Source organism: Sphaeramia orbicularis, unplaced genomic scaffold (genome assembly GCF_902148855.1).
Source record: "Sphaeramia orbicularis unplaced genomic scaffold, fSphaOr1.1, whole genome shotgun sequence".
NCBI lineage: Eukaryota > Metazoa > Chordata > Actinopteri > Kurtiformes > Apogonidae > Sphaeramia > Sphaeramia orbicularis.
The window spans coordinates 1-69,677 of record NW_021941571.1 but is presented as its reverse complement, the minus strand read 5'-3'; the positions used below and the strand labels follow the sequence as shown (position 1 = coordinate 69,677).

Here is a 69,677-nt window from a genome sequence, read left to right as displayed (position 1 = left end):
CTGAGCTGAGAGTGGGTCAGCTGGAAGGAAGGAAGGAAGGAAGGAAATAAATAAATGAAAATCATAATCATAATAATAATGTGTGTGTGTGTGTTCTTTGTGTATCTGTGTGTGTGTACTTTGTGTGTGTGCGTCCTCAGGTGGTACCAGGGACATCGGTTCTGCTCTCACCAGAATGTGTATGCGCCATCGCAGCATCGAGGCCAAACTGCGACACTTCTCCATGTGAGTACATCTGTGAACAGGTGGAGCGGCTGACCCCACGTCTCCACGGCAACCGCCTCCTCCTGGTTCCTCTGCTCACCTCCTGCCGCCACTCGTCCTTTTCCAGACCCTCTGTGTTCTTGTTTTCATCCCTGGACTCCTCCTCCTCCTCCTATGACTACTACTATATCTGTAGTTATATCCATGTCTATACCTATAGATATAGATGTAAATACTATATATATATATATATATATATATATATATATATATATATATATATATATATTATCTATACTATATCTACAGATGAAATGCATCTAATGAAATGATTCATGTTTGTTCACTGTTTATTTCCAGTGTTTTGCTCATTCTATTTTCTTTTTCTCTGTATTTGTTCAATTTTATGCCATATTTCAAGTTTTTTTTTTGGCATAAAATTGAACAAAAACTTGTAAAATAGGAATAAAATGAGCAAAATACATGTAGGAAGAGGAAAAAAATAACCTCAAAAACTTTGAAATATGGCATAAAATTGAGCAAAATACTGGAAATAAACAGTGAATGAACACTTGAGAGTTTAGAATTTTATTCCATGCATTTCATCTGTAGATATAGATATGGATGTACATATATATACAGATACAGATCATTTTTCAAGTTTTCATCCTCTTTATTTCCTGTATTTTGCTCATTTTCTCCTCATTTAACACATATTTGTTCACTTTTACACCATATTTCAAGGTTTTGTGGTTATTGTTTTCCTTCATTTTTCTAGTATTGTGCAGTTTATCCTCATTTTTCTAAAACATTTTCATTTTTTCATTTCTACATTCTTACTCAGTCAATGCTTTGGGTTTTTTTTTAGCATTAAATACAAAACATGTAATGAAATGACAAACTCTGCTCATTTTTACAGTATTTTGCTCACTTTCTCCTCATTTTATATGTATTTCTTCACTTTTACACCATATTTTAAGGTTTTTGGTTATTTTTTTCCTCATTTTTCTAGTATTTTGCACAATTTATCCTCATTTTGGTTAAAAATTTTCATTTTTTCAGTTTAAACACATTTTCATTTTAGATTTTAACTCAATCGATGCTTTTTGGGGTTTTTTAGGGTTAAAGACGAAACATGTAATGAAATGACAAACTCTGATCATTTTTACTGTATTTTGCTCGTGTTATTTTCAATTTTTCCTCATTTTACACACATTCGTTCACTGTTACACCATATTTCAAGGTTTTGTGTTTTTTTTTCCTAATTTTTCGGGTATTTCGTACAGTTTTTCCTCATTTTTATTCAAATGGTCGGTTTTCTTGGTTCAAACCCATTTTCAGTTGTTTCCTGGGTTTGTAACGCAGCGTGTGGTGGTGTCTGTGTTTCAGGGTGTTTCAGGACTGTCTGTTTCAGGGTGTTTCAGGACTGTCTGTGTTTCAGGGTGTTTGTGGACTGTCTGTTTCAGGGTGTTTCAGGACTGTCTGTTTCAGGGTGTTTCAGGACTGTCTGTTTCAGGGTGTTTCAGGACTGTCTGTTTCAGGGTGTTTCAGGACTGTCTGTGTTTCAGGGTGTTTGTGGACTGTCTGTTTCAGGGTGTTTCAGGACTGTCTGTTTCAGGGTGTTTCAGGACTGTCTGTTTCAGGGTGTTTCAGGACTGCCTGTTTCAGGGTGTTTGTGGACTGTCTGTTTCAGGGTGTTTGTGGACTGTCTGTTTCAGGGTGTTTCAGGACTGCCTGTTTCAGGGTTTTTGTGGACTGTCTGTTTCAGGGTGTTTCAGGACTGCCTGTTGCAGGGTTTTTGTGGACTGTCTGTTTCAGGGTGTTTCAGGACTGCCTGTTTCAGGGTGTTTGTGGACTGTCTGTTTCAGGGTGTTTGTGGACTGCCTGTTTCAGGGTGTTTGTGGACTGTCTGTTTCAGGGTGTTTGTGGACTGTCTGTTTCAGGGTGTTTCAGGACTGTCTGTTTCAGGGTGTTTGTGGACTGTCTGTTTCAGGGTGTTTCAGGACTGCCTGTTTCAGGGTGTTTGTGGACTGTCTGTTTCAGGGTGTTTCAGGACTGTCTGTTTCAGGGTGTTTGTGGACTGTCTGTTTCAGGGTGTTTCAGGACTGTCTGTTTCAGGGTGTTTCAGGACTGTCTGTTTCAGGGTGTTTGTGGACTGTGTGTTTCAGGGTGTTTTTGGACTGTCTGTTTCAGGGTGTTTGTGGACTGTCTGTTTCAGGGTGTTTGTGGACTGTCTGTTTCAGGGTGTTTCAGGACTGTCTGTTTCAGGGTGTTTGTGGACTGTCTGTTTCAGGGTGTTTCAGGACTGTCTGTTTCAGGGTGTTTGTGGACTGTCTGTTTCAGGGTGTTTGTGGACTGTCTGTTTCAGGGTGTTTCAGGACTGCCTGTTTCAGGGTGTTTGTGGACTGTCTGTTTCAGGGTGTTTCAGGACTGTCTGTTTCAGGGTGTTTGTGGACTGTCTGTTTCAGGGTGTTTCAGGACTGTCTGTTTCAGGGTGTTTCAGGACTGCCTGTTTCAGGGTGTTTCAGGACTGCCTGTTTCAGGGTGTTTGTGGACTGTCTGTTTCAGGGTGTTTCAGGACTGTCTGTTTCAGGGTGTTTGTGGACTGTCTGTTTCAGGGTGTTTGTGGACTGTCTTTTTCAGGGTGTTTGTGGACTGTCTGTTTCAAGGTGTTTCAGGACTGTCTGTTTCAGGGTGTTTCAGGACTGTCTGTTTCAGGGTGTTTCAGGAATGCCTGTTTCAGGGTGTTTGTGGACTGTCTGTTTCAGGGTGTTTGTGGACTGTCATTTTCAGGGTGTTTCAGGACTGCCTGTTTCAGGGTGTTTGTGGACTGTCTGTTTCAGGGTGTTTCAGGACTGCCTGTTTCAGGGTGTTTGTGGACTGTCTGTTTCAGGGTGTTTCAGGACTGCCTGTTTCAGGGTGTTTGTGGACTGTCTGTTTCAGGGTGTTTCAGGACTGTCTGTTTCAGGGTGTTTGTGGACTGTCTGTTTCAGGGTGTTTCAGGACTGCCTGTTTCAGGGTGTTTGTGGACTGTCTGTTTCAGGGTGTTTCAGGACTGCCTGTTTCAGGGTGTTTGTGGACTGTCTGTTTCAGGGTGTTTCAGGACTGTCTGTTTCAGGGTGTTTGTGGACTGTCTGTTTCAGGGTGTTTCAGGACTGTCTGTTTCAGGGTGTTTGTGGACTGTCTGTTTCAGGGTGTTTGTGGACTGTCTGTTTCAGGGTGTTTCAGGACTGCCTGTTTCAGGGTGTTTGTGGACTGTCTGTTTCAGGGTGTTTCAGGACTGCCTGTTTCAGGGTGTTTGTGGACTGTCTGTTTCAGGGTGTTTGTGGACTGTCTGTTTCAGGGTGTTTCAGGACTGCCTGTTTCAGGGTGTTTGTGGACTGTCTGTTTCAGGGTGTTTCAGGACTGTCTGTTTCAGGGTGTTTGTGGACTGTCTGTTTCAGGGTGTTTGTGGACTGTCTGTTTCAGGGTGTTTCAGGACTGTCTGTTTCAGGGTGTTTGTGGACTGTCTGTTTCAGGGTGTTTCAGGACTGTCTGTTTCAGGGTGTTTGTGGACTGTCTGTTTCAGGGTGTTTGTGGACTGTCTGTTTCAGGGTGTTTCAGGACTGCCTGTTTCAGGGTGTTTGTGGACTGTCTGTTTCAGGGTGTTTCAGGACTGTCTGTTTCAGGGTGTTTGTGGACTGTCTGTTTCAGGGTGTTTCAGGACTGCCTGTTTCAGGGTGTTTCAGGACTGCCTGTTTCAGGGTGTTTGTGGACTGTCTGTTTCAGGGTGTTTCAGGACTGTCTGTTTCAGGGTGTTTGTGGACTGTCTGTTTCAGGGTGTTTGTGGACTGTCTTTTTCAGGGTGTTTGTGGACTGTCTGTTTCAAGGTGTTTCAGGACTGTCTGTTTCAGGGTGTTTCAGGACTGTCTGTTTCAGGGTGTTTCAGGACTGCCTGTTTCAGGGTGTTTGTGGACTGTCTGTTTCAGGGTGTTTGTGGACTGTCATTTTCAGGGTGTTTCAGGACTGCCTGTTTCAGGGTGTTTGTGGACTGTCTGTTTCAGGGTGTTTCAGGACTGCCTGTTTCAGGGTGTTTGTGGACTGTCTGTTTCAGGGTGTTTCAGGACTACCTGTTTCAGGGTGTTTGTGGACTGTCTGTTTCAGGGTGTTTCAGGACTGTCTGTTTCAGGGTGTTTGTGGACTGTCTGTTTCAGGGTGTTTGTGGACTGTCTGTTTCAGGGTGTTTCAGGACTGCCTGTTTCAGGGTGTTTGTGGACTGTCTGTTTCAGGGTGTTTCAGGACTGCCTGTTTCAGGGTGTTTGTGGACTGTCTGTTTCAGGGTGTTTCAGGACTGTCTGTTTCAGGGTGTTTGTGGACTGTCTGTTTCAGGGTGTTTCAGGACTGTCTGTTTCAGGGTGTTTGTGGACTGTCTGTTTCAGGGTGTTTGTGGACTGTCTGTTTCAGGGTGTTTCAGGACTGCCTGTTTCAGGGTGTTTGTGGACTGTCTGTTTCAGGGTGTTTCAGGACTGCCTGTTTCAGGGTGTTTGTGGACTGTCTGTTTCAGGGTGTTTGTGGACTGTCTGTTTCAGGGTGTTTCAGGACTGCCTGTTTCAGGGTGTTTGTGGACTGTCTGTTTCAGGGTGTTTCAGGACTGTCTGTTTCAGGGTGTTTGTGGACTGTCTGTTTCAGGGTGTTTGTGGACTGTCTGTTTCAGGGTGTTTCAGGACTGCCTGTTTCAGGGTGTTTGTGGACTGTCTGTTTCAGGGTGTTTGTGGACTATCTGTTTCAAGGTGTTTGTGGACTGTCTGTTTCAGGGTGTTTCAGGACTGCCTGTTTCAGGGTGTTTGTGGACTGTCTGTTTCAGGGTGTTTCAGGACCTTCTGTTTCAGGGTGTTTCAGGACTGCCTGTTTCAGGGTGTTTGTGGACTGTCTTTTACAGGGTGTTTCAGGACTGCCTGTTTCAGGGTGTTTGTGGACTGTCTGTTTCAGGGTGTTTGTGGACTGTCTGTTTCAGGGTGTTTGTGGACTGTCTGTTTCAGGGTGTTTCAGGACTGCCTGTTTCAGGGTGTTTGTGGACACTCTGTTTCAGGGTGTTTCAGGACTGTCTGTTTCAGGGTTTTTGTGGACTGTCTGTTTCAGGGTGTTTGTGGACTGTCTGTTTCAGGGTGTTTCAGGACTGCCTGTTTCAGGGTGTTTGTGGACTGTCTGTTTCAGGGTGTTTCAGGACTGTCTGTTTCAGGGTGTTTGTGGACTGTCTGTTTCAGGGTGTTTGTGGACTGTCTGTTTCAGGGTGTTTGTGGACTGTCTGTTTCAGGGTGTTTCAGGACTGCCTGTTTCAGGGTGTTTGTGGACTGTCTGTTTCAGGGTGTTTCAGGACTGCCTTTTTCAGGGTGTTTGTGGACTGTCTGTTTCAGGGTGTTTGTGGACTGTCTGTTTCAGGGTGTTTCAGGACTGCCTGTTTCAGGGTGTTTGTGGACTGTCTGTTTCAGGGTGTTTCAGGACTGTCTGTTTCAGGGTGTTTGTGGACTGTCTGTTTCAGGGATTTTGTGGACTGTCTGTTTCAGGGTGTTTGTGGACTGTCTGTTTCAGGGTGTTTGTGGACTGTCTGTTTCAGGGTGTTTCAGGACTGTCTGTTTCAGGGTGTTTGTGGACTGTCTGTTTCAGGGTGTTTCAGGACTGCCTGTTTCAGGGTGTTTGTGGACTGTCTGTTTCAGGGTGTTTGTGGACTGTCTGTTTCAGGGTGTTTCAGGACTGCCTGTTTCAGGGTGTTTGTGGACACTCTGTTTCAGGGTGTTTCAGGACTGTCTGTTTCAGGGTTTTTGTGGACTGTCTGTTTCAGGGTGTTTGTGGACTGTCTGTTTCAGGGTGTTTCAGGACTGCCTGTTTCAGGGTGTTTGTGGACTGTCTGTTTCAGGGTGTTTCAGGACTGTCTGTTTCAGGGTGTTTGTGGACTGTCTGTTTCAGGGTGTTTGTGGACTGTCTGTTTCAGGGTGTTTGTGGACTGTCTGTTTCAGGGTGTTTCAGGACTGCCTGTTTCAGGGTGTTTGTGGACTGTCTGTTTCAGGGTGTTTCAGGACTGCCTTTTTCAGGGTGTTTGTGGACTGTCTGTTTCAGGGTGTTTGTGGACTGTCTGTTTCAGGGTGTTTCAGGACTGCCTGTTTCAGGGTGTTTGTGGACTGTCTGTTTCAGGGTGTTTCAGGACTGTCTGTTTCAGGGTGTTGTGGACTGTCTGTTTCAGGGATTTTGTGGACTGTCTGTTTCAGGGTGTTTGTGGACTGTCTGTTTCAGGGTGTTTGTGGACTGTCTGTTTCAGGGTGTTTCAGGACTGTCTGTTTCAGGGTGTTTGTGGACTGTCTGTTTCAGGGTGTTTCAGGACTGCCTGTTTCAGGGTGTTTGTGGACTGTCTGTTTCAGGGTGTTTGTGGACTGTCTGTTTCAGGGTGTTTCAGGACCTTCTGTTTCAGGGTGTTTGTGGACTGTCTGTTTCAGGGTGTTTGTGGACTGTCTGTTTCAGGGTGTTTCAGGACTGTCTGTTTCAGGGTGTTTGTGGACTGTCTGTTTCAGGGTGTTTCAGGACTGCCTGATCAGCCCTCTGCAGGAGCAGATGGAGGAGTGGAAGCGGGTGTCCAGCGCTCTGGACAAAGACCACGCCAAAGGTAGGAAACACGGCGACACCAGCGTCTGTGACGGAACAACCACAGCCACGAAGACTGAGGTCCACTGAGCATGTGCAGACTGAGGATGTCATGAGGCAGAGATGAGAAAATCAGCCACAAAATGAACCAGAACCACCCATACAATCACAGAAATAAGTGAAAAAAACAAAACATAATGAATAAAAACTCAATAACAATAATCAGTAAATGGAAGAAAATAATCAACTAGTTTAACAACAAATTCAAAAACAAATAAAAATGAGCACAAATGAAGAAAATAATCAACAAAATGAACAAAAACTATCAATACAATAAGAAAAATAACTGGAAAAAAAAAAACATAATGAGCAAAATAAACTGAATAAAAATAATCAGTAAAATGAAGAAAATATTCATTTAATTTAACAAGAAATGAACTAAATAATTTAAAAAATGAATAGAAATGAGCAAAAATAAAGAAAATAATCAACAAAATGAACCAGAACTATCAATACAATAAGAAAAATAAGTGACAATTATAAAAGAAAATTAAATAAATAAACATCATTAGTTTCTTGTTAAATTAGTTTAGCATTTTCTTCATTTTACTGATTATTGTTTCTTATTTTATTAAGTTTTTTTTTATTATTTAACCTTTTTTGTGTTTTTTTTGGGTTGTTTTTGTCATTGCATTGATAATTTTGTTCATTTTTTTTTTACCATTTATTTTACAAATTTTGCTTTTTTTTGTTTCTTCATTTTCTTCCTTTTACTGATGATTGTTACTTATTTAGTTTAGTTTTTTTTTTTCATTATTTAACCTTTTTCCTTTTTTTTTCTTTTTGTCATTGCATTGATCATTTTGGTCCTTTTTTCCATGTTTTTTAGTAACTTTTGAGGACTTTCTTAAATTTTCTTGGTTTTCTTTGTTTTTCCTCCTGGTTTGACGGTTTTTTTTTCGTTCTTTTTCTTCTTCTTTTTCATCCAGAATATAAAAAAGCTCGTCAGGACATTAAGAAGCGTTCCTCAGATACGCTGAAGCTGCAGAAAAAGGCAAAGAAAGGTTTGGTTTTAATGCGACTTATTCCATTTTCCACCTGTTGAGACCAAATATGGACGTTAACATGTGACCTGTTGGCTCTTCTGCTTCTCCATGCCGTCCCATGATGCTTTGCTCTGCTCAGCTGATATGTTCGGTGAGTTTGACACCAAATCTGTCCTCTTTTTTCCATGTTTTTTGTGAATAAAAGCAGTTTTTTATGCATTTGTATTTATTTTCTGATGATGCACAGTCCATTTTTTATACACGATGTGAGCTGAAGTTTCATTATTATTGAATTTTATGCCATGTTTTAGGGGTTTTTGGATTATTTTATTCCTGTTCTTACAAGTATTTTTCACATTTTCTCATTTTTCAAGAGTTTTTCTCATTTTAGACTCAAATATTTTTTTCCCCCCAATTTTATGCCATATTTCAGTTTTTTTTTTTTTTTCTTTCCTCTTACATGTGTTTTTCTCATTTTACTCAAAATTTTCAAGAATTTTGCTCATTTTATTCTCATTTTACAAGTGTTTGTTCAATTTTATGCCATATTTCAGAGTTTTTTTTGGTTATTTCTTTCTTCTTACAAGTATTTTTCTCATTTTTGTCTCATTTTTAAAGATTTTTGCTTAATTTTATGCCACATTTCATATTCTTTTGTTTTTTTTCCCCTGTTCTTACAAGTATTTTTTCTCATTTTATTCTCATTTTACAAGTTTTTTTTTTTTTTTTTTTTTTCCAATTTTATGCCATATTTCAGACTTTTTGGGGTAATTTTTTTCCTCTTCTTCTTACAAGTATTTTTCTCATTCTATTCTCATTTTTAGAGAATTTTGCTCATTTTATTCTCATCTCACAAGTTTTTGTGAAATTTTATGCCATATTTCGGGTTTTTGTTGTTGTTGTTGTTGTTGTTTTTTCCCCCTGTTCTTACAATTATATTTTTCTCATTCTATTCTCATTTTTCAAGAATTTTGCTCATTTTATTCTCATTTTACAAGTTTTTGTTCAATTTTATGCCATATTTCAAGGTTTTTTCCTCATTTTACAAGTATTCACAGACTAAACACATCTAATGAAATGATAAACTCTGCTCATTTTCAAGTATTTCTTCACTGTTTTTTTTTTTTTCCAGTATTTTGCTCATTTTATTCTCATGTTTCAAGTATTTTGATAATTTTCTTTTAGTTTTACATGGATTTGCTCAGTTTTTATATGAAAGTGGTCTGGGTCAGATTTAGGGACCACGTATGAAAGTGGTCTGGGTCAGATTTAGGGACCACATATGAAAGTGGTCTGGGTCAGATTTAGGACCACATATGAAAGTGGTCTGGCTCAGATTTAGGACCACATATGAAAGTGGTCTGGGTCAGATTTAGGACCACATATGAAAGTGGTCTGGGTCAGATTTAGGACCACATATGAAAGTGGTCTGGATCAGATTTAGGACCACATATGAAAGTGGTCTGGCTCAGATTTAGGACCACATATGAAAGTGGTCTGGCTCAGATTTAGGACCACATATGAAAGTGGTCTGGCTCAGATTTAGGACCACATATGAAAGTGGTCTGGGTCAGATTTAGGACCACATATGAAAGTGGTCTGGGTCAGATTTAGGACCACATATGAAAGTGGTCTGGCTCAGATTTAGGACCACATATGAAAGTGGTCTGGCTCAGATTTAGGACCACATATGAAAGTGGTCTGGCTCAGATTTAGGACCACATATGAAAGTGGTCTGGCCAGTCCTTCCTGTCTGAGCTCCAGTCCTTCCTGTGTGGTTGATGTTGTGTACCTGTTGTGTGTTTGTGTTGACCGTGCGTTGTGTTGCGTCCAGGCCGTGGTGACCTCCAGCCCCAGCTGGACAGCGCCATGCAGGACGTCAGTGACAAATACCTGCTGTTGGAGGAGACAGAGAAGGTGGCGGTGAGAAAGGCACTGGTGGAGGAGAGGAGTCGCTTCTGCTGCTTCGTGTCCATGATGAAGCCGGTGGTGGTCAGTTCAACCTTTAACACCCAGGGTGCATCTGGTCTACACATGTTCTCCACATGTTCTCCTGTATGTTCTCCGCATGTTCTCCACATGTTCTCCTGTATGTTCTCCAAATGTTCTCCACATGTTCTCCTGTATGTTCTCCACATGTTCTCCTGTATGTTCTCCGCATGTTCTCCTGTATGTTCTCCACATGTTCTCCTGTATGTTCTCCACATGTTCTCCTGTATGTTCTCCGCATGTTCTCCACATGTTCTCCTGTATGTTCTCCACATGTTCTCCTGTATGTTCTCCACATGTTCTCTTGTATGTTCTCCACATGTTCTCCTGTATGTTCTCCACATGTTCTCCCGTATGTTCTCCACATGTTCTCTTGTATGTTCATGACTGTGGTTGGTTTAGTTCCCACACAGCAGACACTGGAGCGTCACACACACACTGACACCCAGTGGATGAATCTGGAAGTGCATGTTTTATTTACAGGCCGTCAAAGTCATGTCAGTTCAGGTTCCACATTCAGCCCAAAATGATCTGCAGGAAAATAAGAACAGAATAACCCATACGTTTAAAAGGAAAAAGAAAAAAATAAGAATAACCCATAAGTTAAAAAAAGGAAAAAAATAAGAATAACCTATAAGTTTAAAAAAAACCTATAAGTTTTAAAAAAAAGAATAATCTATAATTTAAAAAAAGAATCAATAAATAACCTATAAGTAGAAAAAATCTACAAGTTAAAAAAAAAACTAAATGTTTTTAAAAAAGAATAACCTATAAGTTAAAAAAAATCTATAAGTAAAACAAAGAATAATTAACTTAAGTTTAAAAAAAACCTCTAAATTCTTCTTCTTCTTCTTCTTCTTCTTCTTCTTCTTCTTCTTATTATTATTATTATTATTATTATTATTATTATCATCAGACTAAACCCGATCAGACTCAGGTGAATGAACCTCTGTTTGGGTCTGAGTCCTGAACTGGTTCTGGTTCTGGTTCTGTTTCAGGAGGAGGAGATGACCCTTCTGGGGGAGATCACCCACCTGCAGACCCTGACCGAGGACCTGAAGACCCTGACCATGGACCCCCATAAGCTGCCCCCCTCCAGTGAACAGGTGCCCACGCTCCCTCTGGGTTCAGTGCACTTCTTAACCCTTTCATGCACAGTGGTCCTCCAGTGGACGGTTCTTCTAAACTGTTGCATATTCATGGGTTTGGTCGTTTTAGTTCCGTATCAGCCGACACATGCATCATCCCAAACACTGACATTCAGACCAGGACTGGAACTGTACTGTTCTAGATCAACCTGATCTGCACTGACATGTCTGAGTGGAAATCAGTTGTTAATTGTTAGACTTTTTTTTTGCATATTATCTCCATGAAGTGAGTAATAACTAACATTAGAATATGTTCAAATGTGAGAAAACATCAGATTAGCAGCATTAAAAATGTTTGTATTTCATTGTTTTCATATCACTTTCTGATACTGGGCTTTAAACACGTTTCTTTACTTCAAAAATATAATGCACAAACATTTTTCTAACTCAATGAAAAAAAAACAAAAAAAACTCAAGTGCATTGTTCTTTTTAGGCCCAAGGAGGAATAAAAACACTCAAGAAAAAAATGTGACTAAACTTTTCATAATTCATGCATGAAAGGGTTAAAGGGTCAACGTGGATCAAAGCGTCCAAACTGGACTCCTTTGACTTCCTGGATGTGTCTGTCTTCCTTCTCATTGGTCGGTTTGTCGTCAGGTGATCGTGGACCTCAAGGGTTCCGACTGCGCCTGGTCCTACCAAACCCCGCCCTCCTCCCCCAGCACCACCGTATCCAGGAAGTCCAGCATGTGCAGGTGGGTTACCACGGCAACAGCAGCTCTGGCTCCTGTTACTGTGTTTGCTGCTGCCTCCTGGTGGTGGAAACTGGAACTGCAGCTTCATTTGTCAACCTTTACCTGGAACCAGGGCTTAAAGCACAGGGGTCAAACATGCGGCCCGGGGGCCAAATGCAGCCCACCTAAGGGTCCGATCCGGCCCATGGGATGAATTTGTGAAATGCAAAAATTACACTGAAGATATGAACAATCAATGGCGTCAAATCATTTTAATTCAGGTTCCACGTACAGAACAATATGACCTTAAGTGGGTCAGAACCAGCCAAATACTGTTATAATAACTTATAAATAATGACAACTACAAATCTTCTCTTTGTTTTAGTGTAAAAAAGTAAAATTACATGAAAATGTTTACATTTACAAACTATCCTTTTACAAAAAATGTGAATAACCTGAACATGAACAACCTGAAAATGTCCAAGGAGAAGCACAGTACCTGCAGTTTGACCAAAATTCTACCTGTTACTAAATGTTTAGTGTATTTGTAGTTGTAATGTCAGTTGTAACACATGTGTAAATGATAAACTGACAAACTGAGGCAGAATATTAGTAAAATTACACTTGTTTTTCTTAAGACATTTCAAGTTGTTCATGTTTTTCAGATTTTTATGGAAACTTTGTAGATGTAAACATTAGTACTTCCACCAGGAGGTACTGGGATCGCTTTGCTTTGTGTGTTTGTTTGTTTGTTAGCAAGATAACTCAAAAAGTTATGGATGGATTTTCATTAAATTTTCAGTAAATGTTGATACTGGCACAAGGAAGAAATGATTACATTTTGGTTGTGATGGGGGGGGGGGGGGGGGCAGTGATCTGCCTTGGCGGAGGTGTGCGCTCTCTGATTTCTTTTCTTGTTGTTATATAAATGTACGTTCTTGGCTGTTATTATTTGACTGGTCCGGCCCACTGCAGATCATATTCGGGGGAATGTGGAACTGAACTAACATGAATTTGACAGCCCTGGGTCCAAGGGTTCATTTGTTTGTATTTTATTTGACCTTTATTGAAGCAGACTCCTCCAGCTTCGACCTGATGTTTATGGTCCTGTTGGACAAGCTGCTGCTGTTGATGCATTTGTGGATTATTTTCTTGATTCATCAATAGATTTTGGAGCAAAAAAAGTGAAAATGTGAATAATTATCATCGTGTTTAGTCACGACCACAAAGATGATCCTTTTAACGTTGTAGAGGAGATGCTATACAGAAAACACAGCTTCTACACAGACTGAGGTCATTTATATGAAACCATCCTCTGATCACCTCCTGTATTTTCAGGTGGTCACCAACAGGCTCCAAAAAGGACTTTTTTGTAAGACTATAGTATGACAAACAAACAAACAAACAAACCAACCAACCCTGATGAAACCCCACCCTCTGCCGTTCCCTGGTAAACATAAAAATAAAAACATAAACCAAATAAAAACAACAGTAATAAAAACTGAATAAAAGACAATGTTTAAAAAACAGTTTAAAGTGGACAGTGTTCTGTGTCTGGTACTGGAGGACCAGGGTTATTGAGTGGGGTTCATATATGGTCATTGTGGGCGTGGTTTGGTCTGTGGCTGTGGGCGGTGCTTCCTCTGGTCGTCTCTGCGGTGGAACTGACTCCGCCCCCTTTGGCATCCTCTCTTTACAGCAGTCTGAACAGCGTGAACAGCAGCGACTCCCGCTCCAGCGGCTCCCACTGCCACTCCCCTGGCTCCTCCCACTTCAGGTACTGCGCCTCCTCCTCCTCCTCCTCCTCGGCTCCTCCTCAGCACACGCCCCCTCGCCTCTCCTCCGTCTCCTCCCACGACTCGGGTTTCACCTCCCAGGACGCCTTCCAGTCCAAGTCCCCGTCACCCATGCCCCCAGAGGTGAGGACACGCCCCCCCCCCCACACACACACACCCACACACACACTCACTCACCCTATAACTTCCCCTCCTCCTCCTCCTCCTCCTCCTCTTCCTCCTCTTTTATTTCAGTTTTCTTTTTTTTTTTTCTGATCACACAAATCAGTCGACCTGTGTTTTGGTTCAAGCTTTGTCCTCATTGGTCGGTCCTCTGGTCACATGACCAGCTCTGGGTTTATGTCCACATTCATGTTCCTTCGGTTCCACATTCATTCCAATCAGATCCAAAAAAATCACCAACAAATAATGAAAACCACAACATGTGATCTGTTTTACTGCAAATACGTCCAAGTAAATGATGCACATGTTTACATTTAAAACTGTGAATGAACTGACAGGAGACTTTAGATGGTCTGGGTGGGTCTGGTTCAGGGTTGGGTTCAGGTTTTGGGTCCAGGTTTGGGTCCAGGGTCAGGTTCAGGCTTTGGTTCAGGGTTGTGTCCAGGGTTGGGTTCAGGGTCTGGTTCAGGGTCTGGTTCAGGCTTTGGTTCAGGGTTGTGTCCAGGGTCGTGTTCAGGGTCTGGTTCAGGGTTTGGTCCAAGGTTGTGTCCAGGGTTGGGTTCAGGGTCTGGTTCAGGGTCTGGTTCAGGGTTTGGTTCAGGGTCTGGTTCAGGTTTTGGGTCCAGGTTTGGGTCCAGGGTCAGGTTCAGGGTCTGGCTCAGGGTTGGGTTCAGGGTCTGGTTCAGGGTTTGGTCCAGGGTTGGGTTCAGGGTCTGGTTCAGGGTCTGGTTCAGGGTTTGGTTCAGGGTTTGGTTCAGGGTCTGGTTCAGGTTTTGGGTCCAGGTTTGGGTCCAGGGTCAGGTTCAGGGTCTGGCTCAGGGTTGGGTTCAGGGTCTGGTTCAGGGTTTGGTCCAGGGTTGGGTTCAGGGTCTGGTTCAGGGTCTGGTTCAGGGTTTGGTTCAGGGTCTGGTTCAGGTTTTGGGTCCAGGTTTGGGTCCAGGGTCAGGTTCAGGGTCTGGCTCAGGGTTGGGTTCAGGGTCTGGTTCAGGGTTTGGTCCAGGGTCGTGTTCAGGGTCTGGTTCAGGGTTTGGTCCAGGGTTGGGTCCAGGGTTGGATTCAGGGTCAGGTTCAGGGTTAGATTCAGGGTTGGGTTCAGGGTCTGGTTCAGGTTTTGGGTCGAGGTTTGGGTCCAGGGTCAGGTTCAGGGTCTGGCTCAGGGTTGGGTTCAGGGTCTGGTTCAGCGACGGGTTCAGGGTCTGGTTCAGGGTCGGGTTCAGGGTTGGGTTCAGGGTCTGGTTCAGGGTCTGGTTCAGGGTCGGGTTCAGGGTCGGGTTCAGGGTTTGGTTGAGGGTCTGGTTCAGGGTCTGGTTCATCACTCACCTGATGCAGGAGGTCCTTAACTCTGGGGTTCTGTGCAGGACTGGGCCAAACCGGGTCCATATGACCAGCCTGGGGTCAGCGCCAGGAAGAGGAGCAAGGTCAGGAGAGACACTACAGATCCCAGCAGCCACCAGGGCAGTGATGTCACCACGGCGGGGGAGGAGCCATGTAAAGGCAGCCATGAGGGGGCGTCGCCCAGGGTCAGATTACATCAGCTGATGTTTATAATCAAAACTAAATGAACCACGTCCTTCATCCGTTCATCCACTCATCTGCTGTTCTTTATTATTAAATTGTGACTGACCCGGTCCAGACTCAGAACCTGGTTGCTGTTTGTGTTGTTCAGGTTCTGCAGGAGGACCAGGACCCCCACGAGGACCTGGTCCGAGCCCTGACCCGGGGCCTCCAGCTGGACCTTCACGGGTCCAGCAGGGACTCGGTCCAGGGCTCCAGTGGATACAACAGCCAGACCAACACCCCCTGCTGTTCAGAGGACGCCATTACAGCCCAGGGTACGGAACCGACACACATACACCTGTTCATGTGTTCATCTGTTCATGTGTTCATCTGTTCATGTGTTCATGTGTTCATCTGTTCATGTGTTCATTTGTTCATGTGTTCATCTGTTCATGTGTTCATCTGTTCATGTATTTATCTGTTCATCTGTTCATGTGTTTATCTGTTCAGCTGTTCATCTGTTCATGTGTTCATCTGTTCATGTATTTATCTGTTCATGTGTTCATGTGTTCATCTGTTCATGTGTTTATCTGTTCAGCTGTTCATGTGTTCATCTGTTCATGTGTTCATGTATTTATCTGTTCATATGTTCATCTGTTCGTGTATTTATCTGTTCAGCTGTTCATCTATTCATCTGTTCATGTATTTATCTGTTCAGCTGTTCATGTGTTCATCTGTTCATGTGTTCATGTATTTATCTGTTCATATGTTCATCTGTTCATCTGTTCGTGTATTTATCTGTTCAGCTGTTCATCTGTTCATCTGTTCATGTATTTATCTGTTCAGCTGTTCATGTGTTCATCTGTTCATGTGTTTATCTGTTCAGCTGTTCAGCTGTTCATCTGTTCATGTATTTATCTGTTCATGTGTTCATCTGTTCATGTGTTCATCTGTTCATGTATTTATCTGTTCAGCTGTTCATGTGTTCATGTGTTCATATGTTCATGTATTTATCTGTTCATGTGTTTATCTGTTCAGCTGTTCATGTGTTCATCTGTTCATGTGTTCATGTATTTATCTGTTCATATGTTCATCTGTTCATGTATTTATCTGTTCAGCTGTTCATGTGTTCATCTGTTCATGTATTTATCTGTTCATCTGTTCATGTATTTATCTGTTCATGTGTTCATGTGTTCATGTGTTTATCTGTTCAGCTGTTCATGTGTTCATCTGTTCATGTGTTTATCTGTTCAGCTGTTCATGTGTTCATCTGTTCATGTGTTCATCTGTTCATGCGTTCATGTATTTATCTGTTCATATGTTCATCTGTTCATGTATTTATCTGTTCAGCTGTTCATGTGTTCATCTGTTCATGTATTTATCTGTTCATGTGTTCATCTGTTCATGTGTTCATGTGCTCATGTGTTCATCTGTTCATGTATTTATCTGTTCATGTGTTCATGTGTTCATCTGTTCATGTATTTATCTGTTCATGTGTTCATGTGTTCATCTGTTCATGTATTTATCTGTTCAGCTGTTCATGTGTTCATCTGTTCATGTGCTCATGTGTTCATCTGTTCATGTGTTCATCTGTTCATGTGTTCATTCATTCATTTGTTCATTTATTCCTACATCCATTCCTTCATCTATCCATTCATCCGTTCATCCATTCATCCTGGTCTGACTGTTTTTCTCCTCCTCAGTGTCAGACTGTGATTACTTCTCCGTGGGATCTGAACAGGACAGTGATCACCATCTTCATCATCATCATCATCTTCATCATCAGTTTTCGTCAGACTATGACAAATCGTCCACGACGCCGCGGAACAGTGACATCACCCAGTCGTACCGCCGTATGTTCCCGTCCAAACGCCCCACGCCTGCCGCCGGCCCGCCATCCAACTCGTCGGCCGCCGTCACTCCTGGAGTCGCCACCATCCGACGGACTCCGTCGTCCAAACCCCACCTGCGGCGTCCGTCCGGGGGCGTCGGCCTGGGCCCCATCCCCATTAAACCCCCCATGATCCCGGTCAAGACCCCCACGGTGCCTGAGCTCCTCGGTGGTGGAGGGGGTGGGGCCGGGGGCGGCGGCTTCCCCGGCAGGGCGGCGTCAGAGGACTGCGCCGCACCGCGATCCCCGCTTAGCCTGATGACCGTGCCTCTGTCGCCACTGAGCGGGTCCTGGGAGGGCCAGCAGGGCGAGGGTCCGGACCCGCCCACACCGCCGCCGCCGCAGCCCAGTGGGCGGGCATCGGAGCGGGAGCGCAGGCCCCTCCCCGAGCTCCTGGAGGAGGTGGAGTACGGAGAGGCCGAGGACTATCTGGTGACCATCCGACGAGGCGTCAAACTGAAGAAGACGGCGACCGACGACCGCTCGGCACCGAGTATCCACTGAAACAGGAAGTCAGAAAAGGTGGAGGGGGAGGGGTCAAACGGCAGCCAATCAGAAAAGAAGGAAATATGACGTGAAAAGAAAAGAAGGCGGAACTTTCTCTGAGTCAGACGAGCGTCGGCGTCCGAGTTCGTCATGAAACATCAGAACAGAAACTTTACATTTTGACCAAAAAGAACAAAATGTAAATGCGACAAATTTCAATACATATTTAATACGTTTTTCTGTCAAAATCCTTTTTTTTCACTCACGAACATTCGTTGTCTGTGATTCGGAAAAACGTTGACACGTTTCCACTGAAATTACCGGCGTAAAAAAACTTCCCCCTCGACCCCGAACTTTCCTTGAAATAACTTCCTACTGGGGGGCGGACTTTTCCGATTCCTGAATTCATATGGGCGGGGCTATATGCTGAAGAGCTCCGATTGGTTTAATCCAGCGGCATCTTTTCTGTTCAGATCACATGGTTTTATTTATTATGACGTATGCTGGCGTGTTGTATCGGTGTTCATAGCATTATCACGCTTGTTTGGCCTTTAGCTTCTTCTGTTAGCCCCGCCTACTGGACTGTTCTTTTGTTAGCTCCGCCTACTGGACTGTTCTTTTGTTAGCTCTGCCTACTGGACTGTTCTTCTGTTAGCTCCGCCTACTGGACTGTTCTTCTGTTAGCGCCGCCTACTGGACTGTTCTTCTGTTAGCGCCGCCTACTGGACTGTTCTTCTGTTAGCTCCGCCTACTGGACTGTTCTTCTGTTAGCTCCGCCTACTGGACTGTTCTTCTGTTAGCTCCGCCTACTGGACTGTTCTTTTGTTAGCTCCGCCTACTGGACTGGATTCCTGTGACTAAACGTTCCTGGAAATGTTGGTGAAAAAGGAGCAAATTTATTATTTTTTTTACGTCAATATTTTGCAACTTTTCTTCTCAACATATGCAGATTTTACTCCTTTAAGTATTATTGTTTTTTTTTCTTCTGATACTTCTCAGATATTTCCCATAAATGTAGCATTAAAATACGATGTATGGAGGACCGAACCTGCCATAATGAAAAATATATACAGAAATATAAAAGTGGTTTGATGAATTAATTCATGTACCGATAAATAGTACCAAAAAAAATTAAAAGGTATTTATTTACTTTAACATTTCATTCCGTACCATTTATTTATTTATTTAGTCCTTATTTATATTTTTCCTTCTTTATTTTTTTATCCCTGCATTTATTTATACACACAGAAATGTATAATAGAGATGCAGGAATAAATAGAGTTTGGAGAAATAAATAGAGAAAAAATGTGAGAGGTGGAATACTGGGGCGGTAAGTATGACTATGAATTTTTAAAAAAATGTCAGATGAAAATAAAATGTAGAAATAAATTTTTAAAAAAAGAGATAAAGAAAATGTAAAAAGAAAACAATGCATAAATAAATGCAGAGAAAAAAGTTAAAGAAGGAAAAATATAAATAAGGACAAAAATAATTAAATGCTACAGAAAATAAAATGTTGAAGTAAATAAACGCCTTTTATTTTATTTTTTTTGTATCATGTATTGTCACATGAATTAATATATCAGGACATTTTTATATTTGTGTATATATTTTTTAAATATGGCAGGTTCAGTCCTCCATACAGATGAACGATGGAAAACAGACGAATGATGCTGGTCTGAGATCAGAGCGTCTTCAGGATACGAGAAGGTCAAAGGTCACTGTAGCAGATGACAGTGTATGTAAATAAAGGTTAACGACGACGATAATGATGATGAAGACGAGTGTGTACGTAAATTCTTTGTGTTTTAATGTTTGTTTCCGGTGCCAAAAATGCTGTGTGTTGAATTTTTATTTAATTCAGCTTCTTTTGTTTTTTTTTTTCCTTCTTGTACAAACATAGACTGATAGTTAAACATAGAATAAGGCAGAAAACGCAGCTGTTCGTAAATGTATGAGTCGCATATTTACAACACGTGTGGAACTTTAGCTTTTAGTTGAACCATTAGATGAATGTGCATGTGGTTCCAAAGGTTCCAAAGGTTCCGCTGGTGAATGTGTTCTAAATAAAGTCCATCATGTTCAGACGTTCATGATCATTATTTATGTCCTGTCCCCTTTGCAAAACCCCAAAAATGTAACAACTGTAGAGGACAACGAAGCCTTAACAAAAGCATACACTGTAAAAAAAAAAAAAAAATCTGTTATTTAACAGAATTTTCACTGTTTATTTCACAGGTTTTTCCTGTATTTTTAAGATACAGGAAAATACCAATGAAATGACAAAAACAGACTGTGATTTTACATGTCAGATGTAAAATAACATGAAAAAACTGTAACTGTGAATAAACAAAAAATTTCAATTTTTTAAAAGAATTTTTTTCTTTTTTCACAGAAAAATAGTTGAAATAAATTTGCAAATGTATCATAATTTCACAAATATTTCTTTTCTATTTGTGAGATTAAACTGTTAATTTAAAGTTTAATACCGTAAAAAAAGAAAAAAAAACAGATAAAATTGACAGTTAACGGTAACAGAAGTATTAGTTCTGTCAGTTGAACCAGACTTGTTTGTTAATTGACAAATATCTTGTGTAATTACAGGAGGTTTCACAACCAAAATGTTGAATAAATGTATTTTTGTGAATGTAGAACATGTATAAGCACTGATAAACTGTCCAAATACAGTTTTTATCAGTGGATTGGACAACTGAGTCTCACTGAAAACTATTTATATATATATATTTATATACACACACACATACAGGGTGGGGAAGCCAAATGTACACTGAACATTTAGTTGTTTTTTCTCAGCAGACACTACGTCAGTTGTTTTGAACCCAAACATATACTGATGTCATAATCATACCTAACACTATTATCCATACCTTTTCACAAACTTTTGCCCATATGAGTAATCAGGAAAGCAAACGTCAAACAGTGTGTGATTTGCTGAATGCACTCGTCACACCAAAGGAGATTTCAAAAATAGTTGGAGTGTCCATAAAGACTGTTTATAATGGAAAGAAGAGAATGACTATGAGCAAAACTATTACCAGAAAGTCTGGAAGATACTATTAAAGAAGAATGGGAGAAGTTGTCACCCCAATATTTGAGGAACACTTGCACAAGTTTCAGGAAGCGTGTGAAGGCAGTTATTGAGAAAGAAGGAGGACACATAGAATAAAAACATTTTCTTCTGTCAATTTTTCTTGTGGCAAATAAATTCTCATGACTTTCAATAAACTAATTGGTCATACACTGCCTCAAAATAATGTAAATTTTGCTTCCCCACCCTGTATATATATATATATATATATATATACACAAAAGTAATTTGATTGTTTTAATACATGAAAATATTCTTTATTAAACATTAAAAAGTTAAAAAAAAAAAAAAAAAAAAAAGCAAAATCTCATGTAAAGTTAGGGCAAAAAACTGTATTTTAATTATGGAAAATTACCGTATTTTTATGAGATGGTTATTTTCTGTTATTGAACAGTATTTTTTCAGTGCCCCTGCTGCCAGAATAATACCATTTTTTTTTACGAGTTTTTTTTTTTTTTTTAACAGTGTAATAACAATAATATATAAATAATGTCAACCATCTTCTGTATGTTTTAGAGTGAAAACAGTTCATTTACATTATGAACACGTTTACATTTACAAACTATCCTTTCAAAAGATGTGAATAACATGAACAAACTGAAAAAAATAAATGTAATTTTAACAATATTTTATCATTTACACATGTTCATTGTAACATACAGATCACAGTGGATCTACAAACACACAAAAACATTTAGAAACAGACAGAATATTAATAAAATTGTACTTACTTCTCTTAAGTGTGGTGGCCCAGAGGTGCAACAGCTCAAAAAATTATCCATAAAAAAAAAAAAGAACAGCCCAAACAATAAACTGCTATAAGAAAATAAAAACCATCATCCATCTTTTCAGTTAAGGGGGGTGCTGTTTACCCAAAAGTTCTCATTTTAAATTTAATGCCACCACAAAAAATAAAAGCATTGGCTGAAAATTTCTAAGGCCTTGAGCTAATGTGGCTAATGCTAACAAAGAAACCCACCGGAAGTGGAGGTCGATGCACTAAAAATAAATAGTTGTAAGTTGTTTTTTTTAAAAAAATAGTGTTTAATTTTTTGGGCTGTTGTCTTTTTTTTCTTATAGTGGATCATTTTTCAGGCTGTTGCACCTCTGGGCCACCACACTTAACACATTTCAGGTTATTCACATTTTTTTGTGAAAGTATACTTTGTTTTAGTGTAAATACATGAAAATATTTACATTTACAAAGAGAAACATTGTCAGTTGTCATTATTTCTCTGTTATTCTGATAGTATCAGACTGCTCTGACCCACTGCAGACTGAACTGGTCTGAATGTGGAACCTGAACTCAAAGGATTGTTCAGATCTTTGTGTAATTTTTATATTTCACAAATCCATCCCAGGGCCGGACTGGAGCCTTTGGTGGGCTGGATTTGGGCCCCGGGACGCATGTTTGACACCTGTGGGTTAGGGAATACGGGGACAGTGAACGACATTTACCTGGATTTTATTAGAAAATACAGATGTTTTCATTCTGAGCTGTTGAAATTTGGACAAATCTGTGCAAAAGTGTCCGATAAGTGGATGTTCAGCTGAAATCATACGACCCCAGAACCAGAACATAGGACCCCAGAACCAGAACATATGACCCCAGAACCAGGACATATGACCCCAGAACCAGGACATATGACCCCAGAACCAGAACATATGACCCCAGAACCAGAACATAGGACCCCAGAACCAGAACATACAACCCCAGAACCAGAACATACGACCCCAGAACCAGAACATACAACCCCAGAACCAGAACATAGGACCCCAGAACCAGAACATATGACCCCAGAACCAGGACATATGACCCTAGAACCAGAACATATGACCCCAGAACCAGAACATATGACCCCAGAACCAGAACATATGACCCCAGAACCAGAACATACAACCCCAGAACCAGGACATATGACCCCAGAACCAGAACATACAACCCCAGAACCAGAACATATGACCCCAGAACCAGAACATATGACCCTAGAACCAGAACATACGACCCCAGAACCAGAACATATGACCCTAGAACCAGAACATATGACCCTAGAACCAGAACATACGACCCCAGAACCAGAACATATGACCCTAGAACCAGAACATATGACCCCAGAACCAGAACATACGACCCCAGAACCAGAACATATGACCCCAGAACCAGAACATATGACCCCAGAACCAGAACATATGACCCCAGAACCAGAACATATGACCCCAGAACCAGAACATATGACCCTAGAACCAGAACATATGACCCCAGAACCAGAACATATGACCCCAGAACCAGAACATACGACCCCAGAACCAGAACATACGACCCCAGAACCAGAACATATGACCCCAGAACCAGAACATACGACCCTAGAACCAGAACATATGACCCCAGAACCAGAACATATGACCCCAGAACCAGAACATACGACCCTAGAACCAGAACATACGACCCCAGAACCAGAACATACGACCCCAGAACCAGAACATACGACCCCAGAACCAGAACATACGACCCTAGAACCAGAACATACGACCCCAGAACCAGAACATACGACCCTAGAACCAGAACATACGACCCCAGAACCAGAACATATGACCCTAGAACCAGAACATACGACCCCAGAACCAGAACATATGACCCCAGAACCAGAACATATGACCCTAGAACCAGAACATACGACCCCAGAACCAGAACATACGACCCCAGAACCAGAACATATGACCCTAGAACCAGAACATACGACCCCAGAACCAGAACATACGACCCCAGAACCAGAACATACGACCCTAGAATCAGAACATACGACCCCAGAACCAGAACATACGACCCCAGAACCAGAACATACGACCCCAGAACCAGAACATACGACCCCAGAACCAGAACATACGACCCTAGAACCAGAACATAGGACCCTAGAACCAGAACATATGACCCCAGAACCAGAACATATGACCCTAGAACCAGAACATATGACCCCAGAACCAGAACATATGACCCTAGAACCAGAACATATGACCCTAGAACCAGAACATATGACCCCAGAACCAGAACATATGACCCCAGAACCAGAACATACGACCCCAGAACCAGAACATATGACCCCAGAACCAGAACATATGACCCTAGAACCAGAACATACGACCCCAGAACCAGAACATACGACCCCAGAACCAGAACATATGACCCCAGAACCAGAACATATGACCCTAGAACCAGAACATATGACCCCAGAACCAGAACATATGACCCCAGAACCAGAACATATGACCCCAGAACCAGAACATATGACCCCAGAACCAGAACATATGACCCTAGAACCAGAACATATGACCCCAGAACCAGAACATATGACCCTAGAACCAGAACATATGACCCTAGAACCAGAACATATGACCCCAGAACCAGAACATATGACCCTAGAACCAGAACATATGACCCCAGAACCAGAACATATGACCCTAGAACCAGAACATATGACCCTAGAACCAGAACATATGACCCCAGAACCAGAACATATGACCCCAGAACCAGAACATATGACCCCAGAACCAGGACATATGACCCTAGAACCAGAACATATGACCCCAGAACCAGAACATATGACCCCAGAACCAGGACATACGACCCTAGAACCAGAACATATGACCCCAGAACCAGAACATATGACCCCAGAACCAGAACATACAACCCCAGAACCAGAACATATGACCCCAGAACCAGAACATATGACCCCAGAACCAGAACATACAACCCCAGAACCAGAACATATGACCCCAGAACCAGAACATACAACCCCAGAACCAGAACATATGACCCCAGAACCAGAACATATGACCCCAGAACCAGGACATATGACCCCAGAACCAGAACATATGACCCCAGAACCAGAACATAGGACCCCAGAACCAGAACATATGACCCCAGAACCAGGACATATGACCCTAGAACCAGAACATATGACCCTAGAACCAGAACATATGACCCTAGAACCAGAACACACAACCCCAGAACCAGAACATATGACCCCAGAACCAGAACATATGACCCCAGAACCAGGACATATGACCCCAGAACCAGAACATATGACCCCAGAACCAGAACATATGACCCCAGAACCAGAACATATGACCCCAGAACCAGGACATATGACCCTAGAACCAGAACATATGACCCTAGAACCAGAACATATGACCCTAGAACCAGAACACACAACCCCAGAACCAGAACATATGACCCCAGAACCAGAACATATGACCCCAGAACCAGGACATATGACCCTAGAACCAGAACATATGACCCTAGAACCAGAACATATGACCCTAGAACCAGAACACACAACCCCAGAACCAGAACATATGACCCCAGAACCAGAACATACAACCCCAGAACCAGAACATATGACCCCAGAACCAGAACATACAACCCCAGAACCAGGACATATGACCCCAGAACCAGAACATATGACCCCAGAACCAGAACATATGACCCTAGAACCAGAACATATGACCCCAGAACCAGAACATACAACCCCAGAACCAGAACATATGACCCCAGAACCAGAACATATGACCCCAGAACCAGAACATACAACCCCAGAACCAGAACATATGACCCCAGAACCAGAACATACAACCCCATAACCAGAACATATGACCCCAGAACCAGAACATATGACCCTAGAACCAGAACATACAACCCCAGAACCAGAACATAGGACCCCAGAACCAGAACATATGACCCCAGAACCAGAACATACAACCCCAGAACCAGAACATATGACCCCAGAACCAGAACATATGACCCCAGAACCAGAACATAGGACCCCAGAACCAGAACATATGACCCCAGAACCAGGACATATGACCCTAGAACCAGAACATATGACCCCAGAACCAGAACATATGACCCCAGAACCAGAACATATGACCCCAGAACCAGAACATACAACCCCAGAACCAGGACATATGACCCTAGAACCAGAACATATGACCCCAGAACCAGAACATACGACCCCAGAACCAGAACATATGACCCCAGAACCAGAACATATGACCCCAGAACCAGAACATACGACCCCAGAACCAGAACATATGACCCCAGAACCAGAACATACAACCCCAGAACCAGAACATATGACCCCAGAACCAGAACATATGACCCTAGAACCAGAACATATGACCCCAGAACCAGAACATATGACCCCAGAACCAGAACATACGACCCTAGAACCAGAACATACGACCCCAGAACCAGAACATACGACCCCAGAACCAGAACATACGACCCCAGAACCAGAACATACGACCCTAGAACCAGAACATACGACCCCAGAACCAGAACATACGACCCTAGAACCAGAACATACGACCCCAGAACCAGAACATATGACCCTAGAACCAGAACATACGACCCCAGAACCAGAACATATGACCCCAGAACCAGAACATATGACCCTAGAACCAGAACATACGACCCCAGAACCAGAACATACGACCCCAGAACCAGAACATATGACCCTAGAACCAGAACATACGACCCCAGAACCAGAACATACGACCCCAGAACCAGAACATACGACCCTAGAATCAGAACATACGACCCCAGAACCAGAACATACGACCCCAGAACCAGAACATACGACCCCAGAACCAGAACATACGACCCTAGAACCAGAACATATGACCCCAGAACCAGAACATATGACCCTAGAACCAGAACATAGGACCCTAGAACCAGAACATATGACCCCAGAACCAGAACATATGACCCTAGAACCAGAACATATGACCCCAGAACCAGAACATATGACCCTAGAACCAGAACATATGACCCTAGAACCAGAACATATGACCCCAGAACCAGAACATATGACCCCAGAACCAGAACATACGACCCCAGAACCAGAACATATGACCCCAGAACCAGAACATATGACCCCAGAACCAGAACATACGACCCCAGAACCAGAACATACGACCCCAGAACCAGAACATATGACCCCAGAACCAGAACATATGACCCTAGAACCAGAACATATGACCCCAGAACCAGAACATATGACCCTAGAACCAGAACATATGACCCCAGAACCAGAACATATGACCCTAGAACCAGAACATAGGACCCTAGAACCAGAACATATGACCCCAGAACCAGAACATATGACCCTAGAACCAGAACATATGACCCCAGAACCAGAACATATGACCCTAGAACCAGAACATATGACCCTAGAACCAGAACATATGACCCCAGAACCAGAACATATGACCCCAGAACCAGAACATATGACCCCAGAACCAGGACATATGACCCTAGAACCAGAACATATGACCCCAGAACCAGAACATATGACCCCAGAACCAGGACATACAACCCCAGAACCAGGACATATGACCCTAGAACCAGAACATATGACCCCAGAACCAGAACATATGACCCCAGAACCAGAACATACAACCCCAGAACCAGAACATATGACCCCAGAACCAGAACATATGACCCCAGAACCAGAACATACAACCCCAGAACCAGAACATATGACCCCAGAACCAGAACATACAACCCCAGAACCAGAACATATGACCCCAGAACCAGAACATATGACCCCAGAACCAGGACATATGACCCCAGAACCAGAACATATGACCCCAGAACCAGAACATATGACCCCAGAACCAGAACATATGACCCCAGAACCAGAACATATGACCCTAGAACCAGAACATATGACCCTAGAACCAGAACATATGACCCTAGAACCAGAACACACAACCCCAGAACCAGAACATATGACCCCAGAACCAGAACATATGACCCCAGAACCAGAACATATGACCCCAGAACCAGAACATATGACCCCAGAACCAGAACATAGGACCCCAGAACCAGAACATATGACCCCAGAACCAGGACATATGACCCTAGAACCAGAACATATGACCCTAGAACCAGAACATATGACCCTAGAACCAGAACACACAACCCCAGAACCAGAACATATGACCCCAGAACCAGAACATATGACCCCAGAACCAGGACATATGACCCTAGAACCAGAACATATGACCCCAGAACCAGAACATATGACCCTAGAACCAGAACACACAACCCCAGAACCAGAACATATGACCCCAGAACCAGAACATACGACCCCAGAACCAGAACATATGACCCCAGAACCAGAACATACAACCCCAGAACCAGGACATATGACCCCAGAACCAGAACATATGACCCCAGAACCAGAACATATGACCCTAGAACCAGAACATATGACCCCAGAACCAGAACATACAACCCCAGAACCAGAACATATGACCCCAGAACCAGAACATATGACCCCAGAACCAGAACATACAACCCCAGAACCAGAACATATGACCCCAGAACCAGAACATACAACCCCAGAACCAGAACATATGACCCCAGAACCAGAACATATGACCCTAGAACCAGAACATACAACCCCAGAACCAGAACATAGGACCCCAGAACCAGAACATATGACCCCAGAACCAGAACATACAACCCCAGAACCAGAACATATGACCCCAGAACCAGAACATATGACCCCAGAACCAGAACATAGGACCCCAGAACCAGAACATATGACCCCAGAACCAGGACATATGACCCTAGAACCAGAACATATGACCCCAGAACCAGAACATATGACCCCAGAACCAGAACATATGACCCCAGAACCAGAACATACAACCCCAGAACCAGGACATATGACCCCAGAACCAGAACATATGACCCCAGAACCAGGACATACAACCCCAGAACCAGGACATATGACCCTAGAACCAGAACATATGACCCCAGAACCAGAACATATGACCCCAGAACCAGAACATACAACCCCAGAACCAGAACATATGACCCCAGAACCAGAACATATGACCCCAGAACCAGAACATACAACCCCAGAACCAGAACATATGACCCCAGAACCAGAACATACAACCCCAGAACCAGAACATATGACCCCAGAACCAGGACATATGACCCCAGAACCAGAACATATGACCCCAGAACCAGAACATATGACCCCAGAACCAGGACATATGACCCCAGAACCAGGACATATGACCCCAGAACCAGAACATATGACCCCAGAACCAGAACATATGACCCCAGAACCAGAACATACAACCCCAGAACCAGGACATATGACCCCAGAACCAGAACATATGACCCTAGAACCAGAACATATGACCCCAGAACCAGAACATATGACCCCAGAACCAGAACATACAACCCCAGAACCAGAACATAGGACCCCAGAACCAGAACATATGACCCCAGAACCAGAACATACAACCCCAGAACCAGAACATATGACCCCAGAACCAGAACATATGACCCCAGAACCAGAACATAGGACCCCAGAACCAGAACATATGACCCCAGAACCAGGACATATGACCCTAGAACCAGAACATATGACCCCAGAACCAGAACATATGACCCCAGAACCAGAACATACAACCCCAGAACCAGGACATATGACCCCAGAACCAGAACATATGACCCCAGAACCAGGACATACAACCCCAGAACCAGGACATATGACCCTAGAACCAGAACATATGACCCCAGAACCAGAACATATGACCCCAGAACCAGAACATACGACCCCAGAACCAGAACATATGACCCCAGAACCAGAACATATGACCCCAGAACCAGAACATACAACCCCAGAACCAGAACATATGACCCCAGAACCAGAACATACAACCCCAGAACCAGAACATATGACCCCAGAACCAGAACATATGACCCCAGAACCAGGACATATGACCCCAGAACCAGAACATATGACCCCAGAACCAGAACATAGGACCCCAGAACCAGAACATATGACCCCAGAACCAGGACATATGACCCTAGAACCAGAACATATGACCCCAGAACCAGAACATATGACCCTAGAACCAGAACACACAACCCCAGAACCAGAACATATGACCCCAGAACCAGAACATATGACCCCAGAACCAGGACATATGACCCCAGAACCAGAACATATGACCCCAGAACCAGAACATATGACCCCAGAACCAGAACATATGACCCCAGAACCAGGACATATGACCCTAGAACCAGAACATATGACCCTAGAACCAGAACATATGACCCTAGAACCAGAACACACAACCCCAGAACCAGAACATATGACCCCAGAACCAGAACATATGACCCCAGAACCAGGACATATGACCCTAGAACCAGAACATATGACCCTAGAACCAGAACATATGACCCTAGAACCAGAACACACAACCCCAGAACCAGAACATATGACCCCAGAACCAGAACATACAACCCCAGAACCAGAACATATGACCCCAGAACCAGAACATACAACCCCAGAACCAGGACATATGACCCCAGAACCAGAACATATGACCCCAGAACCAGAACATATGACCCTAGAACCAGAACATATGACCCCAGAACCAGAACATATGACCCCAGAACCAGAACACACAACCCCAGAACCAGAACATATGACCCCAGAACCAGAACATATGACCCTAGAACCAGAACATATGACCCCAGAACCAGAACATACAACCCCAGAACCAGAACATATGACCCCAGAACCAGAACATATGACCCCAGAACCAGAACATACAACCCCAGAACCAGAACATATGACCCCAGAACCAGAACATACAACCCCATAACCAGAACATATGACCCCAGAACCAGAACATATGACCCTAGAACCAGAACATATGACCCCAGAACCAGAACACACAACCCCAGAACCAGAACATATGACCCCAGAACCAGAACATACAACCCCAGAACCAGAACATATGACCCTAGAACCAGAACATACAACCCCAGAACCAGAACATATGACCCCAGAACCAGAACATATGACCCCAGAACCAGAACATACAACCCCAGAACCAGGACATATGACCCCAGAACCAGAACATATGACCCCAGAACCAGAACATATGACCCCAGAACCAGGACATATGACCCCAGAACCAGGACATATGACCCCAGAACCAGAACATATGACCCCAGAACCAGAACATAGGACCCCAGAACCAGAACATATGACCCCAGAACCAGGACATATGACCCTAGAACCAGAACATATGACCCTAGAACCAGAACATATGACCCCAGAACCAGAACATACAACCCCAGAACCAGAACATATGACCCCAGAACCAGAACATATGACCCCAGAACCAGAACATACAACCCCAGAACCAGGACATATGACCCCAGAACCAGAACATATGACCCCAGAACCAGAACATATGACCCCAGAACCAGAACATACAACCCCAGAACCAGAACACACAACCCCAGAACCAGAACATACGACCCCAGAACCAGAACATACAACCCCAGAACCAGGACATATGACCCCAGAACCAGAACATATGACCCCAGAACCAGAACATATGACCCCAGAACCAGAACATATGACCCCAGAACCAGAACATACAACCCCAGAACCAGAACATATGACCCCAGAACCAGAACATACAACCCCAGAACCAGAACATATGACCCCAGAACCAGAACATATGACCCTAGAACCAGAACATATGACCCCAGAACCAGAACACACAACCCCAGAACCAGAACATATGACCCCAGAACCAGAACATACAACCCCAGAACCAGAACATATGACCCTAGAACCAGAACATATGACCCCAGAACCAGAACACACAACCCCAGAACCAGAACATATGACCCCAGAACCAGAACATACAACCCCAGAACCAGAACATATGACCCTAGAACCAGAACATATGACCCCAGAACCAGAACATACAACCCCAGAACCAGAACATATGACCCTAGAACCAGAACATATGACCCTAGAACCAGAACATACGACCCCAGAACCAGAACATATGACCCTAGAACCAGAACATATGACCCTAGAACCAGAACATACGACCCCAGAACCAGAACATATGACCCTAGAACCAGAACATATGACCCCAGAACCAGAACATACGACCCCAGAACCAGAACATATGACCCTAGAACCAGAACATATGACCCCAGAACCAGAACATATGACCCCAGAACCAGAACATATGACCCCAGAACCAGAACATACGACCCTAGAACCAGAACATATGACCCCAGAACCAGAACATATGACCCCAGAACCAGAACATACGACCCCAGAACCAGAACATACGACCCCAGAACCAGAACATATGACCCCAGAACCAGAACATACGACCCTAGAACCAGAACATACGACCCCAGAACCAGAACATATGACCCCAGAACCAGAACATACGACCCTAGAACCAGAACATACGACCCCAGAACCAGAACATACGACCCCAGAACCAGAACATACGACCCCAGAACCAGAACATACGACCCTAGAACCAGAACATACGACCCCAGAACCAGAACATACGACCCTAGAACCAGAACATACGACCCCAGAACCAGAACATATGACCCTAGAACCAGAACATACGACCCCAGAACCAGAACATATGACCCCAGAACCAGAACATATGACCCTAGAACCAGAACATACGACCCCAGAACCAGAACATACGACCCCAGAACCAGAACATATGACCCTAGAACCAGAACATACGACCCCAGAACCAGAACATACGACCCCAGAACCAGAACATACGACCCTAGAATCAGAACATACGACCCCAGAACCAGAACATACGACCCCAGAACCAGAACATACGACCCCAGAACCAGAACATACGACCCCAGAACCAGAACATACGACCCTAGAACCAGAACATATGACCCCAGAACCAGAACATATGACCCTAGAACCAGAACATAGGACCCTAGAACCAGAACATATGACCCCAGAACCAGAACATATGACCCTAGAACCAGAACATATGACCCCAGAACCAGAACATATGACCCTAGAACCAGAACATATGACCCTAGAACCAGAACATACGACCCCAGAACCAGAACATATGACCCCAGAACCAGAACATATGACCCTAGAACCAGAACATACGACCCCAGAACCAGAACATACGACCCCAGAACCAGAACATATGACCCTAGAACCAGAACATACGACCCCAGAACCAGAACATACGACCCCAGAACCAGAACATATGACCCCAGAACCAGAACATATGACCCTAGAACCAGAACATATGACCCCAGAACCAGAACATATGACCCTAGAACCAGAACATATGACCCCAGAACCAGAACATATGACCCTAGAACCAGAACATAGGACCCTAGAACCAGAACATATGACCCCAGAACCAGAACATATGACCCTAGAACCAGAACATATGACCCCAGAACCAGAACATATGACCCTAGAACCAGAACATATGACCCCAGAACCAGAACATATGACCCCAGAACCAGAACATATGACCCTAGAACCAGAACATACGACCCCAGAACCAGAACATATGACCCCAGAACCAGAACATATGACCCTAGAACCAGAACATACGACCCCAGAACCAGAACATACGACCCCAGAACCAACTACCCCAGAACCAGAACATATGACCCCAGAACCAGAACATATGACCCTAGAACCAGAACATATGACCCCAGAACCAGAACATATGACCCCAGAACCAGAACATATGACCCCAGAACCAGAACATATGACCCCAGTGCTCAGGTGTGTGCACTGGCTCCTGTGTGCTTCAACTGAACAAATATGAAGAAAAATAATAAAATCAAAAATAAAATGTAAGAAAAAAAAAAAAAATAAGCAAATAAAAATCATAAATAACGTGGAAAAAATATGCAAAAAAAAAAAAAAAAAAATTATATATATATATATATATTTCATATATATAATTAGAGGCAAGTATTTGAATTTGGTCCCAGTAGTTTTAGTTTTCGGCTGTTTTTTTTTGTTTTTTTTTTTTTAAATCAGTCCAGCTGGTTTTTGACACCTGTTTAACTCCATAAAGCAGTTCCACGGACAAAAAAAAAAAGAATGAAATAATCAATAAAATGAACAAAATGAATAATAAACCAACAAAATAATAAGTAACATGAACAAAATAGGCCACAAACCGAACAAAATTGAAGAAAAATAATAAAATAAAAATTAAATGTAAGAAAATCAACAAAATAAGCAAATAAAAATCATAAATAACATGAAAAAAATATGCAAAGAAAAAGAAAAAAGAATAAAATAATCGATAAACTGAACAAACATTAATAGCAGACGTGCAGCAGATCCTTCCTTCCCTTTTGTGTGTTTGTGACGTGTTCATTTACACTCAGGCGTGTCCAGACTCATAATGAAAAAAAGACAAAAAACTGTCAGATTAATTTACAGCCGGAAAAAGTCCATGGATTCTTTTTCAGAGTTGAATCCACAGTGACATCTAGTGGACGCAGTGGAAGTTCAACTGCAGCTCATGTCTGGACAAACTGTGGGCGTCAGCAGACGAACCAGTGGCAGGTTTTCTGGGACCGTCCTGTCCTGAAGGGTTATGGGACACAGACGCAGATCTGAAATGGAAACGACTACAAACACATAAATACTGAGTGAATATGATGAAAAACTAAAACTATCAGCAGGAAATGAGTGTGACAGGACAGTCCAACTGGAACTAGGGATGGAACCAGGACCACCAGGACCACCAGGACCACCAGGACCACACACCACAGTCAAATTCACCACCGTTAGAACGACCCATTCACTTCTAATGACAACGATAACCATGTTTGATTACCGCACTGTCAACTCAGACCTGATCTGGAAAATGGTGGAACACTTCGGCTCTAAGGTTCCACTTTAATGCACATGTGTATGTTTGACATTCACTGTTTTAGACTCCTGTTGGTTCAGGTTCCACATTTAGACCAGTATGAGCTAAAGTGGATCAGAACCAGTCAAATAAGAACAGAAGAAACTACAAATAAGGACTAATCACACCATTACACTAGAAATACACTAACATATGCAACAAATATAGGAAAAAAATACACCAAAGTATGCAAAACATAGACAAAAATACACTACAGATATACTAAATATACTAAAAATAAGCAAAAATACAGTAAAGTATTCAAAACATATGCATAAATACACTAAAAACATACTGAAGTATACTAAAAATAGGCAAAAATACACAAAATATACTAAAGTATACTAAAAATATCCAAAAAATACAGTAAAGTATACAAAACATATGCACAAATACACTAAAAACATACTAAAGTATACTAAAAATAGGCAAAAACACATTAAAAACATACTAAAGTATACTAAAAATAAGCAAAAATACAGTAAAGTATTCAAAACATATGCACAAATACACTAAAAACATACTGAAGTATCCTAAAAATAGGCAAAAATACACTAAAAATATAGTGAAGTATACTAAAAATATGCAAAAAATACACAAAATATACTAAAGTATACTAAAAATATCAAAAAAATACAGTAAAGTATACAAAACATATGCACAAATACACTAAAAACATACTAAAGTATACTAAAAATAGGCAAAAACACATTAAAAACATACTAAAGTATACTAAAAATAAGCAAAAATACAGTAAAGTATTCAAAACATATGCAAAAATACACTAAAATATATAAAAACATGCAAAAATACACTAAAGTATACTAAAAATGAGTAAAAATATACTAAAGTATACTAAAGATATGCAAAAATACACTAAAGAGCAACTTCAAAGATCGGTTTGGAGTCACTGAGTCATGTGACTGAGAAGTTATTGAAGAAAAATTTACATTTTTGTAAAAAAAAATAAAAATAATAATAATAATATTCATAAAAAATATCAATATAAACTGGACAGTTATGTAAATATTGTAAAACTACCATTCAGCTTTGACAGTTTACTGGTTCTGTGTCATTTAAATGAGTCCAGTTTTGTCCAGTGTTCATTTATTGACAGTCCCTAAGGTCAGTGTTCATTTGTTGACAGTCCCTAAGGTCAGTGTTCATTTGTTGACAGTCCCTAAGGTCAGTGTTCATTTGTTGACAGTCCCTAAGGTCAGTGTTCATTTGTTGACAGTCCCTAAGGTCAGTGTTCATTTGTTGACAGTCCCTAAGGCCATGTCAGTTGAATACTCCACCTGCTGAGAACTTCACCTGTGGTTTTTGTGCTTCACTCTCTTCTGTTCTGATGTAAACCTGTGTTCAACTGTAGTTTGTTTTCCTCTGAACAGAGCTGAGGCTGTCTGCTGCAGATGCAGTCAGTACTCACAGTGTCCACACGGGGGCAGCACAGCTCAACACCAAACACACTTTATTGGATCAAAAACACTGAAAGAATCCAGTTCAAACACCAGCACAAACCTGACCTTAAACACACACACACACACACACACACACACACACACACACACCATCTATTATTAATGCATGTAGTCTTCATTCTCCACATTGTGTCGTTTCGCTGCTTCCTCTTCTTCTTCTAACGCAGATCCAAACTCTTCCTGGAGCGTCTGAGTCCAAACCTTCATTAAAAGCAGACGCAGCTCCAGTGTTTCCTCACCTTCTGCTCTCACACTTCAATGACAGTTCTATTTGTGGATTCTGGCGAACGTTCAGGAGGATTATCCACAAATAAACACAAACATTAAAGCATCAACGCCTCAAAAAAACAAACAAAAAAAAAAAAAAACAGCGATGCGGTCCAGTTGGACGGGGAAACCCTCTGAAATCCAAACCATCTGGAGCTCAAGACTCATTAGAAGTTTGGATGGAAGTCAAGTATGAGAGGAGGAACAAACAAACAAACGAACAAACGAACAGCAGCGTCAGAACTCCAGTTTCCATGTGTCCCTGAACGCCTCATCCATGCACAGTCCTACAGACAAAACCATCTGAGGAGGAAACACTCATCAGACTGTGGAGGTTCTTCATGCAGAGACTAAAAACAGACATTTGAGTCCAGGTTCCACATTTAGACCAGAACCATCTGAACCGGGTCAGAACCAGAGCAATTAGAACACAATGACCCATAAATATGACAAATACTAATGTTTGGATTTGTTTAAGTGAGAAAAAAAAAAAAAAAGTAAAGGGACATGATGAGAATGTGAATAACAGGAACAAATGAACAAACACACGTTTCTTCCAACATTGTGCTGTTTCATGTTCTTCTCATTCACCCTGGAGCCTGAACCTGCTACGTCTGGACTAGGGATGGAACCATTACCAGTAGAACCATGAACAGCGGTAAAATCACAGACGGTTAGTATTAGCCTTTAAATTCTAATTCTCATGATAACTGTGTTTGATTACCGCACTTTTCCGGAGAAAATCCTATGTAAAGATCTGTTAATATTTGAATGTTTCTGCAGCAGAAGGGACATTGGAACTATTATTATATTTATTTTTAAATATAACTTGGTTAAATTATTTCAGTGTGTGTTTAAGTACTTTTTGAACATTTTGAGCACAATTTCAACAATAACGCAATAATATTAACGACGATATGAAATTTTCCTATCATTACATCCCTAGTCTGTCCTTCCCCACTCTGAGGTCTGCTCTGTTTATTCACATCCATCTCTGTTGTTGCTGCTGAGTGCTGAAAGCGGTGAATGATGGCATTTCACACAACTTCATTATGTCTACTGGCTGTTTGGAACCTGAGAACAAGGTTATTATCGTTAAGTAAAACTAACAAAGTGACCAAAACTAGAATTGTAAAAACATTTTCGTTAAATGAAATAAAAACTAAAATTAAAAGAAAAAAAAAAACATAACAAACTGAAACTGTATTGTGTGTTTACAAAACTAAAACGGATAAAAATTAAGGATAAAATTCCCTTTGGGTTCATCTTTGTCAATGTCCGATTGATATGAAAGCGATTTATTTCACTCAAGCAATTTGATATTTAATGCTCCGTCACTTGTGTTCACTTGTGGTTTCCAGTCGTCTTCTGGTCCCCACTCTACCTGGAAACATGGAGACTAAAGCAGCAGAGTCCTGTCTGGGATTGATTTGAATAGGAGCACAGAGAAGAAGAGAAAAGAGACCACTGAACTACAACTAAACTAAAACTAAAACTAAGCATTTAGAAAAAAAAAAGAAAACTAATAAAAACTATCAAACTTGCTCAAAAAACTAATTAAAACAAACTGAATTAGAGAAAAAAAAAGTCCAAACTAAATCAAACTAAACTAGAATGAAAAATCCAAAACTATTCGAACCTTGGTGCAGTTTTTTATCCAAGGTGGGCGTGGTCAGGCTTTGGGTCAAATCAGCAGATGCAGATATTCTCATCATTTCTGAAACGTGGTTGAATAAATCTATTACAAATGAAGACATGAACGTAGTTGGATATAATATTTATCGTACTGACAGGCAGTGTTGGGAATAACGGCATTAAAAATAACGGAGTTACTAACGCCGTTATTGTTTTCCAGTAACAGGTAATCTAATTAATTACTATCTGAAACATTGGAACGCCGTTAGCGGCGGTGACATGTGGTGTGTTACTGCGCACTGATACTGAACAGCTGTTCTCATCCTGGTTCACTCAGACACTAACTCACACATGTTGACGAGTCATCGATGTTGGAAAAACGTCCTGAAGCAAAACAACAGATGTGTTTAACTGTGTGTTCAGGCAAAGCAGACCGACAGCATTTATACGAACAGCATTTATACGAACAGCATTTATACGAACAGTAGTGTTTATAGGGAGAAATAATAGAGACGGAAAAACGGTTAGCACGTTAGCTACCGACTTAATTAGATACAGAAGAGTTTATATTAGAATGGATCCTTCCTAGTCCACCAGGACCAGGTCCCACTGTACCAGGTCCAGGTCTCCTTCCTAGTCCACCAGGACCAGGTCCAGGTCTCCTTCCTTGTCTTCTGAAGGAGGAGGGGGATGGTACCTATGTCCTCCTAAACCAGTCCAGTTCTGTGGTTCTGTTAGTGTTGGGGTTCCAAACCAAACCAGATGAGTCCTAGTGTCATATTGTTCAAGTTATTCACATTTTATTGTGAAAGGATAGTTTAGAAATAGATTTTTTTAATGTAATTGTATCTTTTTCACATTCAACCAAGAACAAACTTTCCAGCTGAATTCTTCAGAGGTTTTTCTGTCGTACTGGTCTGAACGTGGAACCAGGACTAAACTGAACTGTCCCATGGTCCAGAGGTGGACCTTGTGCTGGGCCAGTTCTGACCCACAGGTCGCAGTGTTCGACACCTCAGACCTAAAGCTGAGGGGGGCAGACGGCGGATCCTGGAAGTCCGTCTACTCTGGGTTGGTTCGGCTCAGTTTGACCAGGTTTTCCCCCAGTAGTGTTCTGGGTCCAACTAAAGAGGTCTGAGTTTGGTGGGTCCGGGTCTTGAAGGGGTGGGTCTTTGGTGAGTCCAGGTCTTGAAGGGGGTGGGTCTTTGGTGAGTCCAGGTCTTGAAGGGGGTGGGTCTTTGGTGAGTCCAGGTCTTGAAGGGGGTGGGTCTTGGTGTTCGTCCGTGCTTCGTTAGGACTGTGTCGTAGTTTCGCTGCTGCTTCGTTCTTCCTTCTCGTCTTTGTCGTCGTCGTCGCTGCTCAGGAAAAAACAGCGGGAACATTCCCAGGATGCAGCCGATGGACACGCCGATGGCTTTACCCTGTGAAAACAAAACCACACCCACTTTACAACAACAAAAAAACTTAAAGAGTTCCGACCGTCAGCCTGTTTGGACGAAAGATTTAGAACGGAACGACAAACAATCAAAGAAAAGAAACGACAGAAAACAGAGTGGAGTGTGAATGAAAAGAACCGCATTTTCAGAGGAGGTGGGCGGGGTTTATTATGACACTGTTAGCAGTTGTGGGTGGGTTTACTATGATGCTATCACCGATTATGGGTGTGGTTTATTATGACACCGACAGTGGGATGTGGGTGGAGTTTATTATGACAGTGTTAGCGAATGTGGGCGTGGTTCTGGAGGATTCTGTTGGTTTCTGTAAATTGGCGTCAGTCTGGTTTGGACCAACTCCATATGTAAAGTGTCATCAGAGAACTTTTGTTATGATTTGGCGTTATAGACATAAATTGACTGATTGGTTTACTACACCACTGTGAGTGGTAGTGGGTGGAGTTTCATCCCTCACTCTTCTCTAACTCCACCCCACTCGTTTCCATGGTGACGTCCTTGTACACTGTTCCGTCTGTAGATTCTATAATTCTTCTTCATTACCACCGTTGGAGTTATTCGGACCCTGTTAGGCCACGCCTCCACCACCTCCACCTGTTTCACCATTAAAGGGGGCGGTTCTCCACAGGTCTGGACTCGGATCTTTAACCATAACCCTATTAACTAAAGGAAAGTGTGCCTCCATTGGACCTCAGTGAGTGACAGCGGTGGTGGGCGGAGCTTGCAGTTCCTCACCATGTGGGCGGAGACTCTGGTCTGCCACATGTCCACCTGTTTGGGCGTCAGATCTGGAACCTGCATCCCCAGTTTGGACGCCAACACCTCCACGTAACCGGCCAGACTACCAACAAAAATACACAATAACGACGACCACCACACGTTTACACTCAGAGGATCTGTGGTTACCGTGGAAACACCGTCATCTTCTACAACAGTGATTCAGCAGTAAAACCATGAATGACAGTGGACGGACACACTGGGGTTACGTTAAACAATAAATAAAATGAACCAAAACCATTAGAAACAGTTACTACATACTAAAAAACCTTGAAATGGGCAAAAAATAATAATAATAATGGTTTAGTTTGAAAAAAAACACCTAAAATGTCAACCAAAAAAAAAAAAAAAGAATAAAATTAGCAACAAAATTAACAAAATTAATTACTCAACAAAATAATAAGATGAAGAAAATGAGCCACAAACTGAACAAAATGAAGAAAAAATAAAATATGCAACCCATTATCGATACAATCAAACATAGACTCCTGATCAATAAGAATAACTCTGCTGATCACAAACTGATCAGGTTTACAGTTTGGATGAAAACAGCGTCCGAGGTTCGAAACGTAAATACATCGGACTAAAAATGAAGCGACTTTTCCGTCAGAGTCGATAAAAACGGTGGATATTTGTCGTGTTTTGGTTGTAAAACTGATCGATCCCAGTCGGTGGGTTTGATCGGGTGTGATCTGGTCCGATAAGCTCATGCAGTTTTATCATTAACATCATCAGTGTCTTCTTACCCAAGTCCGGCTAAATCCGACACCAGTTTCAAGAGCAGCAGCTGAGAAGACACAAAGAAGAAGAAAAGGTCTGTGAAAGTCAAGGAAGTTCAGACCGACCAACTGAAAACCGACATACCTTCATCCACAGGCAGGAAAAGGAGGAGAAACCAAGGAAATGATAGAAAAACAGGGAAAATAATCCACAAAATGAAGAAAATAAACAACAAAATGAAGAAAAATCTCAGCAAAATAACATAAAATGTAAAAATACAAAAAAAAACAAAATGAACCAAAATGAAGAAAAATAAACAATAAAATGTAGAAAATAAACAGTAAAATAAATAAAATAATCACACAAAATAAATCAATTAATCAACAAAATGAACTAAAATGATGAAATAAACATAATGCTATGAAATCAGACTTTAATCAGATTCATTTAAAACCAAAGTCCAGTTTATCTGATGTTTTAAATGTAATATGGTAAAAGTGTTTATACATTTATGTTTTTTATTCATTTGTTCATTTTATGTACTTCATTATATAATTATTTTATTCATTTTACTTGTTCATTTTCTCCATTATTTTCTTTTTTTTACTCATTTCTTAAATGTTCCTCATTTCTTTGATGATTTTCTTCATTTTGTTCATTTTATTTTATTACTTCATTTCCTTAATTATTTTATTCATTTTAATTGATCATTTTCTTCATTATTTCCCTCATTTTTTTGTTTAGTTTCTTCTTCATTTTTAACTTATTTTCCTCATTTCTTTGATGTTTCTCTTTATCTTTTGTTATTTTCTTGTCCTCTTCGTGTCCGTTTTTCCTCTTTCTGTCAAACTCCTTCCTGCTTGTTGGTTTCATCGGATTTGCCGTTTCATTCATTCACGTCAATTCATTCATTCGTTGACGTTATGTCGTCTGGTGCTACAAACCAGAACCAGAACCAGTGTGTGTGCACTCGTCTACTGCTTTTATACTGTCCATACACTCATCCATCCATCCCCATCATCATCCGTCCTGTTTTTGATTCTGAACATTAATAAACTCTTCTTCTATTTTCATTATATAAATTCATTTTCATATTTTGTCGTATTTGATTCGTGTTGAACGACAAACACACGTTCGTCCTCCAAACAGAAGTTCGGTTTTTACAGAGAATAAGAATAGAACCAAAGGTCACCTGTTGACCTCTGACCTTACAGGCCATGGTGGAGATTCCCAGAGTGACTCCGATGGACAGTTCGATCTGCGTTCCCTGGAGAAAAAAGAACCAGAACAACCATGAGAACCCTGAGAACCCACAGAGAACAGGAAGACGGACGACGGGACGGAGACGGACGACGGGACGGCGGACTCACAGCTGCGATCATGATGGCGTTGTCAAGGGAAACCGAAGCCACTGAAGGGGACGGCGTTGTGGAATAAAACTGGAAAGACAAAGAAGTAAATGAATGGATTTAGGAAGAATAAAGGAAGAAGCATCAAAATGAATGAAATAATTAAAAAAGTTCATGAATTAATTTAAAAATGGGGAAATAATGAACAAAAAGGAACAAAAATGAATAAAATTAATAAGCAAAAATGAAGAGAATCATCAGAAATTAATAAAATAATAAAAAAAAGGAGAAAATAATCATTAAAATGAGCAAAAAATGAATGAATGATTAACAAAAATGAATAATCAAAAAAAATTCTGAAATAATTTAAACATGGGGAAAATAATGAACAAAAGGAACATAATGAATAAAAATAATAATTAAAATGAGAGAAATCATCAAGAAAATGAATAAAAATAATAAAAAAACAGGGAAAATATATCATTAAAATGAGCAAAACTGAACAATCAGAAAGGTAAAAAAAAAAAAATTAAAAAAAAATAGTAAAAATGGTCATTAAATTTACCATAGATGAATAATCAACAAAATGAACAGAATAATCAAGAAAGTTAATAAAATAATTATAAATTTTGGGAAATAATTATTAAAATTAGAAAAAAACTAAGAAAATGAGCAAAAACTTGACAAATTAATGAACAAAATGAGGAGAATAAAACACAAAAGGAAGAAAAATTAATGAAGTATAAAAAAATGAAGAGAATCATCAAAGAAATGAATAAAATAATAAAAAAAGATGAAAATAATCATTAAAATTAGCAGAAATTAATGAAATGATTCAAAAACTTGACAAATTAAGGAACAAAATGAGGAAAAAAAAACAAAAGGAACAAAAATTAATAATATAAATAAAATGAAGAGAATCATCAAGGAAATTAATAAAATAATTTTTAAAATGTGTAAAGTAATCATCTAAATGAGTAAAACTGCAGATGTGTTCCAGTTTAAACTTAGAAAACCTCAGATAAACATGGTTTGGGTTTTTAGTTTCACATTCATCTGTTTCACATATGAACAGACTGAATCCTTTCTAATAAAGTGTGGGTCAGTTTGATTTAAAGTGTGGGTCAGTTTGATTTAAAGTGTGGGTCAGTTTGATTTAAAGTGTGGGTCAGTTTGATTTAAAGTGTGGGTCAGTTTGATTTCTGGATGTGATGCACATCAGTGTGCAGTCGGTTCCATCTGTTCTCTGGTGTTTGATGGACAGATCAGTGTGTGCAGAACATCTGTCAACAAACTGGTTCCATCCGACAAACACAGATTTAATCACGACAACAACAACAACAGGAGACTCACTGTAGCGGATCTGGGCGGTGGTCGGAGGAGAAGGGTCCAGGGTGTCTGAGGAGGAGAAGAGGAGGAGGAGGAGGAGGAGGAGGAGGAGGAGGAGGAGGAGGAGGAGGAGGGGAGGACAAACATGAGTGTTGTGTTCTGTTTCTGCTGAACGTACACTTTTAAACTAAACGTTCATTATTGTCTGTATTCTATGAAATAAACCTTTAAAACAGTGAGTTGGATCTGATTTAGGATGAAAAACTGAAAATATTCTGAATGAAACCATGAATAAACCATCAGCTGTTTTCCATCTGACTGAAACTGAAACATTTGGATGTGATTCAGTTTGATGAAGACGTGGTGTGAATACATGAGTTCACATGTTCACTAACGACAGCGATGTGTGCGACACTGGGAGGTCAAACCAGTGTTCCCAGCTCCAGCCGTACACCTGCAGGCTCTGAACTGGTGAACGCGCCCAGATGTTCACTGTCAACGTGAACTGTCTGTGTCCAGAAGCCCCTCCCATCTTCATCATGTGACTGGACCTCATGTGGAAGGCTGTCCCATAGTTAAAGCAGACCGGCACAGACGGGGGGGGGCTGTCACTGGCTCCAGATGAACTCTGCGGTGTCGCCCGCTGTAGCTCCGCCCACTTCCATCTGCCTCACCCAGCTGAGGAAACTCAAAGGGAGCAGGTAGATCCACAAGCACTGTGTCTGTAGGTGATGGTCCAGGGGAAGTCCTCCTGGAGGTTTAAAGGGTCTGCAGCACCGGACCACATGAGGACTGTTCTGTTTTTACACACCGCTAAGGCTACAGGCACGCAGGCTAACTATACTGAGAAGCTAGGCTAACTGTACTGAGAAACTAGGCTAACTATACCGAGAAGCTAGGCTAACTATGATGAATGAATGAATGAATGAATGAATGTTTATTTCAGTTAAATACAAAATACAAACACATACATATTAAAAAAAAACAACAAACAACCATACATATTAAAAAACAAACAAACATAAAATTAACACATTTTGTAACTGAAAAGGACAAGCTGAAGCCGGAGGCTTATTTCTGCTTCTCCTGTTCACATCCTTACCTGAGTCCACACCTGAAGTGTCAGCAGATAAATACTTAACACAAATTATACTACATTCAGTGTTATAAGTCATTTTGTAATCAGATTACTTTCATAGCCCTTCAGAATTTGACAAATTAAATTCTTTTTGAAACTCGACAGTGAGCTACACAGTTTCACTTCATCCTTCAGTTCGTTCCATAGTTGACACCAGTAACTGAAACACTGTGATATTTAACGTTTGTTCTTACTTTACACTTTTCAAACACAAACATCCCTCTTAAATTATAATGTCCTTCTCTTAACTTAAAAATTTTCTGAATACAAAAAGGAAGGTTTTTACTTTTAACGCGAAACATAAATTCCATTGTTTTTAAATATACAATATCAAAAATTTTGTAAACCAGATTCTACAAAAAGTGGATTACTTGATTGGAGATAACCAGCTTTGTTTATGACTCTAATAGCTTTTTTTTGGAGTTTAATTATCGGGTCTAAATTAGTTTTATACACATTGCCCCATATTTCCACACAGTCTGACATATATGGCATTACAAGTGAACAGTACAACATATGCAAACATTTTTGTTAACAAGTCCGAGTTTTATAAAGAATCGCAACAGCCTTGGACATTTTGCGTTTGATATATTCTATTTGTGGTTTCCAACAGAGTTTATGGTCAATAATCACTCCCAAAAATTTTGTTTCATACACCCTTTCAATTTCAATTTCATTAATTTTCAGTTTTATATCATTCCCCTAGCACCACCAAAAACCATAATTTTGTTTTATCTTCATTAAGTGATAACTTATTTACGTCAAACCATTTTTTTAACTTGATCAATTCCTTTTCCACAGTTTCTAATATTTGTTTCATATTTGCTCCCGAATAAAGCAAATATCATCTGCAAATATTGTAAATTTTAACTCACTAGATGCCATAAAAATATCATTTAGATAAAGTATAAATAACTTGGGTCCCAGAACTGAACCTTGTGGGACCCCACATGTTACTTTTCTAAGTTGTGAATTTGTATTTCCAATTGATACGTACTGAGACCTATTTTAATAACTTTTTAACCAGTTTTGTGCCACACCTCTTATACCATACATTTCACATTTCCGGAGCAATATTGAGTGATCAATTGTATCAAATGCTTTCCTTAAATCAATAAAAACACCAACAGTATGTTGTTTCTGATCCACCGCTGTTGCTATAGTTTCTGCAAATTCCATTACTGCTAAAGATGTTGATCGTTTTTCCTAAATCCGTACTGGTGATCATTTAATATCCTATATTTCTATAGTCATCTAACCTCTTTACAAACAGTTTTCTCAAGAATTTTAGAAAACTGTGGTAACAGTGACACCGGTCTATAATTTGACACCATGTGCTTATCACCATTTTTATAAACTGGAATCACTTTAGCTATTTTCATATTTTCTGGAAAAGTGCCTGTTTGAAATGATTTGTTACATACATGAGTGAATGGTTGAAGGATCTGTTTATCACTTGTTTTATGAGTGACATATCAATGGAATTTCTATCAGTAGATTTTTTATTTTTAAACTTCCTGACCACTTCCAACACTTCACTTTCACAAACTCCACCAAGAAACATTGAATTATTGTTTTCAATAGCAAAATCAAGTTTTATCATCCTTTTCCCACTGGTAATATCTTTTGCCAAATTTGGACCGATATTAACAAAAAAGTCATTAAATATGTTCATGATGTCCTCTATTTTCCACCACAGTGTCACCAGTTTTAACAACATGTAGAAAAATCCTTTTTATTACTTTTTTAATCATATTTAACACTCTCCAAGTGCCTTTAATATCATTTTTGTGTATTTCAACAACTGATCATAATAGGCTTTTTTATGTGTTCTTATGATTGCTGTCAATCTATTTTTGTATCTTTTATATTTATTCTCTTTTTCTTTCGTTCTGTGCTTCAGAATTCTATAAAGCCTGTTTTTCTTCTTACAAGCCCTTTCCAATCCCTTAGTTAACCATGGTTTCTTATTCTTTTTAAAATCTTGTCTATATTCTTTCACAGGACAGTGTCTGTTGTACAATGTCAGGAATCTGTCTAAGAAAGCATATGATTCATTAACATCATCTACATAAACGTCATGCCAGTCATAATTTATAATTCCTCGTTTAAGGCCATAATTGCTTCTGGTGACTTTGTTCTAACCAGACAAGGTTTTTGCTTATAGTTGGTAAAGATAATTGTTGTTCATTTCCAGTTCTGCAAAAAACTGGTAAATGATCACTTATGTCAGTCAGAAATAGACCACTCCTTATTTCACCATCAATAATATTTGTAAAAATATTATCAATCAATGTTGCGCTTTCCAATGTGATTCTACTTGGTTTTGTAATTACAGGATGAAAACTCAAACTAACATAGTATTTACAAATTCTGCTGTTTTTGCATGTTCATTCCATTTCAGTAGATCAATGTTAAAGTCACCACAAACCAAATCACCTTATCACAATATTTTTCATATAAATCAGTAATCTCCTTATTGAATTTCTTATGCATGACCCTGGTGTCCTGTAAATACAACTAAGAAATATGTTTTTGTGTTTTTCCATCTTAATTTCAACCGTTACACATTCCATCAGATTGTCTATAGCAGTTGTCAAATCACCATTTATCTGACATTTCAAATCATTTAATACAAATAGGGCCACGCCCCCTCCTCTTTTATTGGCTCTGTTTTGCCAAAACATCTCATATCCTTCTAACTCATCATGTAACCCTTTCTCATCACTCAGCCAAGTCTCTGAAATTGCTATTACACTAAATTTATGCTGAAATTGTTGCAAATAATCTTTAATTTTATCAAAATTACTATAGAGACTCCTGCTATTAAAGTGAATCACTGAAAAACCCTTCAGTTTAGACTTCTACTTGTCTTCTGAATAATATTCACATGTTGTTTTAATGCTGTGGTAGAAGTGGGTCTCTGGGTCAGTGTCATTCTCTAAAACATAGGGTTTGTGATCTTGAAAGTCAAAAGACTTAAATTCAGTGTATTCACACATCTCATATTTCAGTCCCCAACACTAACTGACCTCATAGCTCCATCACAACAAATCAGATAGACATATCTCCACTGGTCCACCTCTGTACTTTGTTCTTCATCTTCATTGTATTGATCAAGCTCAGTTATGTCTCTAATAACAATAACTTTGGCCCGTTCAGGAGTACCATTCAGTCTTATCATTACCTTACAGTTTCTTACCCACGTGTCTTGGATTTTTTTTTCCTTTTTCAAGATTCTTGCTTGTCTTGCAATTGCAGCATTTCTCTTTGTTAAATTTTCGTTTATGTACACCCCTGTACCCTTAAGTTTTTTTGCATGCTTGAGCACTTCAATCATCTGTTTTCTACTCACCAAATGAATAATAATGTTTGGCCTCTTGCTCTGTTTTTGGGGTAAGGTGTGACAAACAGCTATATCTTTACGGTGTAAAGGAATGTCTTTGCTGTTTAAAAACTTAATAACTTGTTCCTCCAGACAGTGTAATTCAGTGTTTGATGCATCCTCACCGTCCTTGTCACCTGCTGTGATGCTTGCAGAAGTGCGATGGTTTGTCTTTAGTCCTGTTATCATTAGATCATCCATCCTTATGCTCTGCTCCAGATCTTCAACTCTTCTTTCCAGTTCGTCTATTTTGTCTTTTTCCCTGATCACCGCCTTCAGTTTCCGCATTTCCTCAATTAAATCCAGTAGGAACGTCTGTTGTTTTGCCACCTTGCTTAGCTCCTCAGACATAAAGTTCAAAGACTTCTTCACTTCGTCCATGTCTTCTGCAAGCCTTTTAGTTGCCATGTCTCCTGTGTTAGCTTGGCTCCTGGCCTAGCCTGGTAGCTGGCTACTAGTGGTGGTGGCTCCTGGCCCCACATGCACTGATAGGTTAATTGGTTAATCTCCAATGATTCAATGTGCAATATTTCTGTGGAACATTACACTTGACATCATAAACAGTGAGCAATAAAAATCATCATGTTTTAACAGAATGTGCTCAGTGACCTCACCTGGGTAATAAGTAAAGATGACTAAGACCCTAAATGAACAAGTACCTAATGTGTTAGCTCATTACAATCCCATTTGCAACACCCATTGTTACTGCAAAGAGCTCTTAAGGTCAGCGCAGGGTGCAGCCCTATACTATACCGAGAAGCTAGGCTAATAGTGGTAATAACTGTAAACAGAAGCAGCGCTGGCCCCAGTGGAACCCAGCGGTCTGTATGCAGAACTGATACTGGTGAAAGAGAAGGACTAAACGGCACACAGTTTAGCAGGTCCGTCCTTTAACACGTTAGAACTCGGCGTAACTTCTGCCTGAAAGACTGAGTGTATGCTTACGACACATGAAACCCATCTATACCATGAAACACAAACACACGACTGAGTCTGAGAAGCAAAGACGAGAAAACCATCAGTAACATGAGTCTGAACTAGAATAAAAGTCACAGCATCAGGTCGAAGGGTTAACGGACGAATGTGAGCGCTGGGGAGGGAACGGGCCCAATGGTGCGTTCAAGGCCCAGTGGTGCGTTCAAGGCTTGGCGGAAACGGTGTTGGGACTCCAGGGATGAGGAAGACAAAGAAGAGCACGTGCAGCTCAGACGACCCCACTCCTGTTTCCTGTTTCAACAGTGAGTTAAAGGCCGGCGTGTATTTGCAGACGGAGGACAAACACATACCAGCGTTAGTTTAACTTTAGCTTTACTGCCTTGACCTCTGCTGAAGCCCCGCCCCCTTCTCCTGCTTTAGCTTTACTGCCTTGACCTCTGCTGAAGCTCCGCCCCCTTCTCCTGCTTTAGCTTTACTACCTTGACCTCTGCTGAAGCTCCGCCCCCTTCTCCTGCTTTAGCTTTACTACCTTGACCTCTGCTGAAGCTCCGCCCCCTCTCCTTGGTTCAGCCTCAGAGGACCTTCTCCACAGCTGAAGCTGTGCCGTTGCTTGAGTTTCAGTTTCCTTCTGCTTTCTGACAGTGCTCAATAAGTCCAGGTTGCCAGGCAACAAATTCCATCTCAGTCAGTGTGCAGCGCTCAACAGAACTCCATCCACAAAGCAGCATGGGAGTCACATCACAGGAGGACCAGGACCAGAACAGGTTCTGGTCCACGACACCTGTGACTCAGAAGAGACCGATACAAGTCCAGATTCAACTTCAGAAAGTGAAGTAAACTGGGTCTTTGAACGCACCACGGGGGTTCACTGCAGCTCTGAGCCCCGTTCATAAACTGAAAAGACTGAATCTGATCCCAGATCTGAGAATGGATCAGAAAGTCACAGCTTTAAGCACAGACGCACAACAGACAGCTGATCAGGAAGAAGAGTTCAAGTGAAAAAGAGAGAGAGGAGAAAGTTATACAGAGGAGGAGGAGAAGGAGGAGGGGGAGGAGGAGGAGGAGGAGGAAGTGGCATCACTGTCTAAACCACAGGTGTCAAACATGCGTCCTGGGGCCCAAATCCAGCCCACCAAAGGTCCAGTCCAACCCACCAAAGGGTCCAGTCCAACCCACCAAAGGGTCCAGTCCGGCCCTGAGATGAATTTGTGAAATGTAAAAATTCCACTAAAACACGACCAGTCCTTTCAGTTCCGGTTCCACATTCAGACCAGTTTAATCTGCAGGGGGTCAGAACCAGTCAAATACTATCATGAACTGGAAAGAGGAAGGAAAAGCACCAACGCACATGAACGCATCACACCCATGGACCAGAAGAAAACCACAGGAGGAAGTACTCTGACCATGGACTGGAGTAAAAAACACACTGATACTAAAAACACACACTACTGGAGTAAAAAACACACTGATCAGGGGTTTCAATCCTTTTCAGAGTAGATGGTTATTTGTTCAGAGTAGGAGGCTCTTCCCAGATGGCAGGGGTCTGGGGGGTCCAGGGGCAAAGCCCTGGTGGGGGGTACACAGGGGGTGAAGCCTCCCTATGCCACATTCAAACAAAATGACTGTTTCCAGTCCTCATGTGACCTCATGTGACCTCATTTTGTGAGCAGTTGTACATGTGAGCCCAGCTGTGTGCCTGTATGTGAGTGCAGAGCTCAGAACAGCACAGACTAAAAACACACTGACCTGCTCCAAACTACGTCTGCTGATCTGCATTTCCATTATTCTTTGTATTCATATTATTATTCATATATATTTGTACATTTTATATTTGTCGAAGGTCAGATCACCTTTAAAATGACAGTCGTTTGATAAACACACACATGCTCCTGGATCTGGTCTAAATCTGATGGTCTCATTCATTCAGACCGGCAGATCCGATCACCACATGGGCCCTGGAAGATCCGACAGAAGTCTGTGGAACTGAAAATGGACAAATGTGCAGAGAACTGCACCTGCACACATACAGGTTTAATAAGGGATACGAGCTGGCTTTGGATCTGTGCCAGTCCATGTAAACATTTGTCATAAAGTTTCCTGAAGCTGCTTTGTTCTGTTTAAATGTGAATATTTCAGATTCTATTTCCAACCACCGTCATTCATTATGGATTTTGGGAAATTTATTTACATAGAAACTATTAGTTTCCATCTGACAAAGACCTGTTATAATTTATAAAATCCATATTTTGCTTTCGGTATTTGAAGCTGCAGACATATATGAAGCACATGGAAGGTGTGAAAACCCAGCCCAGCTGAGATCAGTGTGCAGACAGGTCAGTGTGGTGGATGACTGTGGGAATGTGGACCCATATGTGAGCTCCCAGCCCTGCACTCACACCAGCAGACCAGGAGAGTTCACTGAAATGAATTTATTTAGGCTTCAAGCCCAGGAATTCACTTTTCAGAGAAATGCAGATTAAAGTATTGGCTTTCATAGGTTGAACAGAAAACAGACTTCAGCTGAGGCTCCTGGTGCCTGAACACTAAACAGGACATTCAGGTCCACATGTCAACCTGCACATTATTACCTGTCCTTCAAAACTCCCACTGGTGGAGGTCTGAAACGCCAAACTTCAAATATTGGCCTCATGACTCAGAATGATAGAACCTTCTGTTAATCAGCCAAATAACCTGTAAACTGCTTCTATCATACAACAGAATAAACAGTTTAAGCAGTGACAGAACCTGTGGTCTGACAGCAGCTCCAGCTCCAAACCTGAACAGCACATTCTCCTGACAGACAGTCCAAACAGGTACAGTTCACTTCAACACTGTTGTCATCAAGCCCGGATTAACCATATGGGCAACTGGGCAATTGCCCAGGGGCCCGCGACCTCTGAAGGGCCCTGGGTAGCTCGGGCATAACGAAAATATCTGGTTATCTTTTGCTTATAAATGAAACTGTCCGCTGCCCGGAGCCATTGCACTGCACAGAAACCCTGCTCCTGCTGTCTGTGACCGTGAGCTCAGACCCTCTCCTCATTGGTCAGTCCAAAAAGCCAATCAGCGGTGACGCAAATCAACGTGCGTGCACTGAGCGGGATGTAGACGTCAAGAACTACGCGACATACGCGAATCAAAACATTGCAAACATGGAGAAGCAGCTAAGTGGGAAGTTTAGTATTGGTCAGATAAGTATTTCTTTGAGAGAAATTGACGGTTTTCCAGATGTTTATAGCAGTGGCGATTTCTCATAGACTGCAGTGGAAGCCCGGCTTCCCCTAAAATGATGAAAATTAAATGGTTAAATATGTTCGGTTGTGTTGACATTTTATTGACTACAAATGTGTTCGAACACGTTCATCTCAAAGATGAGTTCGTTCAAATCAGCTTTATCACAAATCAACGGACTCGATGTTGTTCCCTTCTCCTCCATTCCCGTGTCTGTGTTTTCTCCTCCATCTCTGCTCAGTGCATTTGTCCACAGACTGTGTCCGTCTGTGGGCTTCAATGGGACTGAATGGAACAGTTTTTTTCATTGCGTCAAAACTGGACGGTAATTGGATAAATGCCACGATGTTGTCCCGCCCCCGGACACCGGGTGTCTCTGCGGGTGAATGGAGCTGTGGGCGGAGCTCGAACGGGCTATGCCAGAATCCCACGTGCTGATTGGAGGATCGGTCGAAAGGCTGAATCCCGTTTGAGTGACAGCTGTTTTCAGATCTACTCCTTCACTGACACAGTTCAGTTTAATACCGTCACACATTCTGCTGGGAAATCAAGAGAGAAAGTACTACGAAATTACTCGTTCATTTTTTTGCACTGTAAATAAACACACTCATTGTACTTCCTTGTTTCAATTTAACATAATTTTCACGTTTTCTTGTTTCAGTTCCATAATTTAATCATTTTTTGTTCGAGTTTAATATCGTTTTGTAGATAGTTAAATCAATCAAACTGTCGGCTAGGTCGGAGTGAAAGGAGCATCTGTAGTTTAAAAAGGCTGAAGTCTGACACCCACAACACACTGAGCCAAGGCAATCTAAGCAGCCTAGGTCTGATGGATACTGAGAGGACACTGGTCCAGTCCCTGGAAAAGACGCCTACTTGGTACGATAAGGTTACTGAGCATTTTCTTAATTCTTCTTTTTTTTTTTTTTTTTTTTTTTTTAATTTAAGCCGACAGTGAGCTTCCCCTGTCTGAAAGACGAGCAGCCGCACTGGTTTATAGTATTTAGTATATGTAGTATTTAGTATTAAAATGTTTAACCCTTGCCTTGACATGCCTTGAATTGTGATGTGTTTTCTGTTTAAAACTTAAACTGGGACCAAAATGTTTATTTTAGCAGATTATACTGCATTATATTTATTTTTTCCTTGTGGTGGCTCCATGAAAATGTTGAGATATGTTTATTGTTGAGAAAAAGCAGATTTCAAGATGTTTACATTGCACTTACTTTAACTCTCTTGTTGAATTCTGAGGTGACAAGGGGATTTCTGTTTAAAATTCATATCTGAGTCTATCAGATTATGTTTGTGTTTTGTCTGTGGGCTTTTTCTGACGATTCAATACATTTGTGTTGGCAAAAAGTGTTCTTAAATAAATACTGGATACTTTGGAAATGGTTTATTTATTTTTGTGAAAATGGAGGACACTTCCCTCTCTTTCTAATGTAATGGATCAATTTTAGATTATACTGATGATGAGGATGTTTTTGTTTTCATATCATCATATGCAAGTGAGTGGCCTTGACAAGAGGCTGTAGTGGTGCACTTATAGTTCTACGAGCATTTACACATTTGTGCATCAAAATGCAATTGATGATAGTTAGATATTGAAGTATGGGGTATGTTTACATATATTCCTGGAATTTATTCTGTATTTTGCCAGATTATAGGGATCCTGGGGTTGTGATGATGGGGCCCTTGAATATTGTTGCCCAGGGTACAATGAAGTGTTAATCTGGCCCTGGTTGTCATTCATATCCCAACGTCCACAGAGCTGGAAAAGTCTGCCACACAATTTGTTCAGTTTATTTTAAACCTGAGCGATCAGTGGTGGATTTTTTGCCATCTTAAATCTGACAAGGGGAATACTGAGCAGCACGATGACTAGTTCAGTTCAGGTCTACAGGGTTCGGTGAACCCGGTGGGTTCAGGTCTACAGGGTTCGGTAAACCCGGTGCTGTCTGGGATGAAGTCAAATGGCAGAGAATACTCAGGGAGAGCGGAGGGAAGAGAGAGAGAGGAGGTGAAGGAGCCTTCCTCCTTCCTTGTTCGAATGGGCGGAGCTCAGTCCTCCTCCCCCTGGCCCTGGTGCCTGCTCCTCCCTCTGCTTCTCCAGTCCTCATCAATGGTTTCGTGCCCAAAAAACCAGTTCAGTGGCACCTGCACAGCTTCTAATGGGACTCAGTTATGTATGAACAGAAACTTCACCAGCTTCTCCTGGTTTTTCCACGTGCTCGTCGCTCCTCTTCCTCACTCATAGTCCCGCCCCTTCACTCTCTCTCCTATGTCCACTGAGCATCCTCATTGGCTTAGAAGTCAGTCAGTCTTGTCACACACAGGATGTTAGTCAGACTACAGCAGGGGGGTCAGACTGCGGTCCTGGAGGGCCGGTATCCTGCATGTTTTAGATGTTTCCCTCTTCCATCACACCTGGAAGCCATTCCATCGTTATCAGACTTCTGCAGAACTGGATGATGAGCTGGTCATTAATTGAACCAGGTGTTCTGGAAGAGGGAAACATCTGAAACATGCAGGACAGCGGCCCTCCAGGACCGGAGTTTCACACCTGTGGACTACAGTAGAGTAAATGAGCATCAGTGTTACACTGATGGTGCACCCATACCATAGATCCAGCAGGGCGCACTAGTAACAGTCATCTGGTGACACAAGGAAAGCCCTGCCATCCATACACACATTTATTTTTTTTCATGATCGGGCGGGGGTTTCTAATCTTGTACCGGGCGGCAGAAAAGACCTGACCTGGGCTCCAGAGCGGAAAGGAGCCGGCAACACATGTTCAAATAGCCGGCTGTGACTGAAACCCTGTATTTTGTTCATTTTTGTCCATATTTTGTTCATTTTTGTTCATAACAAACACTAACACACTTGAGGCAGGAAAAGGGGAACAGTCCGTGTTGGAGTTTTACTGGTGAACAGGATGTTTTTAGATTCATATTAATATGAATTTGACTCAAATATTCAACTGTATCTGAGGTCAGCTGACAATGACAAACAGCTTCCATGTGACGTTCAGGTGCATTTGAACCCATTCAGTACTTTACATTCTTTACCATAAATGTTTATGACTGCCCCTGAACTACACACTGCCACCATGAACACAGGTATGATGCGTTCAGGGTCCCATGACTATTTTAACGACTGATTATTCAGTTTGAGAAATTCCAGAGCAGAAAAATTCAGAGAACAATTCACATATGTTCTGTTCTGTTTTTTAATATAAAAATCTTCAGACTTCTAATCAGTCTTCTAATTTCCAGACATTTCATGAACTAAACTACGGTTTAGTGAAGGTGAATAAATAAATGTGACCTTGGGATCAGGGACATTTCCATTTGTGTAAAAAGTTCAGAACTCCACATTTACACCCAGGGTTTTCAAGGACAAACTCAAGCCCTTTAAGGGTCACATGACATTTTTCCTGCACAGCGTCTTCATATCACTGAGGTCAAATCCATACCTACAGGAACACAAAAACTCATTTTTCAGAATATTTTCAATTTTTATCACAGTGATGTCCACTGTTTTATGTATAAACATCTAACATTAGGTTTCATTAGAGCTAAAAGTTTAGAAATTAAAGGAGAACGCAAAGTTTAATCCAAAAAAGGGGAAGTTACTTTGTGTTCTTCAGACTCAGATCCAACTGGACCTGGAGTCCACCTGGAAACACCTGGAAACACCTGGAAAACACCTGGAAACAAAGTTCTAATAGTTTCGGATTTTTCATTATAGTTTATTTTATTTAGTTTGGACCTATTTTCTCTAATTCAGTTCGTTTTAATTTGTTTTTCGAGCGGGTTTGATAGTTTTATTAGTTTTAATTTTTTTCTAAATGCTGAGTTCGCCCCTATGTAGCTGGGATAGGCTCCAAGTGACCCCCGTGACCCTAGTGAGGATAAAGCGGGTTCAGAAAATGAATGAATGAATGCTGAGTTTTAGTTTAGTTTAGTTTAGTTGTAGTTTAGTTGTAGTTCAGTTGTCTCTTTTCTCTTCTTCTCTGTCGTCGTATTCAAATCAATCCCAGACAGGACTCTGCTGCTTTAGTCTCCATGTTTCCAGGTAGAGTGGGGACCAGAAGACGACTGGAAACCACAAGTGAACACAAGTGACGGACCCTTAAATCATATGGGGCCAGCAGCTAAAATTGCTAGAGCGAAATAAATCGATTTTGTATCAATCTGACATTGACAAAAGGTGAAAACGAAGGGAATTTTATCCATAATTTTTATCTGTTTTAGTTAGTTTTGTAAACACAATACAGTTTCAGTTAGTTATCGTTTTTTTTTCTTTTAATTATAGTTTTTATTTATTCAGTTAACGAAAATGTTCTTACAATTCTAGTTTTCGTCATTTCGTTAGTTTTCGTTAACGATAATAACCTTGCCTGGAAACACCTGGAACTGCCTTAATGACATAAAAGTTTATTTTTATAAATGTTTCACCTCTGTCAATAACATTGGTTTCCAAATGAATTCAAATGGGGTCGCCTGAAATTTCTAGTAATTGATAGAAAATTAAAACTTACTAATAAAAATTTACATTATATAGCATAAATGTTGTCTAAAATTACATTTATTTGCAAAATATTATAGCAAACTATTACATGATCAAAAACAAATTAATTTTAGCCAAAAATGTCTCCGTTTGAATGTCTGGGGTCCCCACAAATGTGTGATGTTAAAATGGAGTCAGGAGCCAAAACAGGCTGGAAACCACTGAGTTAATGTGAAAAAGAAATGAATAAATAAACCACAGTTTAAAGCACATTCAAGCACTGAAACTCAAATTCAAGCACTTTCCAAACCTGAAAAACACAACATAGAAATCCCAGGTTTTCCAGCACCTGTTCCGACCCTGAACGCACCACAAATAAACCTCCTGGACTCCTGAACCGGATCAGGCCAGTCCGGTCTGGATCCACCTGTTCGTCTAATGAAGCCCAGTTTTCCGACTCTCCAGCCGGTCCCTGAACTGCCCCTGGCCTTTGACCTTTGCCCCCCCCTCACCTTGTGCCCTGGCCCTGGACTCGAACCCCTGCAGCTCCCCCAGCAGACAGCTCCTCTCCGCGGGCTGCAGGCGGTAGATGAACTCCTTGGCTCTCTTCGGGGAGTTCAGCGGCTCCCGGGGCTCCTTCCGCCCGTGGGTCCCCATGCGGCGGACGGCCGCCGTCAGCCCGGTCCCCGCCGGTGCCGCCGGTCCGGAGCCCGGCCTCAGCGCCGCCGGTCGGACCGCTCTGCCCAGGATCCGCGTCCACATTCCGCCGAAGACTCGAACACCGAGTCCCGGCTGAGGATCTGCCCGCCTCTGGTCGCCCCTCCGCCGGCCACCGGTGCCTCCTCACAGCCGAGGACACGGTTCGAAGACGGGTTCAGAACAGCGGACCGGGTCCGAGCATGACGGGTCCACGGAGGTCCTGGTTTAAGGAGGTCCTGGTTCAAGAAGGTCCGGGTCCACGGAGTTTGGAGACACGCGTGAAGTTAGGACGGAAGAGCCTGTCAAAATAAAAGCACCGACCCTTCAAAATAAAAGCACCCGGAAAGACTGGTCTGAGGAGAGGAAGAGAAAGACCTGGACCTGGACCAGGACCCACAGACCCAGACCCACAGAGCCGAACCAGGACCCCCGGACCAGGACCCAGAGACCAGGACCAGACCCTGTTTAACCCTTTCATGCATGAATTATGAAAACCTTAATGAATATTTTATTCCTCTTTAGCAAGCCCGGATTAACCATATGGGCAACTGGGCAATTGCCCAGGGGCCCGCGACCTCTGAAGGGCCCTGGGTAGCTCGGGCATAACGAAAATATCTGGTTATCTTTTGCTTATAAATGAAACTGTCCGCTGCCCGGAGCCATTGCACTGCACACAAACCCTGCTCCTGCTGTCTGTGACCGTGAGCTCAGACCCTCTCCTCATTGGTCAGTCCAAAAAGCCAATCAGCGGTGACGCAAATCAACGTGCGTGCACTGAGCGGGATATGAGACGTCAAGAACTACGCGACATACGCGAATCAAACATTGCAAACATGGAGAGCTAAGTGGGAAGTTTAGTATTGGTCAGATAAGTATTTCTTTGAGAGAAATTGACGGTTTTCCAGATGTTTATATCAGTGGCGATTTCTCATAGACTGCAGTGGAAGCCCGGCTTCCCCTAAAATGATGAAAATTAAATGGTTAAATCTGTTCGGTTGTGTTGACATTTTATTGACTACAAATGTGTTCGAACACGTTCATCTCAAAGATGAGTTCGTTCAAATCAGCTTTATCACAAATCAACGGACTCGATGTTGTTCCCTTCTCCTCCATTCCCGTGTCTGTGTTTTCTCCTCCATCTCTGCTCAGTGCATTTGTCCACAGACTGTGTCCACAGACTGTGTCCGTCTGTGGGCTTCAATGGGACTGAATGGAACAGGTTTTTTCATTGCGTCAAAACTGGACGGTAATTGGATAAATGCCACGATGTTGTCCCGCCCCCGGACACCGGGTGTCTCTGCGGGTGAATGGAGCTGTGGGCGGAGCTCGAACGGGCTATGCCTAGTGATGGCCGTTTTGAAACGGGCTTGCAACACCCGTTCGAAGTCTCGAAGCGCATGCGCTTCGAAGCTGTGCTTCGAAACGCGAGTCAAAACACCGGTCACGTGACCCAAGTGTTTCATGAACTGCGTGATGTCACCCAAACTGTTCATGAACCACTGCTGTTTCAAAGGCGTTTCACTAGAGGGCTCTCGTCTCTTAACCTAAGTTTGATTGACAGTGTTTTCAACGAACCACACAGTCAAACGCTGTTTCAACCTACTTCCACAAAGTTTAAAAGAGATGCTGATGGTTTTCCAGTTGTGGGTTTGTGACAGAGATGTTTTTTGACAGTGAGATATTGAGATTTGAGAGACTTAGAGACTTTGATTTAATTGTTAGATAGTTAGTTTGTGCAGATAGTTGAGATCACAATTTAGATTTATATAATCACACTGACACATAGCAAAGCTTAGTTCCATAAAAAACACACAGCATCACACTATAGGCAATTTGCTAGGTAAGTTAGGTAAGACTAGATTAGATTTGTAGGATTTAGAATCTAGATGGATGTTCCAGTAAGCAAGAGACGTCATTCTGTAGCTTGGGAACATTTCCAGTTGGAAACCCCTAACAAAGTGAGATGTAGGATTTGTTCTAAGCAGCTGGCTTATTGCAATAATACATCCACTATGATCCGCCATTTGACAAGAGTTCATAAAATGGAGGATGAAGAAAATGCTGCTCCCCCCAGTTTTGCAGGTGCCACTTCTGTTGGCACATCTGGCCAAGGTATGTATAGTATATAATACACAATGCACACTATGATAATATTATAAAGTGAACACCCTCATTTAGTCCAAAGCACAACTCAGTTTAGTTCAAGTATTAGCCAATATGTCTTGAAATCTTTTAAACCTTAAGAAGCCATATATATATATATATATATATATTATATATATATTTATACACACATAAATATATATATACATATCATGTATGTATATATACACACACACGTATATATATATATTATACATAGCCTATAAGTGAATGCTATGCTTGCATAATGCGGTGAAAGGTTAATTTGTTGCTTCTTATAGCCAGACAAAATAGTTTGGATGAGTCTCGGTGAAGATGGTGTGAAGGATTTGCTGCCCTTTTCTGCTGTGGAGGATGAAGGCTTCAGGGCCTTTGTCCATGACCTGGACCCAAACTATGTCCTCCCAACAAGGAAGGCTGTGGCTGCAATGATCACTGAGCTGTATGACAGGACCCAGGAGAAAATCAAGGAAGACCTTAACAAGGCAGATGCTGTTTGTCTTACCACTGATATGAGGTCTTCCATTAACATGGATGGCTACCTTGGGGTGACGGGTCACTTTGTGACACCAGACTCAAAGCTGGCTACTGTTTTACTGGGAGTGAGCGGCTTTGAGCAGTCTCATACAGCTCAACACATAGCGGAGGCCCAAAGGCTCCTGATGGCAAACTGGGGGATCACAGGAAAGGTGCACTGCATGGTGACTGACAATGCAGCTAACATGAAGCTGAGTGTCCAGCTCCTCAACCTCCAGCATGTGTCTTGCTTTGTACACACCCTAAATCTTGTAGTTAAAAAAGCCTTGGACCAAACACCCCCATCAATGAGATAAGGGAAAAAAGCAGGAAAGTGGTGGGTTGTTTAGGTCCAGCTGCAAAGCTAAAGACAGACTCTCTGAAATGCAACAGCAGATGGGCCGACCAACCCTTAAATTAATACAGGAGGTGGACACAAGATGGAACAGCACCTTTGACATGTTTCAAAGACTATGATCAGAGAGAGCCTGTGGGGGCGGATCTCTCCAACTTAGAGAATGATGTCTCTCCTCCGTCCTGTGCAGAATATGAAATGATTCATGAGGCACTGTTTCTGTTGCAGTCTTTTAAAGCAGCAACAACTGGTACGTAATTCAAGTTTATTGTATTTATTTGTATTTACTAAGATGAAACTAATGTATCTTTTCTTATTCTAACACAGTTGTCAGAGGAGAAGAGAGTGTCAGCATCAAAAGTCATTCCTCTATATCGGATGCTGCAGCACAACCTTTGAAAAATTGAGGCACTCAAAGCAGCCAGCAACTCAGCAATTGGGTAAGAAACTCTAATAATAATTGTAACAATTGTAATGATACTCAATAGACTATTTTAATGTCAATATGTTTATTGATATGAACAGGCACATTCTTGAAGGATGGACTGCAGGCAAGGTGTGGTCAATATGAAACTGTTCGACCACTGGCACTGGCAACATTACTGGATCCACGATTCAAAAACCTGGGTTTTGGCAACCCAGCAAAAGCACAGGAAGCAGAAGAGCAGCTGATACTGGAGTGTGCCACTTTGATCCAGCCTGCTGAAACATCTGGTGGGACTTTAAAATCTTGTATATTTTGTCAGCTTTCACTGTTAACACTTTTATTTAACAATGATAATAATGATAATTATTATTGTTACTTTAGATCCCCAAATCGTACCTTCATCATCTTCCACAGCAGACAACAGTCTCTGGGACATGTTTGACCAAAAAGTGAAGAACAAAACCACCACACGCAGCATCACAGCAGACGCAACAACTGAAGTTGGAAAATATCTTCAAGAGCCCTTCATTCCCCGATCTGCAGATCCTCTTGCATATTGGAAGGAAAGGGCAGTGGTCTTTCCACATCTGCATAAACTTTCAAATAAATTCCTTTGCATTCCTGCGACAAGTGTACCATGTGAAAGAGTTTTTTCCAAAGCTGGAGAGGTGATAACGAAGAAAAGAAATTGGTTCCACCCCTCCACTGCAGAAAAAATAATCTTCTTAAAAAAACCTTGAAATCTAAGTAATGCATATTTCCATGTGTTCATTTTATTTTCATTTCATTTCATTTATTCATTTAGCACATATCAGTACATCAGTGGTGCAGGGATGGAACAAAGCCCAATGGGCTTGTACAGGAGTTCCACCCTTAACAGAAATTACAGTCAACTTAGATTAAAAAGGCTAACAAATAAACTTTGAAAAATCAGGAGACAAAGTACAAAATAAAGCATTACTAAACAGTAATATACAGTGTAAACAAAATTCATAATTCAAGATACGCAAGATATATGGATGAAGAAGAAGCAAATAAAGTAGTAACGCAGTGGAGAGGGCAGGAAGTGACTAGCTGTGCAGTAGATGTTTTTTTGAGCTGCTTTTTAAAGAGTGAGAGGGACGTTAAAGATGTAGGTAAACTGTTCCAGAGCATCGGACCTCTGTATGACAGGTTGAGCTGATTATGTGAAGTGCAGGTTAAAGGTGGATATAGATTTTTATTGTTACTGTGTCTAGTTCTGTGTGAGTGTATTTTAGTAACACAAATGAATTTGACACACATGTACCCACACACAAACTTTATTACAAACCATGTCAGATCAGGACGTGTTTTGTTGAGCCACTGTGAAGTACTAAAACATCACCACCAGAGGTCACTGTGGAGAAGTGTTTCGAACAGTGGTTCAGCCTCGAAGCATTTGTTTCAAGTGCTTCGTTGTTTCATGAGGCTTCGTTTTGCCCATCACTAGCTATGCCAGAATCCCACGTGCTGATTGGAGGATCGGTCGAAAGGCTGAATCCCGTTTGACTGACAGCTGTTTTCAGATCTACTCCTTCACTGACACAGTTCAGTTTAGTAACATCGCGCATTCTGCTGTGAAATCAAGAGAGAAAGTACTACGAAATTACTCGTTCATTTTTTTGCACTGTAAATAAAACACACTCATTGTACTTCCTTGTTTCAATTTAACATAATTTTCACGTTTTCTTGTTTCAGTTCCATAATTTAATCATTTTTTGTTCGAGTTTAATATCGTTTTGTAGATAGTTAAATCAATCAAACTGTCGGCTAGGTCGGAGTGAAAGGAGCATCTGTAGTTTAAAAAGGCTGAAGTCTGACACCCACAACACACTGAGCCAAGGCAATCTAAGCAGCCTAGGTCTGATGGATACTGAGAGGACACTGGTCCAGTCCCTGAAAAAGACGCCTACTTGGTACGATAAGGTTACTGAGCATTTTCTTAATTCTTCTTTTTTTTTTTTAATGTAAGCCGACAGTGAGCTTCCCCTGTCTAAAAGACGAGCAGCCGGCACTGGTTTATAGTATTTAGTATATGTAGTATTTAGTATTAAAATGTTTAACCCTTGCCTTGACATGCCTTGAATTGTGATGTGTTTTCTGTTTAAAACTTAAACTGGGACCAAAATGTTTATTTTAGCAGATTATACTGCATTATATTTATTTTTTCCTTGTGGTGGCTCCATGAAAATGTTGAGATATGTTTATTGTTGAGAGAAAGCAGATTCCAGATGTTTACATTGCACTTACTTTAACTCTCTTGTTGAATTCTGAGGTGACAAGGGGATTTCTGTTTAAAATTCATATCTGATTCTATCAGATTATGTTTGTGTTTTGTCTGTGGGCTTTTTCTGACGATTCAATACATTTGTTTGGCAAAAGTGTTCTTAGATAAATACTGGATACTTTGGAAATGGTTTATTTATTTTTTGTGAAAATGGAGGACACTTCCCTCTCTTTCTAATGTAATCAATTTTAGATTATACTGATGATGAGGATGTGTTTTGTTTTCATATCATCATATGCAAGTGAGTGGCCTTGACAAGAGGCTGTAGTGGTGCACTTATAGTTCTACGAGCATTTACACATTTGTGCATCAAAATGCAATTGATAATAGTTAGATATTGAAGTATGGGGTATGTTTACATATATTCCTGGAATTTATTCTGTATTTTGCCAGATTATAGGGATCCTGGGGTTGTGATGATGGGGCCCTTGAATATTGTTGCCCAGGGTACAATGAAGTGTTAATCTGGCCCTGCTCTTTAGGCATGGAAAAAAACAAACAAAAAAAAAAACGTGTTTGACATTTTTTTATGAACCTATTTTTCACAGTTTCAAAAATGTCCCCTCAGCTGGATCCCATGTGTTTAATTTTTGAAGCAAAGAAACATGTATTTACTGAGTGTGAAAACTATGAAATAAACACATTTTAATGCAGATAATCTGATGTTTTCTCACATTTGAACACACCTCATATTAGTTATGACTCACTTCATGGAGATAATGTGCAAAAAAAAGACCCTGTAAATTACAGTCTAATAACAATTAGCAGCTGATTTCCACTCAAACATGTGAGTGCAGATCAGGTTTATCTAGAACAGCAAAGTGACAGGAATGATATGAATGTCAGTGGATTATTATGGGATGGAGCAGAAGTGTCCACTGTGTTGGCTGATATGGAACTGAAACAACAACCCATGAATATACAAGAGAACAGCTGGAGAAGAACTGACCACTGGACTGACCAGTGTGCATGAAAGGGTTAAGTAACAACACTGTGACCCTTCAAAATAAAGCACAGGGAAAGACTGGTCTGAGAAGAGAGAGAAAGACCAGGACCAGGACCCACAGACCCGAACCAGGACCCACAGACCCGGACCAGGACCCACAGACCCGGACCAGGACCCACAGACCCGAACCAGGACCCACAGACCTGGACCAGGACATTACATGTGAAAACTCTCAGTTCATAAACTTTGCTGTGATTTTCCTTCAGTTGTTCGTCCTCTAATGGTAGAAAAACACACAGTGATGGAAATATGAGCCAGAACCCTGAGTTTATGGACCAGAACCTCCAACAGAACCCTGAGTTTATGGACCAGAACCTCCAACAGAACCCTGGGTTTATGGACCAGAACCTCCAACAGAGGAATCCTCAGATTCAACCTGTCAATCAAACTGACTCTATGGTTCTTATAGGTGGAAGGGGGACACCTGCTGGTCAACACTGGAACTGCTTCACCACAACTACACACATACTGGAGTATTTAGAGTAAATAGTGCAGTTCCTCTGGGCTCAGCTCAGGTCCAGTAGAAGTGCTTCACCTCTGTTGTGTCTGTGCTTCTTCCAGACCTCTTCTGTCTACATTTCCAGTCCAGTTTCAGTGCCTTTGGATGCTGAAGGAAACTGGACTTCCTGACACCTGGACTTTCTTGGACATTTCCTGGAGGACACACCTCCATTTTTCCCTCTTCTGATGCTCTGTCTCTCTTCTATGGTTCATTCCTTTTCCTCTTTTCCATTTTTACAGTACCACACTCCTTTCTTCAGTCCAGTCCTGTTCCAGTCCTGCTCCATGGGTCTGGTACCACAGTGTGTTCCACACTCCTGTTCTGCAGACACAGGGGGTGGAAGGAATTCACAAACGCTGGGACACCTGCAGGAATTGAACCACCAACTTCCCAGACTTGATCAACCTCCACTGCTGCAGAACTGCTTTCAGTTGTTCACCCATTTCTTGTTCGCCTTTTTGTAGAATTCTGAAATGGACATTATTTTCAGTTTTGTTTAACCTGACCTATGTTTATTTATTTATTTATTTTACCTCTGGCAGTTCACTCTGACCTTTGGACCATTTACAGCTGTTCACTGCAAGGTTCTAATAGTTTTGGATTTTTCATTCTAGTTTAGTTGTATTTAGTTTTGACTTTTTTTTCTCTAATTCAGTTCGTTTTAATTAGTTTTTCAAGCAGGTTTGATAGTTTTTATTAGTTTTGTTATTTTCTAAATGCTAAGTTTTAGTTTAGTTGTAGTTCAGTTGTAGTTTAGTTGTAGTTCAGTTGTAGTTTAGTTTTAGTTCAGTTGTAGTTTAGTTGTAGTTTAGTTGTAGTTCAGTTGTAGTTTAGTTTTAGTTCAGTTGTAGTTCAGTTGTAGTTTAGTTGTAGTTCAGTTGTAGCTTAGTTTTAGTTTAGTTGTAGTTCAGTTTTAGTTCAGTTGTAGTTTAGTTGTAGTTTAGTTTTAGTTCAGTTGTAGTTCAGTTGTAGTTTAGTTGTAGTTCAGTTGTAGCTTAGTTTTAGTTTAGTTGTAGTTCAGTTTTAGTTCAGTTGTAGTTTAGTTGTAGTTCAGTTGTAGTTCAGTGTAGTTTAGTTTTAGTTCAGTGTAGTTCAGTTGTAGTTCAGTTTTAGTTCAGTTGTAGTTCAGTTGTAGTTTAGTTTTAGTTCAGTTGTAGTTCAGTTGTAGTTTAGTTTTAGTTCAGTTGTAGTTCAGTTGTAGTTTAGTTTTAGTTTAGTTGTAGTTCAGTTTTAGTTCAGTTGTAGTTCAGTTGTAGTTTAGTTGTAGTTCAGTTGTAGTTTGTTTTAGTTCAGTTGTAGTTCAGTTGTAGTTTAGTTGTAGTTCAGTTGTAGTTTAGTTGTAGTTCAGTTGTAGTTCAGTTGTAGTTCAGTTGTAGTTCAGTTTTAGTTTAGTTTTAGTTCAGCTGTAGTTCAGTTGTAGTTTAGTTGTAGTTCAGTTGTAGTTTAGTTTTAGTTTAGTTTTAGTTCAGTTGTAGTTCAGTTGTAGTTTAGTTGTAGTTTAGTTTAGTTTTAGTTCAGTTGTAGTTCAGTTGTAGTTCAGTTGTAGTTCAGTTTTAGTTTAGTTTCCGTTCAGTTGTAGTTCAGTTGTAGTTCAGTTGTAGTTTAGTTTTAGTTGTAGTTCAGTTGTAGTTCAGTTGTAGTTTAGTTGTAGTTCAGTTGTAGTTCAGTTGTAGTTCAGTTGCAGTTCAGTTGTATTTCAGTTGTAGTTTAGTTGTAGTTCAGTTGTAGTTTAGTTGTAGTTCAGTTGTAGTTCAGTTGTAGTTTAGTTGTAGTTCAGTTGTAGTTCAGTTGTCGTTCAGTTGTAGTTCAGTTGTAGTTCAGTTGTAGTTCAGTTGTAGTTCAGTTGTAGTTCAGTTGTAGTTCAGTTGTAGTTCAGTTGTAGTTCAGTGGTCTCTTTTCTCTTCTTCTCTGTGCTCCTATTCAAATCAATCCCAGACAGGACTCTGCTGCTTTAGTCTCCATGTTTCCAGGTAGAGTGGGGACCAGAAGACGACTGGAAACCACAAGTGAACACAAGTGACGGAGCAAAAAGTGTCGTATGGAGACAGCACAGAAAACTGAGAGAGACAAAGAAATCCATTGAACATCAATCTGACATTGACAAAGACCAAAACCAAGGGAATCTGATCCAGAATTTTTATCCGTTTTAGTTAGTTTAGTAAACACACAATACAGTTTCAGTTAGTTATGGTTTTTTTTCTTTAATTATAGTTTTTATTTATTTCAGTTAACGAAAATATAATACATAATAGTTTTGGTCATTTCGTTAGTTTTCGTTAATGATAATAACCTTGGTTCATTGGACTGGAACTGCTGGAATTTCAATACAAAACTGGAAAAACTGGGTGTTTGAAAACTTTTGACCGGTAGTGTATATATATGTGTGTGTGCGTTTGCATATTTAGAGCTTTATATTTGTATACACTAATGACAGCTGTGGCTCAGCTGGCAGAGCGTTCATCCAATAACTGAACGGTCAGTGGTTTGAATCCTGGCTCCAACTGTCCACTGGTCCTTGGGTCAGAGACTCTGAAGCCTGAACTGTTCCAGCTGGACCTGGTAGTGTCCAGCATGAAGACGCTGTGTGAATGGAAGAGCTGTGGGAACCATGAAGGAGCAGAGAAGAACGACACAAGTCCAGTCTGCTCATGGTTCGTCTGTTCCCGTTAGACTGACCATTTCTGTCCTGATACTTTTTTATTTTATTGTAAACAGAGCAACTATAACATCCAATAATTTCCCCCTGGGATGAATAAAGTATTCTGATTCTGAAATAGAAAATACCTCAGTCCTCTGGTAAAAGTACATAACTATTAGTACTACATAGTAGTAGTAGTACTAGTAATAGTTATTGTAGTTAATGCAGAGTACAGAGTATTTGTGAAACAATGAACTAAAGTCAAAGACAATATCAAAGATGATTTTATTTACATAAATCTTTTTAGAACAAAAGGCAAAGTTAACAGCTTTTACCTTTTAAAAAGCTTTCAGAACAATCCAGCAAATTATCCTTCATCATCCTCATCCTCAGTTCCTGTGCAGTTCATTTCCTACAACAGAAGGTTAAGACGTTCAGGCTGTGGAAGTCTAAACTAAATAATACTCAGAGCTGTGCTTCAGACAAACGCACCACCGAGGTCAGGGGTCAGTGTCAGGGGTCAGAGGTCAGGGGTCAGTGTCAGGGGTCAGAGGTCAGGGGTCAGAGGTCAGGGGGTCAGAGGTCAGGGGTCAGGGTCAGTGTCAGGGTCAGAGGTCAGGGGTCAGTGTCAGGGGTCAGAGGTCAGGGGTCAGAGGTCAGGGGTCAGAGGTCAGATTCAGATCAGACGTTTGAAGAACTGTGCAGGTGAAGGCGGCGCCCCCTGCTGGTGGTTTAAGGCCTGTGAAGTCTGTGCGTGAACGTCGTCTGTGAACGTCGTCTGCAGTCGGACCCTGAGACTAAGAAACAGTCGGAGTCAGAGGAGGCGGACAAACAAAACCACGCCCACTACAGCTCAATTCAAACCAATCAGAGACACCTGAACCCTCCGGTATCCGCCCACACGAGCACAGAACCAACGTCCGAATATGAAACAGTTTGAATAATATTCGATCAACTTAAACCATAAAGAAAAAAAACCTGAATATTCAATAAGTGTCAGAGTTTTAACCCTTTAAATGACAGGATTGTAATGGAAACCAACCATGTTTTTGATGCAAAAGGTTTGGTTTTTTTTTCCAATATTCTTCATCTAAATTCTATTATTTATGTGTTTGTTTCCTTTGTCAGTGATTCACTCCAACACTGGTTCAGATGATTATTATTTTGTTCAAATGTTCAACGTGTCAGTGTGTACTTGTACTCACTTGGTCGAAGGGTGTTAGTGTAGGAACTTAACACTGTTTATTATGGGATGGATTTAGTGGATGAAGTGTTGAATTCAGACCAAAAACAAACTGTCAAATAATCTGACCTTTAATCCTTTCATGCATGAATTATGAAGAAAGGATGCAGATTTTTTTTCTGTTTTAGATTGATTTTATTTCTTAAAATTAGGCTAAAGTTGAAATGCATTTAGATTATTAATTTATTTATTTAAAATATGGTTTTATGTAGAAGATACTGAACCTCCTCAGACTCAGGAAAGAACACGTTGGGCCTTTATTTACCTCTGGTCACCACGGTAACCACTACAAAATCAATATACGGCAACATTTATTTTGGTTTTTTTAAAATAAATCTCTTAATTTAATAACTGCCAATATTGAAAACATTATGATGCAACCGTTTTTATCAGATGCACTTTTTCTTTTCTGTTTTTTGTGGAATGTCCTTTGTGTCGGACAGTTTTTTGTCTAACTCTGTGAACCTGTTGTCCCAGATCGTGGACAGTGAACCCATGTGTGGGTCTGAGGAGGTTCACTGGAGCAGATCCCAGATCAGTCCACATTCTACAGCTGACATCAGCCTTTAGTTCACTGTCTGTCTGAGGGTCTGTACAGACTGGACCCATGTGAGCCTGAAAGGGTTCAAGTGTACGGTGTTGGTCATACGCTCCCTGGACACTGGAGGGTTAAACTGACAGCGCACACACACACACACACACACCACACACACACACACACACACACACACACACACTGTGGAAAACACTGGAATGAACCTGGGGGTCCACAGACTCATGCCGTGGACCAAACACCAGTTTATGGGGAAACAGAAACGATGGTGCGAAGCCTTGTCGCTACGGAAACAAAGCCCAGTAGTAATGTCAGGATGGAGGTATTTATCAGTGATTACAGCAGGCAGTCACGTCCAATCACAGCGCTCTATTTCCGCCGACGCTGCAATCAAACAGGAAGTGAAACAACTTCTGAGGTCGGTCTGGAAATGATGGACCCAGGGTGTCCGACATACGGCCCGCGGACCGAAACCGGCCGCTAAACGAGTCCGAACGCCCTCAGGTTTCTTCGCGTTCTTCTCATTGTTTGGAGGCTGTTTGTCGTAAATGTGCGATCAGACTTTTTTCACCGGTCGGATCCAGTTTAATTTTTTGGGTTCTGTTGTTATTTCCTGTATGTGGTCCGCCATCACTGAGCCCCTTTACGTGACCATA

At 41.4% G+C, this 69,677-nt stretch overlaps 1 protein-coding gene and 1 pseudogene across 1 annotated transcript; one reads left to right on the top strand and one right to left on the bottom strand.

Moving 5' to 3' along the window:
- The first annotated feature begins 99 nt into the window (after positions 1-99).
- Positions 100-17,594, top strand: LOC115416185 (protein MTSS 1-like). The gene is made up of 10 exons (XM_030129906.1): positions 100-225; positions 6,747-6,838; positions 7,806-7,880; positions 8,002-8,013; positions 9,697-9,854; positions 10,850-10,957; positions 11,598-11,695; positions 13,374-13,593; positions 15,299-15,464; positions 16,833-17,594. The coding sequence occupies exons 1-10, from the start codon at positions 176-178 to the stop codon at positions 17,522-17,524; spliced, it is 1,671 nt and encodes a 556-aa protein (XP_029985766.1). The 5' UTR covers positions 100-175; the 3' UTR covers positions 17,525-17,594.
- A 21,501-nt stretch (positions 17,595-39,095) lies between these two features.
- LOC115416173 (transmembrane protein 65-like) lies at positions 39,096-57,524 on the bottom strand (annotated as a pseudogene).
- Between the last annotated feature and the right edge of the window lie 12,153 nt (positions 57,525-69,677).

Excerpts from the sequence above, each read along its gene's own strand:
- LOC115416185 (XM_030129906.1), top strand. The coding sequence starts at position 176 with ATGTGTATGCGCCATCGCAGCATCGAGGCCAAACTGCGACACTTCTCC. Across the intron at positions 226-6,746 it reads AAACTGCGACACTTCTCCAT|GGTGTTTCAGGACTGCCTGA; the intron begins GTGAGTACATCT and ends TGTCTGTTTCAG. Across the intron at positions 9,855-10,849 it reads CCATGATGAAGCCGGTGGTG|GAGGAGGAGATGACCCTTCT; the intron begins GTCAGTTCAACC and ends GTTCTGTTTCAG.